General features: G+C 40.4%; 2 protein-coding genes across 2 annotated transcripts; both read right to left on the reverse strand.

Annotated features, from left to right (window-relative positions):
- Positions 1-11912: 11912 nt before the first annotated feature.
- On the reverse strand, positions 11913-36875 carry LOC149283268 (proton-coupled zinc antiporter SLC30A9, mitochondrial-like). The gene is made up of 18 exons (XM_089497811.1): positions 36776-36875; positions 33702-33863; positions 30313-30369; positions 30049-30148; positions 29606-29698; positions 28854-28936; positions 28455-28513; positions 27163-27230; positions 26306-26408; positions 25263-25318; positions 22959-23094; positions 22838-22877; positions 21598-21669; positions 20802-20909; positions 19007-19172; positions 18088-18217; positions 13807-13920; positions 11913-11957 (listed from the first exon to the last, which is right to left on the reverse strand). The coding sequence occupies exons 1-18, from the start codon at positions 36873-36875 to the stop codon at positions 11913-11915; spliced, it is 1692 nt and encodes a 563-aa protein (XP_089353937.1).
- A 16795-nt stretch (positions 36876-53670) lies between these two features.
- LOC149283269 (transmembrane protein 33-like) lies at positions 53671-58789 on the reverse strand. The gene is made up of 7 exons (XM_089497801.1): positions 58745-58789; positions 57996-58090; positions 57103-57290; positions 56523-56590; positions 54659-54792; positions 54343-54426; positions 53671-53797 (listed from the first exon to the last, which is right to left on the reverse strand). Exons 1-7 carry the CDS (start codon positions 58787-58789, stop codon positions 53671-53673), a joined length of 741 nt encoding a protein of 246 aa, XP_089353927.1.
- Between the last annotated feature and the right edge of the window lie 6897 nt (positions 58790-65686).

Below are 65686 nucleotides of genomic sequence, written 5' to 3' on the forward strand. Positions count from 1 at the left end.
GAATCTGGCACTGAGGCTGTTGATCTTATATTTTGGGTGGTATTAACCATAGTTTGCAGATAAGGTAAACCATTTCAACTCACCAGCTTCACTATGGATAAAGAATAGCCAAGTCGATGTCTGTCTAATGCTGGAAGAGTTCAGTAAGAGTTTCAGTAACATACTTGTAATGTGGTAACAATAGTGGCATGCATGCTGTCTCCTACAGGAGTTCTGCAATGGACAAGCATCCTTTCAATGATCCAGTGTGATGATTTCTTAAATATAATCTAAGTTGAATCATCATCATCAAGCTGAATCACTGAAAAGATGCTCGGCCATTGTAGGAGACAGCATGCATACCACTATTGTTACCACATTACAAGTATGTTACTGAAATCTAGATGTTGTGCTTCAGACACCATAAGAACGCAGTGGGGTGCAGTTCTTTAGAGTGAAGGTGGTGGACCCAACAGCTGCACTTCTGCTCGAATTCTAAACCCAGTTCTCTTTTTTTCCTCCTTGTCAACACACTTGTTCATTTTATTCCATTAAATAATTGGTTTATAACAGTTGAATACTCATGAGCATTTTGGTCCCTCAGCCACATCTGGTGTTAGGAACAGAAACTCGGTTAAAGTCAAAATACCGTTCACGGTGTTTGACAACCATTGGTTCCACTCCTAGAAAACATGTTAAAGGTCTTCCTAGTCGCCAAGTGTTCAGTAAATTGTACATAGTGTTAATTGTTCAAGGTAATCAAAGATAAAACTGTATCTCGTGCCCATGCTGTTGTTTTGTTTTGGTGATTGACTTTTGTTTTATGATTGCCTTTCATCACAAGATAATAGGCAAGTGCTCTGTTTGCGCCATCACGTTTGTGAGGCCCCGGTTTACATATATATTTTTTTAAATCGTCATTCGCATGAAAGGGAAATTGAGTTGTGATCTCATTGCCTCCTGTACAATGTGTAATATTGTTTGCCTGTCTCTTATGAATGTATTAAATAAGACAGCATAATGTGGCAGGGCCTCATTGCCATTCATATGATGAATACATTTAAGAATAATACACTGTATTCTTTCCATTAGTCTGTCTATGTATACGTGATCCATTAAAAGTTAATTATATGTAAAATGTCAGTATCATAATGTAACTGTTTCAATACGGTGGAAACCTAATTTTCTATCTTTATTACAACACAATATCTGTGAAGAAATTATATGATAGGTAAACTATGAGAAGCTGCAGACCTGCTATAATCCAGAAAGTTTGGAATCTTGGCTTCAGTTCTTATCCTGAATCAGAATAACGCAATCCGGAAATTACCTATTAGTGATGGACGCTCATTCTGTGATAGTTTAATCTGTGAGCAGAGATGTTAGGTGACTTTGGAATGGGGGGACTTATTGACATAAAGTAGGGTTCTACTGCTAGGAGGGTTGAGCTGGTTCTACACAATACATTGGTATGCATTTGGAGTGCCAAATTCCAGCTCCCTGATTTATGGAACCCCTGTGTTGGCCCTTCATAATACATAGTTACATTGATTGATACAAAATGTTTTATGCCAACCTAAACTCAGTTTTGTCAATAAAAACTCATGTGACGGTCCAGGTTTTGTCCTAATGATACCCCTCATAAATGGAAAGGGAATGTGACAAGAACAAACTGATCCGAGATCTTAAGTCACGATTATTAATGGGAATCACTAGTCAGAATCCACTTGGAGACCTTGAAACCATTCTTAGAAACATGTTTTCCATGCAACTAAAACTGCATATCTAGTTTAATATATCAACTTTTTCTGGTATTTAAAGATCTATTTAGGTGCGAACTATAACCGATTGTGCCATATTTAGCACTCGGCACAGGAATTGTTTTCCTAAATATGCAATATTCTGTTTTGTGTATATGATTCTCACCAGAACTGTAACTGGAACTCTTGGCACCTGGGGCAGGGTCAGAGGTTCTGCCAGGTGCTGACATCACATCAGCTTCTGGGAGTTGAAGGGGCCCAGGGGCATTGATATCTAGAAGCACCTAGGGCCTGGAAGCCATGTTATGAGGAATATGGCCGCTGTCCACCACTGCACCACTGTTTTTGCCGAGTGCACCACTGTTATCTTCCACTTTACCTATTTGAAGTACTTTATTATTTTTCAAATATTCCTCTAAACTAGCATTTCATATGCATTCATTACACGAGTCCACTATAATTACCTTTAATTTGAGTGGCAATAGTTCTATCATACAGAGAAAAAACACTGTTCCTTGTAAACTTGTGAAATGCTAATATTTCCAGGCAACCTTGTGGTTTATAATTAGATTTTTTTTGCCTTGCCTCAGCCATTAAAAGTTAGAATTGGTTGACTTCTAAACCATAGATTAACCTAAATTCACTGTGTCTGGCCTGTAAATACCCTAGAGCGGTCCTAAGCCAGTGAGAGGATTATTATACATTGTGTCTTTTGAGAAGCTAAATTTAAGCGTAGAAAGTCTCCTTCATGATGGGAGTTGTAGTCTGTAGCAGCCGAGGTCTATATTGTAACCTCCTAACAGTACTGTTTTCCTATGGGACAGTCCTGGTTTTCAGGAACAATCCCGTCCTTTCTTTCCCTCAGAATATTTTAGTTGTGACCGTATCAAGTGTTCTACAGAATACTTTGCAGCAGAAAATGTATTCATAAATTAAATTGTGTAAATAAAATACATAATTTTTCTTCTAAATGCCTTACATGGTTACCTAAAAAAGCTATTGATAGGTTACAAAGTCAAATAATTAGTGACTTTGTGAACACACCCCTCTTATGAAATGTTAAGAGGTTTGTATTTACATTTAAACATAAAACAATATAATACTCCATAGTTTTGTACCCGACACTCACACTAAAGAAGAATACATATTAAAACGCTCTAGGAATATTTTTCTAAGTATTCATCCAAAACAAAAATAAAATGAAAGCTCTTACCTCACTTAGATGCTGCAGTACTGCTGCTGCAGCAGCTTCCCTCTTCCTCCATGATGCCACGGTTCTTGCAACCGATTGGCTGCTTCAAGAAGTCAATTAGTTGCAGGCAAAGCTTGTACTGAAATCAACGACAGCACCACACATGCACACTGGGGTCTTAATAGAACCCTACATAGAGCATTCCCCAACCATGGAGATGGGTTCGACCAAACACATCTCAGGCACTGCATTTATCTGGGGGATGTGGGAAAAGGGACAAATTCATATGGGCGGAAAACCGCTGATTCAGCTATCATATGCATGGCTGGAGTGCCCCTTTTATTCTGTATGGATGAAAACCTTGAGAAATTCAGCTTTCAACCTTCTCAAACAGTTTTTGTTTTGCAAATGATACACCTGGGGTATGGTTTGCTAGTGCTCCATATAGCCATACAGAACTATTTTAATAACTCTTAATACAGCAGACTTGTTTTAGCCCCCCAGGGTGCTATACGCATTCAGACCTTGCCCTTTACCATGTTGGTCACCATGCCCGCTAAATGTTGTGCTTTCTGAGCACTTTTTAGAGGTCTGCCTTCTTTCCTGATGTGTGACTTGGGCCGCCTGTCCTTACCCGCACCATACAAAGTCCTCAAATTGAAATGTGTGTCATCAGATGTATATTTGTCTCTCTCTTCATTACATTGTGAAGTAGACCTAAATTCCAAAAATAGTTACTAGTAATTAAAAAGGTGAGTAGCCTGAAATAGTACAAGATGTTTCTGTGACAATATCCTAAGAAGCGTGAAGTTTTCTGTTTGTTAATTGCACATAAGGCATTTCAATGTTTTATCTATTTTTAAAGTAAATATTTTTAATTCTGAAATACTTGTCAGTGAAAACATTTCCAGGCGGTGTCTTCTGTTTAAGTTGAACTTTTGTGTTATCTTGTATATTTCCGCCTAATGCCATTTCTGCAATCACATGCAGAATAAAAGGCAAATTACATTGTCTGCATCATTTCACTTTTGTCATCTCTAAAATGGACTGGGAGTAGGATAGGAAATGCCACTATCCCACCAGGAGGAAGGGGAGAGTTCCCAGATATACAAGTGTGGAGGGGCGGGGGTATGGTGAAATGCACTTGTCTTGTTTCACATGTATTAACCACTATATCAACATTCAGTAATTTCCATGTAACCTTCTGGTATATTCTAGTTCACACGAGGTTATATCACAAAATGGCAGAGCTTCGATGACGTCCTCTCCCCGATTCTCCAGTAAAGGGAGAGGTTGTCACCACAAGCTCCAACATTTTGGCAGAAGTTTGTATTAGGTTATCGTAGTAGATAACTGGGAGAGCTACCCAGGACATCATCTCCCCGATGCCCTAATTGGGAAAGAGGAAGTCATCAGAGGTTCCACCATTTTGGCGGAAGTTCACACCAGGTTACCGTAGCACAAATGGTGGAGCTTCCAGAGATGGCCTGGCCCCAATTCTCCAATCAGGGGAGAGGACGTCACTGGGAGCAACGTCATTTTGGCGGAAGTTTTCCCCGGGAGGTTTTGTCTGCAGAGATGTGGATGAAGAAAAAGATAGAAAAGAGAGGAACAAGAAGAAGAATAAGCTGTGAGACACAGAAGCGAACGCTGTTGGCAGAGAAGGTAGGGAGGCATTCAGAGAGTGTGGGTGAAAGAGACCACAAACTTCACACAAAAATTTGTAGCCCTTTGCTTAGTTTTAGTCTGTTTAGTGGAGGGTCTGGCATCATTTTCAGAGATTCGTACGAATTCCATTAAGTTCCGAATGAAGAAGTCAACGGATGACAATACTACAGCCCAATTAACAAAAGGGTTATTGTTGTCCCTCCACCAAAACAATGTAATTATTGGATGATCATGGAAACAAGGTTTCGTTTACCTGAATGACAGCTCTTCCTAGGGACGGTAGAGACATTAGTATTCCTTTGCAAATGGAATTCAGGGCTGCTATTAAGTGTCACTATTGCACGAACATCAAAAAAAAGCCTGGCGGTTATAAATGGCATCACAGGTTAAAGATACCAACATTAAACATTCAACTTCTATCTTGTAATAACAAAGTTTCACAAATGTAGCATTTGTAAATTAATTTAAAGAAAAGGAAAGTGCTTGAGTATCAGTACAAAATCCTGGCATGCAAATAGGCTTTTCATCAAGCGTGTCTGTGCTCAATTCCAGTGTTTCCATGTGCCAAAGGATGGCCATCAAAAGAAGAAAAACTTGCTGGTTAGAACAAAACTGTAAACGTTCTTAGGGTTTGTTTTTTTTGTACATATGTGTAAAATGTAGGACTTGCCATAGAAATCAAGGGCAGTTGGTAGCAGTGCCGTGCTACTGAATGGTTGCTCCCAGTAAAGAAGATCTGTACAGATTTCATTGACACCAAGTAGATTTGGATCCTGGAAAAACATACAGTATATAGCAGAGGTACCTACTCTCTGATTTTAAAAGAATTGAAAGCAATTTATATGTACCGTCCTTATTTCTTCACCTAAGACGTTGTGGTTGTTGAAAAAATATAATATATTCCATCTGATGTTTATTCCTATCAGTGAAACATGCCATTTGTATCAATGGTCAGTGATGCAACACTAGTACAAAGTACTTTACATTCCATTTGTGCGTAATAGCAGAACCAGACCAGGTCAGCTGTATTGAGATCCAGTAAACCTGTTCTGTGGTCTAGGCAGAATTATTTCCAAGCCAATGTTAATAAATCCATATTAGAACTTAAGATGATTCAGTAAAGTTATCTCCCCAAGTGTCTTAGCAATTCTGAATACAAAGCAACTATCACTAACACTGTACTCTTATATATATGTTATAGTGTTGTATATGTTATGTGTTTCTAATAGCGTGCATCTACATGTTGTGAGACAGACATGCACAGAAAGGACACCATCAACAACCCTACATCGTAGCGACAGTAGCCAAAGGCACAACATTCTTCACTAGCACCTCATTCTTTGCACTCTCGTGTAGGGTATCCTTGTCTCCCTGCTATCTTGTCTGCCTTTAGACCTTGCTAATTTCACATAAAACATGGCTATTTGGCAATGTACCCTTTTGGTTACACAACGTTCCCTATGAGGATGATACAGAAATAACAGAAGGCAATGCAGCCAGAGATAAGAAACACATACATAACGACTACACTTGGCCATAGGTGGCCCAGAGAAAGGCACACACCTTTATAATTCTAGCAGCACTCTTAATACTTTAGTCACGTATATTAGTAATAGTTTTTTTCCCCCATTTCATAGTAGTGTTACAGCATGATACCCCACCCTGTGACAGTTTGGTGGTTGATATCTTAATTTACGAAAACTAAAGTCTTAGCCCTAAACATTCACACTTTCTTCTTTTTCTTGAGGTTTTGCGATTCTGCCTTTGTAGCAAGGATGTAATTGTTATCTAAGCTTCAGTTAAAATAAAGCTGCAATCCCAGCTGTTCTTGACACCGGATGATTTCAGCAGCAATGATAATCAATGACTTTTATTGCTCGGTACAAGTAAAATATTGGATCATTTCCTATCCTAGCCAATGAATCATTCAATCCAATAACTGCTCTACTGGGAACGCACCGGTCAGCCAAAAGGAGATTCAAGGTGATCAGCCGACAGTAGCATTTTCTAAGAGATGGATTTGGGCAATTTAACGACCGCTGTGCAGTGATAACACATTAATGGACATTATTATTGTGCCTCTCTAATGAACACATACCAGTGAAAATACAGCACTGTTATTTATTGTAACGTCTCCCTCCTTAACAGCCGTCATTAGCCCTTTCCTTATTCAGTGTGACACAGACAGAAGATTAAACCGCAAGCTGAACATTATGATATATTTACAGTATATAAAATTAGAGGAATGCAACAATTCATTTTTGTTATTGCTTTACCTTGTGTTCTCTGATGAAATTTAAAATATATATCCAAGACGTGTACGTTTTGAGCAGCGGAAAGACTTTCAATCAGCGACAAATTGACCAAGCGTACCAAGTGTGCGGCCAAGTCTGCTCATATAAATGTCTGCTATAAGGGAAGTATCAATAATATAGATGCACTTAAGGTGATAATTGGGCGGAATTTAAAAACGGTAGTAGTTATAACCAAAACATTTTAAATTGATTTGGTAAAGGGGTGATAATGATCAAAGGAACATATATGCTCAGAGGTGTTTCAGCTCAAGGGGACAAGCTAATCCAAAAGGTCCTAGTAATATAGAAGCACCCGACCTAGACATAAAAAAAAACTAAAAGATCCAGTAACTAAGCCCCTGTTGACATCTTGCTGACTATATACTCTTGCTTTGATACATAATACTGCACAGAACTGTGACGGAAGCCTTCTCTAAGGAGGGATTTTTATGAGCTCATGCTGGCCACAGGGAAAAGATGGTGATGCTCCAGGTCAGGCCTTAAAATCTAAAATGGTACTTAAAAAGTGTTAGAGAAAGGAGGGACAAACAAACCTTGCTCATGGTTTGAGTGTTCCAGACAGTATCAGCTGGACTTATGCATTCAGATGCATACAAATTACAAATGTAATAAATTTTGGTGAATTTGCTGATTCGTACAAAGCTTCTCTGCTGATCACTTCCGCATCATCTTCTATATTCGTCCACATCTCTGCGGACATAACCCTGTGGGAATTCTGTCAAAATGACAGAGCTTTCAGTGACGTCCTCTATCCCGATTGGAGGATCGGGGAGAGGATGCCACAAGCGCCGCCTTATTGCCCAGAGTTCAAGTAAGGGTAAAATAATGACACTTTTGGTGATGTCCTCTCCCACTATTGGAGGATCAGGGAAAGAACCGCCACCATATCACCCCACTTTCAAGTTAGGGCAAAACGACAGAACTAAACATATCTGTCTATAAAATCTGTTCATGAGACATAATGGATTGAACAAGATACATACTTAGAACTGGAGCATTTCTTTGTGGGTTGGAAAGGAGGACAAATAAAATGCACATGTTTTGGTATTTTCTAAATTACCGGGTATGTAAAGTACTTCAAATTAAGAATGTATGATATGTATGATACTTTTGCTTGAAGACAGAACAAATGTTTTATCCAGCAAATTCATTTCCATAATAAAGCGACAAAGCATTCTTCTACATTTCTTTGTCTTCATTAATAGCTTAATTGCTTCAGAAGCCTTAATCTGTCTGTACAAATCTGTGCACAGAATGGAGAAATGGTAAAAGTTATTCCCCCGAGTATTTATTTCTCTCTTTACTTGCTGTTTTCACAACACATATCTGAACAACTAACCTTGAAATAATGGAGCATTGTGTGCCAAGTTCATACTGCATGATTTCAAAATCATTTGTTCTTATTATGTAGCTATTACAGGGAGTAAAATCTGCAACTGATTTGTCAATTTTGCAACTAACAGAGATAAATGATTTATTTAACAAAAACAGAAGAAATTTAAAGATGTCTAAGTGTATATGCAGCGAAACATGAAGAATATTACTTTCTTTAGTAAAACAATGGAAGACACATTATTAACACTAATATAGGTGTTCATTCAAATACTGCGCAAAATGTATATAAGAAAGACAATCGTATTGTAGTTTACCAGTTTTCAAGGACAACCATGTCAAATGGTTTTGGATGAGTCCAAAATCTAGGATTGTTAGCTGTTATTGAGGACTAAGAAACACAAATTCTCCTCCCAAATGCTAAATTCATCTTTACTAGCCTTTCAACCAGATATCTAGTAAATAGGGGGAAAATGTGAAAACCAAATAGTTTAGAAAGGGATAAAACTCCTCAAAGTGAACTCCATGGTAATTGAGAAATATAGTGATATATATATATATATATATATATATATATATATGGTTTTCATTGGAGGGTAGTATCATTCTGAAATGTTTACAGAGCTCACTATTTTACACATTTAAATTTATACTAACAATGACCGTACATTGCCAAGATGATGTTTCCGATCAAATAAAACTCTGAATATGGTCCAGTCCACTGAAAGCCCATGCCTCTCATATGAAACTATTGATTATAATGACACTGGTTCAATGCGTTCTAAGTCGATTTAATCATGCAGCTTTGAATTCCAGAAAAGATCTATAGTTAACCGGTAGGTCACTGGTATTACGGTATTGACAACTACATTGGCTTATTATTTCCACAAAAGTCCACTTTAATCATATAAACAGCTTACACGTTTAAGGATATAAATAAAGTACTGTGTAGATGTTTTAGGCATTAAAAAAAAATGCTATAAAGTGAGAACGTGAGAATGCTTTCAACAATAGACATGTTAATGGTTAATGTTTATAATTTAACAAGGAGAAAAGTGAGTGAACAGAAGAAAAATCTAAATCAAATCAATATTTGGTGTGACCACCCTTTGCCTAAGAGCATTAATTCTTTAAGGTATATTTGCACAAAGGATTGTGTAGGCATTTAAGTTAGGTGTATGAATTAACAAATACACCTAACAGGTGCGAATGATCATCAATTTAATATGTAGGTCAAAACAAATCACTGAAACAGAAAAGGCTGTGGAGAAGGAATAAAACCGGGTGAGGGACAGTCAAACTCACTAACACGGGGAGGTAGCTGAAGACGAAGGTAGATGAAAGCCGTACAGCATGGCAAGACTGAGCACAGCAACAAGACACAAGGTATTTGTACTGCATCAGCAAGGTCTCTTCCAGGCAGAAATGTCAAGACAGATGGGGGTTTCCAGATGTTCTATACAAGCTCCTTTGAAGAAGCACAAACAAACGGGCAATGTTAAGGACTGGAGATGCAATGGTTGACCAAGGACAGTGCCGCAGATGAAACACACCTCATGTTTACTTCCCTTCACAATCTGAAGATGTCTGGTAGCGCCATCAGCTCACCATTGTCATCAAACAGTGGGGCCCTGATACACCCGTCTACTGTCCAGAGAAGTTGAGTCAAAATTTTCAATGTCTGTAGCAGAAGGTAGTTTGTTCGCCAAAGGGCAGGAGAGAGATTGGGTGATTGCAGGCAGTGTGAGGTTCCTTGCACGTTTGGGGCTGCATTTCTGCAAATAGAGTTGGGGATTTGGACAAATGCAATGGGTCTCTTTAATGCTGAAAAGAACAGGCATCTGATTGGCCCCAAATTTATTCTGCAGCATGACAACAACCCTAAACATACATATATAGTTAGTGTAACGTAGAACAAGGAGTCCTGGAAGTGACGGCATGGCCCCCACAGAGCCCTGATCTCAACATTATCGAGTCTGTCTGCGATAACACGAAGAAAGAAAAGCAACTGCGGCTGCCTAAATCCACAGAAGAACTGTGTTTGGTTCTCCATGATCTTTGGAAAACCTACCAACCTTACATAATTTTTTATTTTTTTTTAAACAAACCAAAACTGTAAGCAAGTATGCCTAGAAGAAATGGCGCTGTTTTGAAGGCAAAGAGTGGACACACCAAATATTGATTTGATTTATATTTTACACATTGCATTTTGTTAAATGGTAATAATAAACTATTAACGTGTCTTTCTGAAAGCATTTGTACTTTATAGCATTTTTTTCATACCTGCCTAAAACATTTGCACAGTACCGTATATATTTTTCCCAGGTCACACATAAGATGAAGGTTATACGCCATACATACACTTAAACTGTAGACAAATACAATTTCCAGAATTATAACACCCTTTTTGTACCACTAAAGTTATTTTTATACATGAAAAAAAGATGCAAAGCCATTGAACTGTTTCATAAGGGTAGTTTTACTTTCTATATACTTTTTACAAATACTCTGCACTGCCCATCCAGCAATAAATTATAAAATATAATTTCCCATCAGTAAAACTATAAACATGTAGAATATCTTACAGTTTGTTAAAACTGGCATAAATGCAGCTAAACCTAAAAGAGAATACAACGGCATTAATCAAAATGTATAAACGGACGCAAGCTTGCATGACATCAGTGCGGAAGTGTCAAGTCTTAACCCCAGGCTGGAGCATAATGTCATTTAAATCCATAAAGTTATGCTAGTCTGTTACATTAGCTAAACGACCATCCAACAAATTGCATGTTGGACAATCTTTAAATAACACCCAGTAATTTGAAGCATTGTCACTGGGTTTATCTTATAAGGAATGAACTCTAAATCATAGAGAAGAAAATGCAGATATTTACAAGATGTGATGGAGATAGTTACTGGGCACCAGAACGGGTCCATTTCTTCTCTGTTAGGGAAAAGATGGCCTGAGACTCAACATCTCACAGTATTCCACAGAACATCCCTCTTGTGGTTCTTTCTAAAATACTACAATAGAATTACAATAACTTGAATGGGATGTGATGCCCCTCATAAAGTCATATTGAAATGACATCGAGATCTCCCCTAAAATCAATGGGGACATGACAGATACTCAGTAAATAGTAAATCGGGTGAATATGCAAAATAAGGCTTCAATTTTTACAAAATTAAATGATATTTCTAACCGGTGGGTGCTTGTTCAAGAAATAGCATTTGATTTGCACATCATTGTGTCACCGAAATCCCAAAACTTGAAGAAAAAGAAAACGTGAGTAAAGGTCCTGGTAAACAGAGGAGTGAGATTGGCCATTATCACCATAGTTCTGGAAAAGACTATTAAACTAAAAAGAGGCCATGTTCTATATATGCAGATGAAATGAAATAAAATAGTTTACTTCAGCGTGTCAGTATTACAAATAAATTACAAGACGTATACCCCTCCGCATGAAAGTAAATGAGAATAATTGTACAACGCCTCCAAGATGCTCTTGTAAACATGACTGGTTACGCGAAGCCTTGGCACTGCTCAGCTATCTGTACTCATTTGCAATTTCGTCATGGAGCATGCACACTGGAAAACGAAATGAAGCTTCTACTGCCGTCTCTTTTCTCCTCTTACGGATTGTATGAATAGAAATTCTTCAGCTCCTACAAAATTTCCAAGTCAACATGCCGAACATCTGGATTCCGTTGCTGAAAGAAATATCAGTAATTAAAAATAACATAGAAACAGAATTGGACGGTATGTAAGAACCATTCAGTCCATCTAGTCTGCCCATTTATCATGATGTTGACTTAGACCTTATTCAGTCCTTTGTCTCGTCTTAGATTCAGGATAGCTTAATGCCACGTTTAAATTCCTTCATTGTATTTGCTTCTACCACTTGTGATGGGAGGCTGTCCCATTTCCTACTACCCTGTCTGTATAAATAAGCATAAGGGGCATATTTATCTCCCAATAATACACTGGGGGAAAAAAAACACTAGGAAAATTGACTTTTCAGTCCAGCTCATAAATGTACAGGGCTGCATGACTTATTGGAGATCATTTAGAAGGCACCTTAAAAGTAGGACTGGACTAAATTGTATGGACGTTACCCTAGTAAACAAAAAAGTATTGAATGTTTAAACTACTACAGCTTGTGCTTTTTTGTCCATCAGTTGTTTTGAACATATTTAGATCAGCTAGGATGATTTACTCTATTTCTTGTCCTTAAGTTCTCTCCCTTCTTCTCACCCACCTTACAAATGCTGTCTGAACCAATGGACAATGATCAGCAACTTAACAAAAGAGCAGATTGGGAGAAAGTAATGCAGATCCGAAGAAAAAGGTCAAGAGATCTTTTTGTTTATATATAAATATATAAGGAGATATGGAGATTATATATACACACATACATATATAACATGTATGTGTGTCAACTAGCCTCTACTAGTTAAAAGATTATATGTGAGTACCCGATAAAGAAAATTGTTAAAATGCATGTTTTATAAAGCAGTGAATTAGCAGTAATTCATCTTTAATACCCATTATGTCAGTGAGAATAACTGTCCCACTACACAGCAGGCAAGCAAATTCATTTTATAATATTGTTAAATTATTATGATAATCTGCTATATTTTAAACACTCAGATGACTACTTATTGATATAGAGAAATGTTGAACTATAATTTGTAAACAGTTATTCCCAATCATTGTGGAAGGGCTCTATTGCCATCACAGATTTCTGTGTAACCAGTTTCCTTTATAGCATTACTATTAGATTGCGCTTTTTTGTTAGCCTACAGGTGCAAGTTGTTTTTGCGATGTAATGCAGAAAGTTATCTGTACATTAAACCAACAAAACAACAGAAACAAGTTTCATGGGGTATGTGCTATTTCTTTTCTTCCAGGGATCGCTGAAGTAAATTGTCCGCTTCATTGCCAGCGTCTCTGCAATCTGAGTGGCGTTTCATTGAAAACGAACTCGCATAGAGACTGAATTGATGTCAGCCGGTCATGGTGTTTGCGTATGCGCGTTTCTGTTCCATACTCTCAGCGCTCTCTCCCTTTGTCGCTTGGTTTGATAAAGAAGCTATCTATGCCCTCTCAGAGCCATCAGCACAGAGGCTTGCTGAACAGGACAGATGGGTTTAGCCGGCTATCTTTCTATCTGGCTTATGGTCTTCTTCTTAAACAATCAGAAACCTGCTACGGCTAAGGCAATAGTAAAACGCCTGCAGATTTTCTAGCTATAGAAGCAGCGGTAATGTAAGGACAAATTGCAAAATACGTTCGGAAAGTAAAAATACAAAACCTAAGATAAGCAGTTGTGGAAACATTTCATTCTGCGGGAAACACATTGCAACGTTATTACTGGAAAGACCTCCACTGAAACCTTAAGCACTTTGCATGTATCAGTGATTCTTTATTATATATATATTATACATACATACATATATATTAGTGTAAAATGTAACATTTGAGTGCCCTTGCATTAATACGAGCATTCTACAGATAACATTCAGGATCTGTCTACTGTTCAAAGCTCTTACAACTCACCTTCAACTCCTTTTCTAGTCGATCCACTTCAGCGCCCAACGTATCAATGATATTTTCCCCGTGTTTAAGCATAAAAGATTCCAAATCTTCTGGCGTTTTGACTTGGCGAATCTCCTATTATTCAAAAGAAGGTATAAATGTTATATAAAACACAAACACATAACAACACTAACATTTAAAGGTATTGTAGAAGAAAATTAGTACCCAAAAGTTAGTATTTTCTCCTTAATTCCTTAACATCCTTTTGCACTCATCACGATTTCTTTCTATGCGGCAATCTTCCAGTTTTACTGTGATTGTGAGGCGGGTGGAGAGGCTAACGGTAAGAATTTTAAACACAGCTAAGAATGTCAAACCTATTGGATGAAAAGTGTCCAAAACCCTTGGATGTGAAGGGGTGACGATGGTTAAAATGAATAGGCAATGCATGGGGCGCATTACAGAGAACAGGAAAAGGACATTTCACAAACGGCAGTCACGGTTATCTACATAGTAGGAAAGATATCTGCATATCAGGCAGCTATAGCTCCTAAACGTTTACTGCAGCACCTTTATCTACCACTTCATATTAATCTCATTATTTAATACAATTCCTTTGGCCCGGAAATGTAAGATAGATGATCTTCTTATTGCGCGTTTCGAAATAAGTAACATTCAAAACCAAAAAATGAGTAAGGGTAATATAACATTTTAATGGTTTCTTACATAAAACTATGGATGTTAGACACTCCAAAGAGAAGACCAGAAACAGAATTAAACTGTCCCTAAAGGCATGGCGATGTTACATCAGTATTAGCAAAAGCTGGGCCGGTAACAAGAACTTGAGGTTCCACTACAGATGTATGTACCCGGGCCACCCCATCACCAGGTTCACCGAGACAACTCCTCTTTCCCAGTGCCCTTTTTCCTTATACCCCTTGAGTCCCTCTTAGTCCTCCCCAGTGTCCATACCCAGTCACTTCTTGCTCATCACTCACATGGACCAAAAAAAAAAAAAAGATCTCATTAGTACCAGATCATATCGTATAACCATGCTGTGGTCGTGCAAAAGGAAGGGTAAGCGCAAAAACGCAAGGGGAATATAAGACTATTACCATTAACACATAAAGACATCACTGACTGACCCAGTGACCATTCTGGTCATTATGTGCTATTCATTTCTATCCTGCTATCATTATTGTTAATACTGTGAAGTTTCCCTCTGGATTCCTTTAGCCCTGGGTAATGCTAAAAAATCTCCCTGCAATATGGGGACTCAACTTAGACATTAAATGCTCCTCTTGAAATTACGTCTGAAGGGCGGTGCAGGTTGAAACTTTTGGGCATTCTTCGAGAGCATTGCGTCTCCCTGGTTCTTTAGCTATTCTACCGCTGGTGAGTGCCAAACAATGCTGTGATATTCTTGTGAAATAAGTTTTACACAGGAGTGAAGCCAAGGATCTAGACAGTTGATGCCTAGACAACCCCAAGATTATACAATCCCCCCCTGGATGGTTTGATCTTCCATGATGGTTGCCCCATCATTTCATCCTGGCATCCATGTATAGGGTAGTCCATCTTGGAGATTTCTTTACACCACCTGTAACCTGAACCTACTTTTCCAGAAAGCAAGTAGAACCAATTCATTCCAACAAAAAAGAAAAGACTGCAGGCGCCTTGTGTAACAGTAACCGCAGGGACCGCATTATCAAGAGGTAGCCAGGTCTTCTAACTTACAACTTTCACTTTTTGTGTTAACTAACAGCAGGGCTTGTATGAATGATGATTCTGTAGATCCTACGGACATATGGGAGTATATATGAAACTGAAGATTTAATATTGTGTCCCATCGGCTCTGCAACTCAAAAATCATTGTTCCTTGAAATTATGCGCGTGTAACCAGCCATTCTGAAGATCCAAGTTCAAGGAGTATGAGCCAAAATTCTGATTCGAAACGTTGCATAAAAATCCACAACTCGGCCGGTTAGTCTGATGATAAACTGAGAGGTTGTCATCTTCTTGTAACAACAGATTTTAACCAAATATTAGATCTCATTTATTAGTGCCTTCAGCACTCCCGTCCATGGGATGACTGAAGTAGCAGTCTAACCAACTTTCTAGGAGTGCTGCATTAAACCTCGGGGACATTTCAGAAGATAAATGCTGGTGGATGAAAGGAAACCAGCATCATGAAACAATTGGCTCACTTTATGATATTTTACACAGCCACAATTTCTTCCAGGATCTAAAATCTATCAACATTGTCAGTAAAAGATGAGCTGCTGATTGCTGGGTCAATGAAGGAACAGAGGCCTGGACCCAAGGGGCTAAGAAGTAGATTAACAGCCTCCGCGTGCAAAAACAGTGAATGCAAAATGTATTTTACTACAACCTCCAGGCAGGGTATCTGAAGGGTCTGGAAAAGGGAGCAAAAAAAAAAAAAGTTTTTATAAATGTATAGGTTTAGTGCTTCCTGTCCTAACTTTATATGAGGGCCTATCTCATGTTTAAGCAGTGACTGTCTATGTGCTACTAACAACCTGATCCTCAAAGCATTCACCTCTTATTCACTATCATGCGCTTCATTATTTCAAAGAAATGGAATGATAAACACTGGGTGTTTTTTCATTGAAAAGGGACTTTGCAAGGGAGTTGAGACTCAATACACTTGTAGTTTCACAGCTGCAGATTTCAACTGCCTGCTGTCTCATTGTTATCGGCAAACCTCAGTCGGGGTGTCCTGCTGGACGGATTGAGTTGGTCCTTCACAAGGTATAGGTAATGTGAGGGATTACTTAAAAAAAAAAAAAAAAAAATATGTTCCTCGCGCATTTAGCATGCATTAAAAAGGAACACTGTTTAGATATAAAAACGTGATAAAGCTCAAGGCAACACAATGACTTTATTTATAATTTAAAGGACTTGGATGCATCTGGCACATAGTGTTTTACTATTCAACAGAGGGTTAATTCTGCTAAAGGAGGAACGGAGTTTTAATGTATACTTTTACAACCAGGATTGGGGGGGAAATTATCACGATTTTTAAATAAATGTTTTTTGTTTTTTTTTTCACCCATCCAGATAGGGCAAGAAAAAAGATAAAACACCCAGAACCTCCCCCTTTCCCACAGTAAATACAAAAAGCATTCAAGTGAGAAAAAATACATTTTATCAGGGAGGGGAAAAAGATTTGCTACCGGCTACCTTTGCAGCTATAAAAGCTTCCACCCTGGGAAGACTTTCTACAGGATTGTGAGCGTTTCTGTGGGAATTTGTGCCCTTTCATCCAGTAGAGCAGGTACTGATGTTGGACTTGGTGGCCTGGCTAGCGAGCTCTAGGGCTTGGTGCGAGCCAGTCCAGTTCTTGCACACAAACTCATTCAATCATGTCTTTGTCAAAGCAACCACTTCTTTCCCTAACCGGCCTGCAGGAGGGCCGGAACTTCTTGGTGCTTCCCAGCAAGAGTAGGAACCACTGAAACCGTCGATATATGGGGGGGGGGCACTCAAATAACTACCTATCTCCCCTCCTCACAAGAAAAGCCAGGATCTTTTCAGGGGACCAGGGTCCACAAGTCTGTGTCGTATCATATTTTGTATTAACATTTTTTTTTTTTAAATCACACTAGATCAAAAATCAAGAAGGTACACATGTGCAAAAAACAGTGTGATTATGGTAAACTATATAGAAAAGGTGCTCCACGAAGAAGCCCAGCCTTTAAGGCTTTTCTCCGTATGCAACGCACGCCTATCCTAAAAGGCTGGGGCTACTGAATACAAAAACAAACAAAAAAAAAAGATGCATGGAGGGGTCCGAAGTGCAAGACGTGATATGTGCAACAGAAAAGGTGCGCTGATCCCACACAAAACCAAAACTGCACAACACCAAAACCTCGACCAAGGTGTGGGGACATCTAGCAACCTCTGGGCTCCATGCTATCCCAGCCTTAAGACCAAGCGTTCCCTCTCTCACAGGTACTCACTTGATCTTAGCCAAAAGGTCGACTTTGTCCAACAACCATTATTTATACATGGTTTCATGACAGCTTAAATAGGGAAGGTCACAGAAAATATCTCGACTACCATGGTGCTCTACAGGCCTGCAAGTAAAGGAAGTTTAATGGGACAATATAAAAAAGCACCTACTTTTCTTCAGTGCTGCATTACTATGAAATACTGTATTTAATGCTTTTTCAGACGACCTCCCGTTGAAGTTACATAAGTCGGGGTTAACTGTTGCTTTAACCGAGCACTTAACACTTATAACAATAAAGTGGCTTCACCGTGCATTAAACAACTTACATTTAACACTTGGTCGATATCTTGCTTTTCCAAGTAGGATCGTGTCACAACCCGACCATCAAAATCAACTTCCGCCTTAAATCGAACCTTGCTCATGCCCATGTCAGTGGCTTTCACGTCATGAATTGCCCTGGGAAGAAAGCAGCATAACAACATCACTAGACCAGGATTCTTCCTGATAGGAATAAGAATGCTAGAGTTATTCCTGATATAAAAGTTCTTTGTGTGGACTTTTGTTTTAATGGTTTTACTTCATGAAGCATGTGGATTTAGAAAAGCCGGTACCGCCATTTTATGCCTAAAAGTATAAGTCATTAGAGGAGATTAAACGGCTATTAGTATACATTCACTGGCTTCGCTTGCTGAAAAATCGAAGCAATTACCACCATGTTGTTTATGGAATGTGCTGCTGAATAAATGGGAAACAAATTAATTTCAGCCACTGATGGCATACTTTATTTTTATGAGCAAATGAAAATAATTTAGTTTGAGGGGGAAAAAAATCATTCTGGAGAAGGGGAGCTAGCAACTGCAGCTGCATACTAATGTATTATAGAAAGGCTTCTCGTTACTGAGTGCAGGCTCTTGGGGCAAAGTGTAAAGCAAAAGAACCCCGGAGTGCAGCCGCAGCCAAAAAGCTCCTGGCCATACAGCTGTTTGTAAGCGCAAGAGAAAATATCTTAATATTTAAAGCCAAAGATTCATTTCATGTATTCGTTTGCCATAATTTGAGTTTGGATCTACTATTCAACAAAGGAGAATAATCTGTGTATAGAGCTGCATGGTGCTATTACAATTTTTGTCAAAATTATTTTAAGATCCTTTCAGTTCGTGTGAATGTGTTATTGCTTTCTGGCGAAGAGATAAAACAATCACGTCTGCACGATACGAGATGCCGGCTGTCTGTGGAAGCAGTTACCTTACAACAGGATCACTCTCCAGGAGCTCGGTGAGACGCTGCACTTGTTCAGGTCGTATGGATCGTCCTATAAGAGCTTCAGTGTTGGTGTAAATAAGGAAGGCAGAAACAGCTCCTAACAGGGTCCCCACACCCAACGATCCCAAACTGTCATAATAAGGGTTTCCTGGGGGGGGGGGGAAATAGCAAGGTTACACAACTTAGAATGGGAACTCAAAATAGGATGAGAAAAAGAATATGCTAAAATTGCAGCTACTTATAGAACAAGCACTACAGTCCCTACCATCCACCTTATGATGAATCATCCAAGCAGATAAATTAAGCTGTTAAAATGACCAATTTATAATGCATTAAGGTACAGGTTTACCGTACTCCTGTTTTTTCATCTAGTTCCTTATACTAACACTAACCCACTATTTACATTGAATGAGAAGGGTGCCATATATTTGATACAGCATGTCTCTCGTGCCCTCATATTTCATAAATAACCACTGTACAACATCAATAGCAATACAAGCATAATATACGAAGAGCAGCAAAGATCACACAAAGAAGCACTTTAGCCGTAGTAACATGTTAGATGCATATTAGAATCTGTTTTGCATGGACTGCAGTGCATTTTATTGCATGCAAATCTTGCACATGCTCAGTAGATCTTTCGTTCTAACTATCAGTATAATTTAAAGGTCTCATTCAAACTCCACTTGTCTCCTGTAATTCTACGGCTAACACGGTACCAACTCTCATCTTTTATAATTTAATGTAATAGGAGTAGTAAAAGCCCATCACATGTATGCTGAACACTCATGTTTGGCCAACAAATATCTGGTGGGCTGCAACTTCAGCGACTTCAATGATGCAGGCAGCAAAATGTAAAGCGGACTCAAACATGTATTAAAAAGTAAAACTACAGCTTGGGGGCTAGACTGCTCCTCCAAACGAAATGCCCAATATAATGTGCAAAGTTATGCAGTCAGAACAGGTCTGCTTATAAACAGATGAGAAGTATTCTCCAGCTCTGACAGGTGAAGTGCCATAAAGAACAACAGAAGAGGCTTGCCTGCAGTTTGGAGAATTAACAGATGCGCTTGCTAAGATTTATGGCCTGAACAGAGCATTAGGAGTCACAAAGTATCTGCACACAAACATAACTCACGTTGCCGTGTCTTGGGTGTCAGCTTAATGGTTTCCCAAGTATAATTGTAAATGCTGATAAACTTAGAAAAAGCTACATTGGTCACCCGGGGGATCAGAAGTCAGGAGACCCTCTGACCCCTTTTTACTGTTAGATTCTCATTATAGACAATGCAACTCTTACCCAAAAGCAGTTGGTATTTGTGAAAACAAAACATTGTTTTTTCAACATTTCTACTTAATTATGAGAAAATTATTATGCAGAATATGCGTTCTATACAACTGTTAAATGCCTAAAATCATTATAAATTATTTCATACAAAAATATTCCCCATTACTAAGTAACAGAAAACCAACAATTTCAGAAGTACTGATAAAATTATTTTAAAAATGAAAAGGATGCTGCTTAACACTTGCAACCCACATAATTATGGAACAAATGTGATAATATGTGATGTCATATTTTCATTAAACTACTGGCAGACGCAAAATATTTTGCCGAAATATGCATCCAGCTAATAACAACGCATCGCACTTTGAGCTAATTCACAAATAAACATTAATTAGTTGATGGAGTATCTATAAGAGGAGAAAAGGTTCTGCTTGCTCAGATGGAATCGACAGCATAAACCAGCCCATCTGACAAAGTATCTGTAATTACCTGTAAGCGAGGTCAGTCCCATACAAGACGCAGCCATGATCACTCCCAAAACTGCTGCAGCATCCTCCATCAAGACAACATTGGTACTGGGGTCACGAGACTGGATCACTATCGCATAATAAATAGGAACATACACAATCATTATCACGAGGGGCATAAACACTGACAAAACAATTAACATCATTAATATTTAAGAGAATTGAAGAATAAAGTCCCAGATGTGTAAGCATGGAAAGTCTGTGTAGTAAATGGTTATATTCTTTAGGGCAGTAGGTACAGCACCTTAAATCTTCCTCAGTCAGGACTAAAAGTGAAATAAATCCAACGTTAGCTGTTCTAATAAGAGTGATGAGATGATCTGATGGTCCGTCTCATCCCCAAATTTACATTTTTATTTGAATGCATTTTGCAGTCCAGTATTAGCCAGTTGTAAGCGTGCTAGCAATATCGGTGCTCAGACAGCATACATTCATACACCTGGCTGGTTGCTACTCAGAATGAGAGATGTATTGTGTACGTGCAAGAAGCATATTGTGATATTCTCCACGCTTTCAGTAGAGACAGCTGGGAGAGAAGCGATGAAAGACTGAAGAACTCCAATACTATAGAACGTCTGCGCCAATCTAATGAAGTAAAATGGACGGAAACGTGTAAATGTTAATTACGGCTAATTTACAGCTTTTACCTGTAAAACAGATGTATGTCTACATATTGACCTAATTAAAACGTAAAACTGTGTGCAATACCTGGGCATCCACTAAAAATGATTCGGGTAAATCTGGTATAGCTGACATACCATATTGATAAAATGACAATCCCTTCGTCCTCGCACTCCTTCGAATTTCATTGATAGCCACAAGAAGGGTAGCTGGAATAAACAGGAAAACATCAAACACATAGATTAGAACTACTGGTGTGTAAACAGCTGCATAAAAAAAAGAGCCCAGCATTATTTTGATTTGATTTTCACTTAAAATATACAAGACTGGACATATTGCAGATTTTGAAAGCCCAATTACATGCACACACACAAAATAAAATCACAGTTACATGAACTTCCATAGAAATATAGCACTATGATAAACACAGAAAGTTCTTAGGTGGTGCTGGATTAGTTCAGTTGTCTAATCAGTGTTGAATGTTCCATGTCCCATATCTGGCGGAGCTGTCTATCTCTTGCCATTGTGAAACAAGGCATTTGTTTTGCTTTTAAGATATTTCTTAAATAAATTAGGCCTTCACCAAAACTGATGAATATTATAAGTTAAGGGGCCCCCCGCTTTTGCCTGGTAAAAGTAGCGATTGCAAGAAAATGGAGACAGACTGTTCCACCTACAAAGATGGAAGTGTTGGTGACACTCAAACATATTCATGGAGAAACTGACCTTCTCTATAAACCATACAATGGTTCAATTTGATAAAGCATTGTATCGTTGGCATCAGGCTCGGGAGGAGAGTATTATCGAAAGACAATGCGTCTCCACACGTCAATGTTACCCGTTTCTTTTATTTACATGGGTGAGAGGATCTGGCCTGGGCTGCTGCCTTGGGACCCACGCAGTCTACTAATAGATTAACTTGTACTAAAATCAAACTTAATTTATCACTTGGAAACACTGTTTGTTTTTATATGATTGAAATAGTGTGCATTGATTACATTGTGTATATTATACTGTACAAGATAATATATAACTTACAATGTATGTCACAAGAGGTTACTGGAATACATACTATGGATGTTAACTCAGTGATGTGGCAAGATTTTTGCACAGAATATTCTTTATCAATTAGTCCAAAAAATACTCAATAAAATACACGTTAAAAAAAAATATGATAAACGGTCTGCATCAGATAATGTGGTGGGTACTTTGGGCCCTCAAAATTTAACAATTCAAGTATATTGCTATTGAAAACACACAAGATGTAAATAATCCAACATTGTGAACAATTCAATCATTTTTGTCATTCATACGGGGAAAAAAAAAAAGCAAAATAAAATCTGGTGGTAGCCTCACATGAATATAGATATGTCTTACCTCCTTCAGAAACCAGGGATCCTGCTAAAATACAATACGCCTGCAACACATAGAGAAGATGTCAATGTTTGTGCCACACAGAAGTACTGAACGGTTCAATACAAACGGAAGACTAACCTACCCAAAGCAGAGACTCGATCGGCTGCGGATGAAGCAATCCTATGATTCCATGATACCAAGACAGTCCAGCACCCATCATAAATATGCCAACACCACTGATCAAGGAGGCAATGTAACGCATGTTTGTAAATCCATACCTATGTAACCAGAGAAAAATAACGTCCATTAGGTGGGGAGGGTTATAACGTCACAGAGAAGCCCCTTTCCCTGTCCCGGGAGACTACGAGGACTTCAGCACTGTCTGGTCAAACTTGTTAGAAACATGTTATCATGCGCTATATAGCATGGAGTTACAGTCAAAATATACCCGTATATCAGAAGCTATAACCACCAATACATACATTATATACATATATACACACACACACATTTCACTTTGTAGAGCAGCAAATATTCTAGATGCAAAGTGGTGGCTAGCGTCTGCCGGTCAGCCATACCGATAAAGATCTTTTGTGGTAGCATTAGGTACGCTTCAACCCCGGCAGGATTAGCCCAATCAAAATGAAAAATAAGTATTCCAGAGATTCCCTCTTCTATTACTCCGTGACAAATAATCTCCCCATCTCCAGTCCATTTTAAACATTTCTGCCAGAATCATTTTCTTATACCCTGGCACTTTTTCTGCAGGGTATGGTATATTAATGGCATAGTGGGACAGCAGATAAAGAATACAAACACACCATCTGTCCTCCTAATAGCAACAATCTGCATTCTAAAGAGTACCCATCTTCGAGATCTCCGCGTGACCCTCGCTTAAAAACTACAATCCTCAAGCTGTCTTATTTCTCATTCTCCCTCAACCTCCCAATAGATTGTAAAGCTTCAGTACCAGTATGTCTTCGTGTGCTATTACTACTGTCACATTGGACATTGTCCGTCATAATGTTGTAGTAGCGCTACAGTATCTGCTGGGGCTCTATAAACAAATATATAAACATACAGCCACAATTAGGGCAGTGATTCGATTTCCAAGTGCCTTTATTTTCCAAATATTGGAAAATATCAGTTGCTAACATGGTGGCCGATTAGTTATTTCCCATGTAATCTGTCATATACCTATAGCACAACGTAATCGGGTGGAAAAACTACAAAAATGGTAGTAGGTCATTTTACAGAGAATTATTAGTTCACATACTGTTCAAAATAAAAAAGGAGGGAGGGATTTCATTCTGTTTTTTATTATTTTACTAATTCCTCATCTGCATGGCCTATTTAGATCTAATCTTATTACTTTAATGTTATGCGCCACAGCTGCTGATAAAATTGATTTAATCCCATTTCTTAATGCATTCAGATGTTTAATGAACAGGGTAGTATTTAAATATCCTCTGAATAGCGTTCCGAATTTCATTCCTGTAGTCTTTATGTGCAATTTCAGATATGTTTTGATACTGGAAATATATTTCAATTTGCATTATCGGTCGGCATTTAAAAGTCCAAAGCCGGTAATTATCATCAGGAAAAGGCCAATTTCATTATATGCATATAGATTATTTCTGCAATTGGGTCTACCGTGGAAAACCTAACAAGGGCCTGCAAAAAAAACCAAAACCCTATTGTAAGTAGTTTTCAGCCCAGCACGAATCCACAAGGAAGGATAAGATGATTGCAGAGATGTATCCGAGGCCCAGGAGTTTGCAGGAACGTTTAAGTTCCCTGATGTGAGACAGGAAGCCCGGCTTGGACTCGGCCCCTTCTAATGCATATCAGGAAGCTTCTGTGATATTCAACTTCGCCAGAGATACCAATTAACTGCTTTGTTCACTTAAAATAAGAACACAACTTTGTGACTCTAAAGAGATAATATATTTATACATACATGGGATCTTCCCGGCTCAGGCTACCAGAAGCACTTCTTGCTGGAAGGAGTGAGTTATCAAGCGGCGAGGCTAGCCATGTATAAGGGACGGGGCTAGCCATATATAAGGGACGGGGCTAGCCATATATAAGGGACGGGGCTAGCCATATATAAGGGACGGGGCTAGCCCCGGATTGTGTTAGTCTGTATAGAGATGGAAGGGGAATAGGCCGGGGAGATTAAATGTCATCCCCGCGACCTGGAGTTCAGATTAAATATTCCAATTTAACAGCCTCTCATCACCAAACACTGTCGCTACATGAACACATTTATACTCATGCGGAATTAAAATAAACATGGCACAAGGTTATTTAAAAACCACTTCCCTTTTTATCTTCATTTTAAAGGAAAAATATATATCTGAAGTTCACTAATTTGCCATTAACTTTTTTTTTTTTCTTTCTGACAGCAAAAGGCAAATTAAATCTTATGAAAAGAAAGTCTTACGGATGGCCAGGGTCTGGGGTCCTCGCAGATTGGGATATCCCCAAAGCCAGTAATGCCTGAAATTAATAAATACATTTCAGTAAATCAAATAAAATAAACAGTCTGCTTTTATACACAAACACCCCCAAATCAGAATACAACAGTATACCTCGTACACAGGTAAGGTTTACCTTCAGCTCACTCTTTCCAAATAGTTATTTCAACCATGCAAAAGACCCTAGCTCCACAAAAAATGGGTAATGCTCCACAAACAATGGGCATAATAGTTCAATTGAAAGCTGCCCCTTGCGATTGTGTCCCAATACGTTGGTTCTGCTGTGCAGAGGAGAAATGACCCATATTTTACACCAGGACTTCCCTTTATGGGGGAGATCAGTTGCTCCCAAGTGGGGACTTCCTACAACACAAGTTATTGAGTTTATTTATTTATTTATTTCAACAAAGCTTGTTTCAAGTAGTGAATATCTCATCGATGGCTTGACCGGAAGAGCGGCAGCCGAGGGTCTGGACACTATCACTCCTGGTTCGAGAATATAGAATTTTGGTGCACATCTAGATAGGAAGAAAAATATACTTTGCATATATTTTCTCTTCAGACTATACGTGAATTAAGAGACACAAAAAAAACATAAAACGACAAAGAAACATGTACAGTATATATCAGAGACTCAATGGATATGAACAAACAGCCAAAATATTTCACCATCACTCCTGGTGTCCAACCATTTCATGTGTGTTCATATTCCTTTTTTGTATAGTTATATCCATTGCTGGATCCCAAGTATGTCTGTCTCACACCTAAATTCTACCCACATTTGTGATCCCACGATCTGAGCGATAGTAATAAAGATTCCTGTGTGCATTTTTGACCAAAGCGACTGGCAACATGCGAGTTAATGTGTCACAGAACTTGCTTCACTGCGGACCAGGCTGGCGGGATGTATTCAGACTGACCTTTCAAGTATAATCAATATGCTTTACAGACGTCAAGAAGCACATAATGAATAGATTTGTAATAATTTGTTTGAGTCGCATTTTCTTACCTGGTTGCACGTATCTGCTAAGGAATGGATAGCTTCTGAAAACATGCTAGCAGAACCCGTGTAGACCCAAGCTAGGAGCTTAAAGAAGAAATTTAGCCCATTTCTGCATTAAAAGAAACATATATGTGAACATGAACCAGGTTCTGTGACAAGACATTTTTATAACCTTTCTTATTTACATTTGTACATTGAGACCGCTAGATGTATTTTCACCATGGCTTGGCAAAATACAGAATACAAAAGCTGTATTTAATCATTATCTGTTGGCCACCAATTATACATGCTTTTAACAGACCTGTACCTTTTGGGCTTTTTAAAAAGTTTGGCATAATTTTTTCTCTAAATTATTTTTGAGACTTCAAAAAATATACATCTTTGAGGCTGGTAGAGCTCATTATATACCCAGATTATAATCAGGAGAGAGGAATTCTGCTGGACAACTATGGAAAAGTTTCCTCCTAACCAGAAATATGTTTCTTTAAACGGAGGAAAAACGTTTAACGAAAAGCAGTGTTTGAAAGCAGTTCTTTCAGAGTTCAGCAGCCCATAGACTGATATTCACCCTCACTGCGCGGCTCGCTTACAAAGATTTCCACTATAACTTGCAACGGCTTTTAGACCGAGTTTGTACTGAACAATTTAGACACCAGCAGGGTGCATTAACATAGCCAATTTCCAGCGATATATTGCTCGACTCCAAATATCAAAAGAATGGTGGCTTTATTGAATGTATTAGAATTTATCTAAAACGCGTTCAGTTTGCATGCTAGGTAAGCCAACTGGCTGGTTACATGCCATCAAAATATTTACTTATTATCCATCGCAAAATGAGAACATTATTTTCTGCAGACACTTACATGCATATGGCAACCATCACAACTTTCCCAGGTCCGCTCATAAACATACTGGCTGTACTCAGACGGGGCTGTGTATAAAAAAGGGATTAAATCAGTCAATCATTACTCAGTTCCCAATCTATACAGGCAAGGACTAACATTAAAGAGCGGACGGAGAGAAGATAATACAAAATATCAAATACACCAAGGGATTAAATAAAGCTCAAGGTACATTGTAATAAGAGGAGCACCAGAGTCCTTGATTTAAGTGGTAATATAAGAAAGTTCTACTTTACAGAAAGGGTAGTAGATATCAAGCAAACAAATTTGCAGGATGAAAATTGTGAGCGAAGACTAAGGGATCTCAATTTGAGGAACAATGTGATTTAAACATTATTTTCAAAGAAAGGGGGTCGTAGTCTAAAATTAGAAAGTGGTTTAGATGTAATGTACCCCTGTTTTATAGGGTGGTAGATACATGGAACAGCCTCCCATAAGTGGTAGAGGTTAATACTGTGAAGGAACGTAAACATGCATGGAACAGGCATAAAGCTATCATGATTCTAAGACAAGACCAAGGACTAATTACGGTCCAAGTCTTTACATCAGGAAAAACAAGCAGACAAGATGGGCCTAATTAGCAGTCCAATTCTGCTGCTAATTATTTAGGACAGCTCTATGCACATCCACTTTTTCACCAAGTGATTTAAAAGGAAGACTAGATGGGTCCATAGGTACACTATGTATGTATTTTGTATTAACCTACACTGCTTTTACTGCGTAGTTTGCCCCGCTCATTGAAATGCACTGAAGTGTACACCACAAGCAAAGCAAATGATTACTTAATTTGATACATAAGAGTCACAATACCTGATTCAGGGGGAAAGACAACAGTACTGGAGATAGATTGTATACATTAATCAAATGTAAGCCTGGGTGGCTAAAATAGATAGGTCTTTTAACCACCAAGTTCTACATACAAAGCTTGCAGAGCTGGGTCTAGACGTTGTGTTCACCCGAACTGGACTATGATGAGGATGACGCTGCATCCGGCATGGATCAAATTACTTATTACTAAGCTCGGCTGAACTTGGACTACAAACCAATCGCAGAATTTTCCAGCTGTTCACATAAGGTTATAAAGTATTTTTATAGTCCACAGCTGGAGTGCTTTCATTTATGTAATAAATTTGTTAAGTGGTCTTTTTAATTTTATACTTAAATCATTAAAATAGCCAAACTCCACTGATGCTTGTTACACCGATCCATTTTTACAATCAACGCCATAACACGCCAAACTCCCATACTCATACCTTGGTGTTTCCTAAAAATTCTTTGTATTCCTTCAACAGCTTTTGATTTTTAAATAAATCTAGAAGAAAACATTGGATGTATCGGTTAGCGCAGAACAGTTGAGTTAAGCAAGATTCTGCTGTCATGTTTTAACAGGGCTGGAGACGGGCAGGTAGCTTAAACGGTTCATTTAACTGCCAATAGGAGGAGTATTACTGCATATAACTAGAAAAACTAGTTAATAACATAAGTTTTTTATTCACTTTTACTTTTGTACGGTAATCTTACTAAATGTAAAGCATTGCACTACTGTTTGCTTAGTTTAGTTTTTACCTTAAAAATGTATCATGCTATCTTCATCGGACAAAAACCATCAAAGCCTTTATCCTAGTAGTGAAACCTCAGTACTGTAAACTCACTTTCTTTGTATGCAATCTCCTCTTCTTTCCTTAATTTCTGCTCTCTGTAAATAGCTTCAGGACTCCCCCATACATCTAGGGCTCTGCACGAAGAAACATGTATGTGATGTTACCAGTGATTCATAACGGCTCGCTACTTATACATTTACTATTTACTTATCTGTATTAGGACACATGTAATCGATCTGCCTATTCTCATAGTACTGCAGCACATGGTCACCTGTATTTAGTTTTCTTCACAAATGCAGTAAATCAATCAGAATTCCCGGGAAGATATAGATGGGACAAACGTTAACATTAGTAAAGAAATAGTTTGGGCAGTATTTAGTAAAAATATATAGCATAGGACTGAAAATACAGATTTAACACAATAATGGAACACAATCTTTAAGATCAGTAATAATTCTGAATACGAGGAACACTTCAGCCCTAGTTTGATGTAAAATGCATATTTCATCCCGTTTTGCATGGACTCCAATCCATCTTAGTACATGGAAACTAGTGCATGCATTACTAAGGTTATAGCTGGAACTAACAGTGTTGACTTCAGGACATGTGTATGAAGCGTACCAAAGTGTGATTTCTGCTCCAGTAGAAGCAGCCAGGAGGAGGACAAAAATAAGTCATAGACTACCTCTATTTCTTAAGAACGCCAGCGGTAATATGAATCGAAGCTCTTGCAAAACAGACTAATATATACATTAACATCATTCCATTTTGGGAAACAGACTGTCCCATTAAGGGTATCTTACTTTGATTCCACATCGGATCTTAGATAAACAGTAAACGCTTCGGTGTCATCATGGGGACTTCTCCTCCTTATCTTTCTTAACGGCTCTAAATCACTGAAAGAGGAAAAACAAAAGTGAGATACATAGCCTAGAAAAAATCCTTCTTTGCTGAAAACCATTTCGGCTCATTACTGAAATAATTGGAAAATGACTCAATCCATAATACTTTATCTTAACCATGATAAAAAATACAAATATTTGAACTGTCCAAAGATCCATGAACCTGATAACATACAAGATCGTACAGTATAAACCAAGCAACGTTGTGTGGTTATTTATGTGATATTTAAAGAATATGATGCAAAACAATCCATCTAATCCACCTTATAAAAAAAATATTTAGTGTTGACAAAATTCAGGTAAACATGCATGGGGAACATCTGCTATATCATGAAGTGGGATACCTCGGTCTAAGACAGAATTCGTTCATTGCTCGCACTCCCGTGATGAAATTATTCTTCATATACTTGGCGCCGTAGTCACGCTTTTTTAGGACAGCTTTCACTGTGGTCAAAACACAAAAACAAGACTATTAAAAAAAGACTCTGTGAAATACTTTTATCAGGACGCATCCTAAATGTATCCTGATAAATGAGTTTCACATCTTTACATTGGCATCGGTTACTCAAACATTTTATTTCAGTAATCAGGGGCGGGAATGGCCATACCTTTCACTTGGATAGCGTCTTTTGGGATTTTTTGTTCCACTTTCAACGGATCAGGTCCTGTGGGGCGAAAAAAATGTAACAGTGACAGATTTTGAATAATATGATTCCACCAACACAGAAGGAACAACTTTGTGAAGTATTTAAATGTGTATTCTTTATCCAGTTGTCGCAAGTAAAGCTCTCCCATTAAAATCTGCAAGGAGGACCACATGAAAATTTAAAGGGGGACACTCAGCTATCCCATGCATTAAGGTGCATATAATGGCCGGAGTATCCAATTAAAATATTGTAAATTTATAAATATGCAAAACTCTGCATTCCTATAGAACATGTGTGTGTCATAGCAGACATCTTACCCCAAATGGTCAAAAGATATGCTAAAAAGAAAACATTGCGAAACTAATCCACTGGGGATCCAGCAGTATTCAGAGGCAAATCACAGGTGATCAAAAACTGAGCGTTCCCTTGTTTTTTTCCAATTAACAAACCTCAGATCACATAGTGTGTAATAGACTTCACAACACCAAATACACACATCCATACGCTCGATGAATCCTGTGTTTTAAGGTTCTGAGAGATACCCAAAATCAGCAACTTAAATATAGTGGGAAAGAGAAAAGAAACACCTTAGTATTTTGGAGCACCGTGGAAGATTCCAAGGCTTCTTGTGCAATAGATATTTCAAAACTCAAGTACTAAACCTTCACTCGATAGAACAAAAGCTTGATGGAACAAAAGATAAAAACAAAATAATAGCAGTAGTCCTAAAGCACTCGAGAGTCTGAAAGGTGCTCAATACATACAGGGTAAGGGAGAAAGAAGCATGGCTAGGGTTCGGAGGGTTGGGTAAAGTTCCTAAGTGCGTTTATTTTTATTCTTGACAACTGAATGCTGGTGCCTCTTCTCCAACACACCTCAAGCTTTTAGTCATTGAGGTCAGCATGCAGCATCACTGGGCACTATGCTTGGAACCGTGATAATAGGGCTGGCATTGAATGAATGAATGAATGAATGAATGAATATTTGTACAATGCACAGAATATGCCTGAAGTCTGTTTAAACAAGGAGAATGGTGGTGTGTGCACAAGCCCGTCCACATATACAACCGATGCTTACAAATAAAAGCCGACACAAAATGTTTTCACAGTTCTAGCCACAGTGCTTTAAATTCTAGAAACAAAGCTAAGCACGCTCGTACTATTCCACAGATGAATGATCCAGTACGGGATTCACCCTAGTATCTGGGGTTTTTTTTACATTTGTTACATTTTAAAGTACCGAGCAACAAAACATGGCTAGAAAAATAGTGAAAGAGAAGAGATGGGAAGGCAAGATACCCGGGTCAAAACATAAATCAGCCAAATCATTTCCAATCTGTCCCAAGCCATTCCAGTATGTAATTTTAATCAGACTATTTTGACCAATTATTAATACTTAGCGTATGGATGCTTAAAAGACGCTTGTAACCTGTGCAAGAAAAGCAGTTTTATAGGACTGTATTACACATGTTCTGTCCCGTTTACTCGTTCTTCAGCTCTGCAGAGTACGGCGCAGCTGAATAAATTAATAATATTAATAAAGCGACAACCTGGCATGTGCGGCCCTGGAATTCCTGGGCTTTGAGCGGCATTTCATTTGCAGGTTATTGTGGAGTGAACCACCCAGAGCCGGCTCCTACATGGAGGGGGGTGAGGAGGGTCATGTTATATCACATGACATGTATGGGTGTGCGTCTGTCTGGTTGGGTGTGTGGAGAGGGGGTGAACATGTTGGTGTCTGTCTGGGATTGTTAGCATGTGTGTATGCTTAAGTACGTGGGGGGTACATGTGTTTTGCACATTATATATAAATATATAGATATGTATTTATTTCTGCCTGGGTTTGTGTCTGTCTGGGTTTCGGTGTGGTTTTTGTACATTTCATCCCACAATGTCTTGGGCCAGCCCTGGAATCACCAGCAAAATAAATCATGGTAGACAGTTGCAGAATGTCTTAAAATATGCAACCAACGCTTCTGTAAGCAAAAAATGGTTTGTTTTTAAAACATTTGAGACACATTTGGATGCTGAATAATCCCACGCACAAACCCATTAGGCAACGCAAAGGAAAAGAAAATATCTCCTTAGCAATAAATAGCGCAGCGGCAAGTGAAGGATTTCAGGAGAATTATCACGCGTTTGTTCTGCTAATGACAGCAGATGCCTTTGTGGAAATAAATCTGATGTTGGGGAGATGAAGCTTGAAGTAATGCAATTTAGACAGTTAGCGACTAGCAAGTTTCTTTAAACTACTTTTTAGTGTGTTGAATTGCATTAACTATTTAGTAGCCGTCGGGGTGATCGTCTGCTGTGAAGTCCGCAGATGAAAGGGACACCTCTCCCCAGGCCACCGTACTTAGTAGAAGATGTAGCATCATAAGCTTTCATTCCTTAGATGTGATGGCCAGGAAACATGCGCATCATTCTTTATTAACCGCATCTTAGAGAAACATCGTTTCTACATTAGGGATCAGCGAAGAAATCTCTACAGCTCGGTGCGATTTGCGCTGCAAGTTAAAGCTTGGTCCAAAGATGGACCATATATACGGACATGTAGAGCCGCTGGACACGGTAGGTATATTGAGGGCTAGCATTTGTGCAGAATGTTTCACACAGAAACACTCTGCACATCACATGAGTTTTTATAGAAATTTAAGGGGTTTTTTTTGTTTTTTTTTAAATGATGGGTATTTTTCAGAGAATTTGCTCTGAAAAAACCCTATTCTTATAATCAATAAAATTGATTCAACCAATCAATAATGAAATGTGTTAGCAACAATTTCCATTGTCAATTATTATCGATTTTATCGATTAGTTGTTGCAGCCCTAATATACATACACACACACACACATGTACAATACCGCGCACTGCTAATGATTAACAGATTTTTGTGTATGCTGTTTTCTCTAAGCCGTGCCCGTCCTTTGCCTCTCCCTCTCCCGATCTAGCAGTACTGGCAGAGGTCAGTTTACACCAGTACTAAGTACATTTTTACAGCTCAGGGTGGTTTCATTACAGGGAAAATAAAAATTTTCATATTCATTATGTGGGTTGTAGAGATGAGAGAGATGAGGAGAGAGAATCTTAGAGAGGCTAATTGCATTTGTTTGAGGTCGAAATTCAGGTGATGTAAAGCAACCCACTGAAAAGGCTTATCAGAGAAATATCCTCGATGTTGCCATCACTGGAGAAAGGTCTGCAAAGTTCCCTTCTAGACAGGATACCAAAGGCCCATAAGCAGTAAGCCAACAATTAAAACAGTAATAACCGTGATATCTTTATGTTTAGGGGAAAAAAAAGTAAAATGACAAATATATACAGTTATGTAAGATTAGGATTAGAATTATTACCTGTTGAGGTTCTGTCTGGTGATCCTGAAGAACTTGGCTCGTTCGGACCGGAGCCTTCCTTGGGGTCTCCTGTAGAATACAATCTGAGGTGGGCATGAACCAGCATGCGGCTAGATGGCAGCAAACACAGGAATCCTCGACTTTTCACAGCAGCCGTCCAACCTGAAAAACATCCGAAAAATTTTTTCTTTAATATTAATTAACAGGAGGTTAGGCTTTAAGAATTAAACTATTTTCCAACTAAATTAAGCATTAGAAACACCATCTCTAGTGCTGATGAATGTCAAACCCTTCCCAAAAATAATTATTCATGTAAAATGACGCTTTATTCTTCATTATGAAGGGAATGCTTAATTGTCATGTGACAACAGCTACCGCTGCTAATTTGTACCCGTAGAAAACTGAAAAAGATAATAAAATGCTAGATTTCTATGGTTTTCATGCTTAATATGCTAGAGTGCAATGGATGTTTTGGTTGAGTGAAAAAGAACCTTTAACATCCTCATTTTAATAATGTCTTATAAAAGATCACACCACAAATCAGTGCAAAAAAAAATAATAAAGATCATTAAAAGCTAAATAATTATAAAATGTTCAGTTAGTCCACAAAACAGCCAAAAAAAAAAAGAAGAGGATTATAGGATGTGGAGGAAACCGACCAATTACAGCTAATTTGGTTGATAATTTAATCTTTATGAATGAACAGTACTGTGTATTGCGCATTATGCCAATCATATGACTAAACTCAAATGACTTTAGTTAAAAACTCAAAAGATTGAAAAAAAATCTAAAACATAATTTTACTAAAACCTATTTTCTAGTTTTCAAGATGATCAACCACCAGGAGCGAGCGGATAACAACGCAATCTGCATGAACTCATAATCCCTCGTCATAAGAGAATCACGGCAACGTGATACACACATTATATATATATATATACACACACACAGCAATATATTTATTTTATTTTATCAAAACAAGTTTAACAACATGTTACCGACTTCCTTCCTTCCTGGCCGGAAGCATAATGAAGATTTTGAATCTTTCTATTGTATTTGATGCACAGAAGTGCCCTGAAACAAAGTGATTTTCACAAGTATATAGGTGGAAGTCTCTTGTTACTAATATGGCCCAAACTACCAAACAAACACACGCAGCCTTTCTCACTCTGACAATTATTATTGGTTTAATTAAGCCAAACAATACACAAGATGGCAAGAACTGCACACCAAAACATTTATAAACGCAAGATGCCAGGGGTCCTGAACCTAAAAGCTGGTGCAGTCATACGGAAGAACCGACGTGACAGATCGGACACAAATCAGTACAAGGAGAGAGGTCTTGCATGACTGCTCATGAATGAAAACTATGAAGTGTAGCGCATGCATTAAGATTCATCTGATGCATCTGAATGAATACTATGCAGCAGCTACAAAAATCTGAGACTGCAACTTTAACAAGGGAAGAAATACTTCCATAGAACGTTCTGTATGCGGAGTCTGCCTATTCTGCAGACGTTGTACCCCAATGAGAATAACGTTACTTTAGAACAAAAGGAGGCTTTGCAGACAAGTCCACCATACAGTAAGCAGGCGATCTCTCACCACAGTACACGTATGATAAAGTGTGCTAGCCGGTGATCTGAGATCCTATACTCAGTAAATTAAATAGACTTCATTGTATTCATCTCTGGAAAACAATGTCCTGTAATTAGAGATATGCAATATGATGCAATGCATTCGCCTTCTAGCCTTAGGACAGCCATGCAATATTTATATATGTTATTCTGTATAAGGATCAAAGCAACCTGCGATATAACGCTTTATAACCTTTGCAAGGATCTGTATCTGAGAAGCTATTCGCCTCTTAAGCAGAACAATTTTACAAAACAGATTCCAAAAGAGAGTAAACAGCCTCAAAATGTGAATTCAGTTTGAATGTCTACAAAAAGCTTTAGCATCAGACCCAGATTTGTGCCCTAATGACACGTGGATTGCTGAGGCTGGTGATATCTACAATACGATAGAGTTATACAGAACGTATACATATAGAAACATAGAATCCAACGCTAGATCAGACCCATTCGCCCATCATCCTGATGTAAAGACTCAGACTTTAATCGGTCCCGGATGTCTTGGATTCCGGATAGCTTTCTGCCTATTCCGCGTATGTTTAAATTCCTTGACCGTATTATCCGCTATCATGTAAAGCTATGTAAATGCAACAACCACAAAAAGTAAGAGATAAAGAAAAATATTAAACGCACTTCATACAGATCAGCAAGCGCCGTAAAAACTCTTTTCAGGCCAATTGAGTGAAATCGATGGGAAGAGGGATGCATAAGGTTAGAACTTTGGACCCAGTCCAACAAGATTAGGACCCAGAGAAGGGTGGGAAAAATGAACCAATATCCAAACACTCTATAAAGCGTACTTTTCAGGTTATACGGATACTTCGTCTTGGTAAATTATAGCAATTCCCTGGCTTATCCCGCAAATATTAATTTAAAAGATCAAGGGGGGGGGGCTGTGCTTCATGATGATGTCAGCGATGCGTTTACATTGCTTTATGTTTGGTCTCAAAATGGTTTACTATTCCTCATCTTAAATCCATCGCCGTGAGCTGATTTTTCTGAAGCCTTATTAACCCTAACCTGCCCCAACTGCTAATGAAAAGGGTTTGTTTTTTTACGACTTTCTTAGTAAAAGGATTGGTGTCCAACAAACAGTCATCTGTAGAAACAGAACAGGGAGGACACCAAAGCCTGGGTACCAGAAGCACCTACTGCGTTAGAATCTTCATCAGTCACCCCGATAGTCTTTTCCTTTTCATCATTGGGTGGCGGTGGGGTCTCTGGCAGATCTGTTGGATTTCATAGATCTGGAAACTACACCAGCCAAACGGTGTGGCGCCAAAAATACAGCCCTGCATGCGATACATTGTAATTCATGTCAACAAGCAAACAGAGAACAAGATCCTGTTCTCCACCAGATGGAACCGGGTGTCACAGCAGCTAGTAAACCCCGGGAGGCCTTCGCGCGCACCCTACGACAGGCCTCACCGTCACTCTCACCATGACAGGCGACTCCGCCGCTCGGACTGAGGGAACTGCAACGCAGGTAAAGCCGGCACAGCGAGGACCAGCCCCGGCTTCGGGAAGACACCCCGGCCATACTGCAACCTTCTCCCTCCCGGCGGCCGCCAATGGTTACACAGCTGTCTGTAGAACTGTCTCAGCGCGTCACAACAAGGCGACGGGCTGAATCATAGAGATCTAAGCAAAAGAGACACAAATATTCCTGGCATCCTGTCTCCTTCACAGGAAGCCATCACAGTGAAACTGGTTGGTTGGTTTGTTTGTTTGTTTGTGGGGGGTATTATAATATTTTCATATATATATAATATTACACCTCGTACCCTGTACCAAAACGAGGAGCTTGTTTGGGAATCACCCTCCCATTTTTTATCACTAGCATCAGATAAAAGTACTGTACTGTTTTCTTTTTTCTTTAATAGTTCTAGTGTTTGTTTAATATCATATTTTCAAACAGTTGCATATTACTGGTCACTCCTGTAGTTCTGTTTTCTTAGACCCAACCTACCAAACACCTTGACTGCTTATCGTGCTACCTTGTGTTAAACAACAGAACGGCTTGGTCTCAAACACCCAGCCAGACTCTCTGTGTACGGAAAGCATTAGGAGGAACTGACTTCATCAGCATTGCCATAAAGAACCAGCTCAGTGTGGTGTTTGTGGTCAGTCTGTATTTAAAGTATGATTATAGGATAGGGTGACCACATTTCTTAACTGCCGTTACTTTGACGGGTGCATTTGATCAAAGTTAAGCTTGGGGCCGATGAAAACGTATTTGCCAGCATCTTTTCAGTATTTACTTCTATAAATATTAGGCATCTCTTTTTTATTGCTTCCTCAATGAGCAGTACATTAAAAATAAAACTTGCATAAATGACTAACCATATATAATAAACTGCAAAAAAAATGTATGCATTTAAACATTTCTTAATGAATAAATAAAAGATATATTGGTGTAAATATATTATTGAAAATAAAATACTAACAATACAGTAAATTATAAATATAATCTATATTCCCATTGCCAACCTTATTTCAAAAACCAGCATCCCATTGCCAACCCTTTACGTTTTTCATGGCACCTGCTTCACCTCGCCCCCAGAAAAAAAAGCATTGGGTCCCCATATTCACAACAGTAGCCCTGGAAGTTTTTACCCCCTTGTCCCGTTAAACCGTGAGCGCCAAGATGTGGTTTCTAGTCGCCATGGCAACCCAGCACCTAGAGTTTGTCGAGCCTAGGTTTAGGGTCCCCAGGGGAGATCCATTGACAAAGTAACAAAGTCTGCATAGTTGTAGCATATATGATCTTTTATTCTTACAAATAAATCATATAATAAATGGGGAGCAAATAAATGGAAACAACGCTTACACGTTTCAAGCCCAACAGTACATACCGGTAATCATAGGCATGATTTATAATTTATTTGTTAGAATAAAAGATTTTATCTGCTTCAGCTATCCAGACATCGTTACTTTGTTAATGGATCTCCCCCAACAACGCTCAAACCTTCTCACAAGCATTCAGATTATGATTACTATTACATCTGCATAATTTCTAATTATTAGATGGCACAGTTGCCGGGATGGCGGATTATAAATAAGAAACCAACTGCCCTGTAAATATTAAATATAATAAAAGCCATATTATCAAATAAACTTTCAATTCATGCAGGTTTTTGTCAGATGTATTATTTTATTAGTCCACTAGAGGGCAGTGGAACAGAAACCAGAAGTAAATCCACAACAGTTTAATTGTACTGTGTATAAAATCATCAAACTTCTTTACATCGTCATGGGCGTAGGAACCCCTAAAAATCTGGGGTGACAGCATTTTCCCCCATCAGATCCCCACTTTATCCCCATCTCTCACACTAGGAGTCACACTCCTATCATACCCAGGCAGCCAGTACATGCTGGTGGAGGGTGGCTGTAAGTGATGTGCAGACCCCATATTGATGGCAGCATCAATACACAAGGGGGGCAGCTAGCTAGGTTTCAGCATGTACTGGATGACTTGGCATGATAGGAGTGTGATTGCTAACAGCAATCATAGTCCCATCATGCCTAGTGTCACAGTCCCGGGTCCCGGCAGGCACCGCAAGAGTTTGCCTGTACACTGCAAACTCCGGGATCCCGGGCTGCACCCTCAGGTCCCGGCAGACACAGGCAAGTATGCCTGTGAACGCCGGGCTCCGGGATCGCGTGTCACTGACTCAGATCCCGGCAGACACAGGCAGGCTGATGCCTGTGATCCACCGAGCTCCGGGGCATATAGGTCGTCCTCCGGGGATCATCCTACCACACTGCAGCAGCCCGCCTGCAGCAGGGGAGACCCCCGGAGTCAGAGACTTACCCGTACTCGGTCCCTTCCTCGCGGTAGGAGCATTTTGTTGCCACGCAACTGGAGGCGTGGTTTGGATGGCCGACTGGAGCTTCTGAGGTGACGTCATCTTGGGGCGGGGTTAGGTTCTGGCGCCAGATTTAAAAGTCAGGAAGTGTTCTAGCCAGTTACCCTGTTGTGGTCTTTATGCTAGGTTGTGTTTTGAGTTACTTCCAGTTATTTTGACCCTTTGCTTGCTTGACCTCTCTTTGCCTGCCGATTTTGTACTGTGCTTTGCTGATCTTATTGCTGAACCACGGATTGGCTGACTACCCTCTCTGGATCTCGACCACGGCTTACCTGACTACCCTCTCTGGATCTCGACCACGGCTTACCTGACTACCCTCTCTGGATCTCGACCACGGCTTGTGGTGTTCCTGTGTCCGTATCCTGGCTCGGCTTTCCAGTCTCTGCGAAGCCTGTCACCTTGTACCGCCAACTCCGTATCTTCTACCTATACCTACCTTATCTGGCCTCCTTGCTGTTGGGATCGTCTAAATCCTAGGGTGCTGCTGCCAGGGGCTCCTCCTTAGGTCGTAGTGTTCCAGGTGGAATAACTTCCGCGGTGAGTGCCAGTGTAAGGGAGGTCGTGACAGTACAACAGGGTCATGGATCCATCGGAGTTGCACAAGGTTCTGTCCTCTCATGATCAGCGATTGGAATCTCATGAATCCAGATTTAAATCTATGCAAGACACCCTGGAGCAGATGGCGCATGCTGTTCAAGTTTTGGTATCCCGTTCTGACGCCGGTTCAGCGGGTACATCTTCGGGGGCCGCTTCATCATCTACACCGGCTTCTGTGCCTCCAGATGCTGTTCCCATGTCGTCTCTTGTGAAGTTACCGGCTCCTAACAGATACAGTGGTGATCCTGAATCCTGTCGTTGCTTCTTAAATCAATGCTCCATCCAGTTCGAAATCTCTCCGCATATGTTCACTTCGGAAAAAGCCAAAGTAGGATATTTGATTTCTTTACTCACCGGCAAAGCCCTGGCCTGGGCTTCTCCATTATGGGAAAGGGACTCCCCCATGATTTATAACTGAAGTTCGTTTATATCAGCCTTCCGTAAAACTTTCGATGTCCCTGGCAAGGCCGCTACAGCTTCCTTATCTCTGCTACATTCCGTTCAGGGGGCTCGTTCTGTGGCTGAATTTGCCATTGAATTCAAGACTATTGCAGCAGAGGTTAATTGGTCTAATGAAGCTCTGATTGCTGCTTTTTATGATGGACTTTCGGAGAGGTTAAAGGATGAGTTGTCCACTAGAGACCATCCTGATGTATTGGAAGATTTTGTTTCCTTGGCTCTCAAGCTAGACAACCGGATGAGAGAAAGACAAACGCAAAGAACCAGAAGATGGGAGATGAATCCCTATCGGTTGCCTCAAGTTGTTCCCACCTCTGATCCTTCTACCCCAGTTTCCTCTCCAGAGGAACCTATGCAATTAGGGGCTACAAAGTTAAACCCTGTTGAAAGGAATCGTCGCAGAATGGAGGGACTTTGTTTCTACTGTGGGGGCAAGGGTCACTTTGTCCGATCCTGTCCTATTCGGCCGGAAAACTATCGCACCCAGTTCAAGTGAAGGAGCCTTGGCTGGGTGAAATTTCTCGTGCTCCTGATTTCAAGAATAAAGACTGTGTTCTCCTCCCTATTGCTTTAGAATGGAACAAGGTTAAGATTTATACCGAGGCTATGCTGGATTCGGGAGCTGCTGGGTCATTTATTGATCTTTCCTTCGCTCACACTCACCAGATTCCGTTGTGTAAGATTTTTCCGCCTATTGCTATCACGGCCATTGATGGCCAACCTCTCCATCCGTCTTTCATCACCCAACAAACTTCTCCGTTGTTACTTTCGGTGGGATTACTGCATCAAGAAACCTTGAACTTTCATGTCATCTCGTCTCCTCGATGTCCGGTCATTCTGGGTCTTCCGTGGTTAAGGTCTCATAACCCCTCCATTAATTGGCAGACTGGTGTAAAAGATTCTAACACATTTAACATCTATTTTAACCCTAGTAATATGAAATGGACCATATATAATTATTGGTATAGGCAATAGTCAAAGATATGTAATCATTGTTCATAAATAAATGATTATTAAGATATATTAATATGTTTCAATGATAGGCTTCAAGGTTTCCTTGACCTTAAATGTAGAATGAAGGATTTGCTGAACAGGCGTTCTATAGATAGGATAGAAGCTTGCTAATGCATGGTATAGTTGTAACTCTAAAAGGGCATTACAGTATACGTAGAGTGACCACCTAAAATAGGGTTTCGACGTGTAAAGATCTTAGTGAGCATGTTTACCCAATTAGGTGAAGACCAATAGACTGACATCACTATCCAAGGCACATATAAGCTAGGCTTTTGTAAGACATGGAGAGGCATGGGAAGAGAGGTCGAGAGAAGATGTACTTGCCATCCACGGACTCTTCACGTCCCAACACTCCCTCCCTCCCTCCATCCTCAGGAATGCATAGGACAGATGTCATGAACTAAATTCCTCTCCAAGGTTTTGTAAGACTTGTTTCGTATTTTTGTTACCTACTTTTTATATTCGTCTATTTTTGTTCGTATTAAATGTTTCACCTTTGTTTGCATCTAAGTGACTCTGCCTATTTTTGACGCACATACATTTATATGTGTTCCAATTATTTGAAGTTTGTATTTGGCCCTATATACATTTTATTACAACTGGGGACATTATTGCTTGGGGCTCGTCATGCTCTAGTTACTGCCTCGCCTCGGTGATATCTCATAACAACTCCATCTCTGCAATTTCCACGTCTGCCATACCCTGTGCTTATCAAGCATTTAAAGATGTTTTTGACAAGAGACAAGCGGAGGTTCTCCCTCCTCACCGCCAGTACGACTGTCCTATAGACATTCTTCCAGGTACCATACCTCCTATAGGACGCACTTATCCTCTATCACTACCAGAATCTAAAGCATTGGAAGAATATATTAAAGATAATCTTAAGAGGGGGTTCATTAGGAAATCAAACTCACCAGCGGGAGCAGGATTCTTCTTTATTGCAAAGAAAGATGGAGGTCTGAGACCCTGCATTGATTATAGGGGTCTTAACCGTATTACCATTAAGAATAAATATCCGTTGCCGCTCATTCCCGAATTATTCGATCGTCTCCAGGGGTCTACGGTGTTCACCAAATTGGACCTCAGGGGGGCCTATAACTTGATCCGTATTCGTGAGGGGCATGAGTGGAAGACTGCATTCAATACACGTATGGGGCATTAGGAATACACTGTTATGCCTTTTGGATTATGCAATGCCCCAGCAGTGTTTCAAGAATTTATTAATGACATTTTTCGGGATATCACGTTACAATTTGTCATCGTATATTTAGATGACATCCTGATCCACTCCTCGGATTTACAATCTCACAAAAAACATGTCCGTATTGTGTTACAGCGGTTACGTCAGAATCTACTTTATGCTAAGCTCGAGAAATGTGTTTTTGAAGTTCCCAAAGTCTCCTTTTTAGGATTCATAATTTCAGCCTCAGGCTTCGAGATGGATCCCAAGAAACTTTCGGCCATCTCGGATTGGCCTCGACCCCAGGCTTTAAAACCCCTTCAAAGATTTCTCGGGTTTGCCAATTATTACAGAAAATTCATTCGAGACTTCTCCAAGATTGTGGCTCCACTCACTAGCCTGACTAAGAAGGGGGCGGACTGTAAACTTTGGTCGGAAGAAGCGGTTCAAGCTTTTGATAAATTGAAACATGCCTTCGCCACAGCTCCGGTCTTAAGACACCCTGATGTATCTAAACCATTCATTGTTGAAGTTGATGCTTCTGAGATTGGGGTAGGTGCTGTGCTTTCCCAAAGAAGGGAGTTTAACGACAAGCTTCATCCCTGTGCATATTTTAAAAAAAAATTCTCTCCTGTGGAAATCAATTATGATGTGGGTAATCGGGAACTGCTGGGTATAATTATGGCCTTACAAGAGTGGAGGCATTTATTAGAGGGTACCAGGAACCCCATCACTATTTTGACCGACCATAAAAATTTAGAATATCTCAGCACAGCTAAAAGACTGAACCCTCGGCAAGCTAGATGGTCGTTATTTCTCTCTAGATTCCAGTTCATAATATCCTACCGGCCGGGTTCCAAGAATATTAAAGCGGATGCTCTTTCGCGTCAGTTTCTTAATGACTCTAATAGTAAGCCTTCTCTGGAACCTATGATTGCGCCCTCTCAAATTGTGGCATCAGTTACCACGCAGCTGTCCTCGCCTATGGTTTCTCGAATTCTCAAAGCCCAAAGGAGAATCTCTGTTCACAGTAAATGGCCTATGGACATGTTGTTTGTTCCCGTGTCTGAAAGGGATAATGTGTTAACCTGGGCGCATGCCTCTAAATCCTCGGGACATCCTTGCGCTCGTCGTACTCAGGAAGTTATAAGACAACGTTTTTGGTGGCTTACTTTGGTGGAGGATTGTAAAGATTTTGTTGCTGCGTGTGTTCCCTGTGCCACTGCTAAGAGTCTTCATTCTAAACCTGCAGGTTTGCTTCAGCCTCTGCCAATCCCTTCTCGCCCTTGGTCTAATCTGGCTATGGATTTTATTGTAGAACTCCCCGTGTCTGAAGGGAATACAGTAATTCTAGTTATTACCGATCGTTTCTCGAAGATGGCCCATTTCGTTCCCCTTCCCAAGTTGCCCTCGGCTCCCGAACTAGTTCCCATTTTTGTTAAAGAGATAATTCGGCTTCATGGTCTTCCGCAACAAATTGTTTCCGATAGGGGAGTTCAATTCACGGCTTTGTTTTGGAAATCTTTCTGTAAGTCCCTGAATATCTCCTTAGCTTTCTCCTCAGCATACCACCCACAATCTAATGGGATTTCGGAAAGAACCAATCAATCCCTTGAACAATTCCTCCGGGTGTTTATTAATGATCATCAAGATAACTGGACACAACTTTTGCCTTGGGCGGAATTCGCTAGAAATAATTCTTGTCACGAGGCCTCTAAATTTTCCCCATCCTTTTGTAATTATGGATTTCATCCCACTATGTTGCCGCACCCCTTTACACCCACTCTAGTACCAGCAGTGGATCATTACATATCTCAATTACCTGCTCTTTGGGACTCTGTCCAACTATCCTTATCCAAAGCGGCTGATATGTATAGGTGTCAAGCTAATCGACGTCGCAGGTTAGGTCCCTCTTACTTAATAGGAGATAGGGTGTGGTTGTCAACCAGAAATTTTAAACTCAAACTCCCTTCGATGAAACTGGCTCCTCGATATATCGGTCCTTTCCGTATTTCTCGTAAGATTAACCCGGTCACATATGAATTACTCCTCCCTTCTTCTCTGAAAATGCCTCGGACCTTTCACGTCTCCTTGCTTAAACCGCTTGTGTGTAATAAATTTACCAAATATACTCCACGTCCCAAATCCGTTTTTATTGATTCCCAAGAGGAATATGAAATCCAGTCCGTCCTAGATTCCAAGAAACTATGTAATTCCGTTCTTTATCTCGTTCATTGGAAGGGATATGGTCCTGAGGAACGATCTTGGATCCATTCTAGAGACCTTCATGCTCCCGCGTTGCTTAGGAAATTCCATAAGAAATTTCCCCATAAACCTGGGTTTTTTCGGCCTATGGCCGGCCCTCGAGCAGGGGGTACTGTCACAGTCCCGGGTCCCGGCAGGCACCGCAAGAGTTTGCCTGTACAAGGCAAACTCCGGGATCCCGGGCTGCACCCTCAGGTCCCGGCAGACACAGGCAAGTATGCCTGTGAACGCCGGGCTCCGGGATCGCGTGTCACTGACTCAGATCCCGGCAGACACAGGCAGGCTGATGCCTGTGATCCACCGAGCTCCGGGGCATATAGGTCGTCCTCCGGGGATCATCCTACCACACTGCAGCAGCCCGCCTGCAGCAGGGGAGACCCCCGGAGTCAGAGACTTACCCGTACTCGGTCCCTTCCTCGCGGTAGGAGCATTTCGTTGCCACGCAACTGGAGGCGTGGTTTGGATGGCCGACTGGAGCTTCTGAGGTGACGTCATCTTGGGGCGGGGTTAGGTTCTGGCGCCAGATTTAAAAGTCAGGAAGTGTTCTAGCCAGTTACCCTGTTGTGGTCTTTATGCTAGGTTGTGTTTTGAGTTACTTCCAGTTATTTTGACCCTTTGCTTGCTTGACCTCTCTTTGCCTGCCGATTTTGTACTGTGCCTTGCTGATCTTATTGCTGAACCACGGATTGGCTGACTACCCTCTCTGGATCTCGACCACGGCTTACCTGACTACCCTCTCTGGATCTCGACCACGGCTTACCTGACTACCCTCTCTGGATCTCGACCACGGCTTGTGGTGTTCCTGTGTCCGTATCCTGGCTCGGCTTTCCAGTCTCTGCGAAGCCTGTCACCTTGTACCGCCAACTCCGTATCTTCTACCTATACCTACCTTATCTGGCCTCCTTGCTGTTGGGATCGTCTAAATCCTGGGGTGCTGCTGCCAGGGGCTCCTCCTTAGGTCGTAGTGTTCCAGGTGGAATAACTTCCGCGGTGAGTGCCAGTGTAAGGGAGGTCGTGACACCTAGGTTCCACCACTTACACATCCATGCTATCACACACACACACACACACACACTCATTCATTCATATACTCATTCATTCACAAATTCATTCCCTCAATCACACATACTCATTCAAACACCCTCCCCACCCCCTTACCTGCACTGCAGCTCCTCGATGCCGCTCACAGACTTCAGCAGGGGGCGCGGAAGGAAGCAGGATGTGATGGGATGTCACGTGAATTCTGCTGGGTTCCGCTTCCTCTGTGCAGTACAGAAGACCCTCCCACAGGTAAGCATCAGGGCTCGAGGTGCGGACCGCGTAAGATCGGTTGCCCTGGCTGCCGATCTTACGCGGGCCGCACCTCGAGGTCTCGCAGGCCGCATTTGCGGCGTTTCTATTGAGGGGGGGTTCCTACGGCCCTGGGGGGATTTCTTCATTATCGGTCCCCCCCGCATGATTTACTGGGGGGGATCTGTCCCCCCCGGTTCCTACGCCCATGTCTGTCATTGTTCTCAAATGCAGTATTACCCAGTTCAGTACACTAAATACACATGTGTAAACAACATGGGGATATCACGAGATCAGTTAACTTGCTCTTGTCATGATTTGGATAATTATTTTTGCCCCGTCTAAGGTGATAACCATCATTTTTTATGTATGTGGTATAGTGGTATTGTTCATGGTGTTCCCTTAGTCCCTGCTTTTCTCAACAGTAAGTTCAATGCTCGCTAAAGTTGTGTCTTCATTCCTAGACAGACTTCTGACACTAAGAGTACTAGCCTGAGCTGGCACCAGAAGCGCAGTGAATGAATGCAGAGAATGAAGGCAGAGAATTGTCACAAATAAGGCCATTTTTTTTATTTCTGTAACAAGATGTGGCTTGTGTAAGGATGTTTGATGCTTGTGGTATATATATTATGTTTATGTTGCATGCTTCATCATGTGCAATGCCAATAGGTGCAGCTTTTTTTTCTTTTGTAACTTTTTTATTGAGGCAAAGTTGTACACAATCACCATAGTGCATAGTTCAAGATAAATATGCCAAATATAATACAAAACTATGATATCTGGTATTACAGCTAAATAACCGAACTCCATTGAGAAACACATCACAAATTATGATAGTTCACTAACAGGATAAGGTGTAAAGCCTCATTTCCCCCCTTAAATTCCCCGTTATTATAGAGGTCCATGGAATCCAAAGAACTCCGAGTACAGTCCAGATCCCTAGGTTGTCTTCAAATGGACCGTCCAGCATCCAGTATGTATCTACATATAGTCCCTACAGGGTAATTCTACCAAATGTTACAATGCGATCTAAATCTGACACAACATATAACGTTACATAGGAACAACAATGTGTCAACCCAAAGTTTCTCGCCCATTGTGTACTAAAGCGTTCACAACCTCTAAAATGTTGTCGTCCCCGATGTGTTCCTTCCCCTACGTTACATTACATGGAAAGGCTTCAGGATCACGAGAACATACTTTTAGAAACAGCAAAGAAAATAAATGACTTCAGTTACTATGGTCCGACATATACAAGTATGTGAGGCGTTCTCCATTAAGCTATCCCTTTACTATTTTTATGTAGGTACTTGGGAACTTCCCAGGGCAGGCTACCAGAGCTTTCCCCGCTCTGAGGGAGTGACTTTGTTATGGGGCAGGGTTAGCTGCGTGTGGGGGTGGAGTTAGGTCACAGAGTGACTTTTGTGGCCAAAATGTGGGTGGGGAGTAGGAAGACTGTGGGCAGGGAGAGGGTGTGGCCACACATCACGTCCACACTGAGAGAGAAGAAACTGACCCAGACACCCCAGATCAAACCTAGACAGTTCCCAAGTATGCTTATGTAGCTGAGTGCTGTTGATAATCTTTATAAGAAGAGGTGAAGAGAAAGGAGAGAGCCTTAGGACAGATAACTCAAGTGTTTTAGATCCCATAACTAGACGTATGTAATCAGGCTCTCATTCATAGCGTTTGTCAAAGACATGATGTTTTCTTTTCTAAGCTGGAGTTTATATATTTCATTTTATTAACTTTAAACCTGAGACTCAACCCAATGCTTACAGCATAATCTAGTACAGGTAATGAAACCCTTTCTTTTTTAAGGGTAATAAACATACCTGGGAACTAGCCGAGTTTTGCCCGGAGACTCCAGGTGTAGCGTCACTTCTCCGGGTCTCCAAGTCACTACTGAGAAACTCAGAGTCAAGGGACCGGCGTTGTGGCACCCCCCACTCCCCTCCAACAACACCGCATGTCCTACGATGTCTGGGGGACCCTTCGCAACAGTAGCAGGACCGCTTGTTGGTGTCAGTAGGACCTCCTACTCGCATCCCACAAGGGGGGCTCCAGGGTAGCCAGAGCCAGAAAATTGACCAGGCATGGTAATAAATTGATGATAAACTGACATGTTTACTGAATAAGGATGTTTTTCAGATGTCATATACAAGGAATATTATGCATTAATTGCATAATATTGCATTTTATATTTTGCATTGACAGATGTGATTAGATCTTAACAATTAAAAACATAAAGTGGGGAGGTACGATATGTGGAGCCATATAAGTACAGTATTGTAACAAACATTATGAATGGGGTTTAGCAGGTATTAATACATTAGGAAAGGTGGTCCTGTCTTAAAGAGCTTACAGTCTAAGTTATATTTTTGTATATATATATATATATATATATATATAAAAGTACAAATACATGTTTGGGATATTGTATATGTCAAATGGTTAAACTGTCTGCAGTTTTGACCAATTTGAAAGCAAGGTTATATTACTGTTAATCCAATATGTGTTTATAAACCAATTTGAAAGAGTGACCCTTTTATTCATTACCTTCATAGGCAATTATTAAATTGAGTTCTCCAGGAAAGTTAACATTTAAATTAAAATACACAGTATTAAATTATACGATCATACCACATAAAGACTGGAAATTGTGAGTATTAGTTTTCTGTAACAAAAAAAACCCCTCCTCAACCTGATTTTTTAAAACTTGCGCAACATGCAGACCCAAACTGCATTAGGTCGGTTCATTTTCACGGCGTCAATACAGTTTGCCCGTGAAAACCACAGCAATTTAATTTCTGTTGAAATATTATTTACCATAAAAAGCTATGCAGTGAAAAAAAAAAGCTAATACAGAATTACAAGAAAAGCTGTTGTTTTGTTCGGCATCACAAAAGGCCCTTGATATTTCCAATTTTACACCATCTAATGTATCATTTTTGCTGATTTAAGCACAGTGCTGAACAGATATGGATCCTGGTTTCACTTTCCCTGGTAGTGGTATGGATAATTTACTGCGCTGATCAAATTTAAGAATCAGTGGGGACCGCTATATCGCTGCATAAAAGAAAACGCCAATGAGGCCCTCTTTCTTGTGTGTCAGCATGCTGCGATTATTGTCTTGATTGGATTTCGGTGAATGGGCTTCACATTTTTCTCAAATATGCAGGAGAGTTGTATTTCCCTACAGAGAACTGTATTAGCATTTCAGATCCAGAGTCCTTCAACAGAGAACTACTGTAAATGCTTTCAATTTATTATAAAATTCTAAAGTGTGGATATCATTGTATTGGAAGCCGAAACGTCAGAACGGCTTTCATTTTCCTAATAGAAATGTTTTACATTAACACCCAGTAAATAGGCTGGAATGCGCTCATGAATAATAAGGTCGATTTAAAATGAAGTCAATCTGGCCACGTCTGTCAAGCCTCCGTGATCTATATTCAATAACTTGTATTGTATTTCAAATAAATTCCCATCGTATCAGCCAGCTCTATAGCTTCTGAATGAGCAGAGGTTAAACTTCAGCATTTAAATGATCATTTAATCTACAGAATGTAAAGAGTTAAGTAATTGCTCCCCTAAAGCTAATAGCTGGGTGTGACGCCCTTGGAGGCAACAACTGCAATAAAACCTTTGTGATAACTGAACGGTTTTGGAGCATGATCTGTCTTTTTTAAGTCATGCCAACATCATCTCAATCGGTTTCAAGTCAGGACTTTGACTAGGCCGCTTCAGAATCTTTTTTTGTTTCTTTATAGCCATTCGGAGGTGGACTGGCTTGTGTGCTTCCTATCATTGTCCTGCTGTATAACCCAAGTACGCAGGAGCTTTTGGTCACAAACTGATGGCCGGACATTCTCCTTCGGGATTTTCTGGTAGGGAGCAGAATTAGTGGTTCCATCAATTGCAAGCAGCCCAGGTCCTAAAGCAGCCCCAGACCATCACACTATTACCACTGTGTTTGACTGTTAGTATGATGTTAGTATGATGTTCTCTTTGTGGAACGCTTTGTAAGCTTTACGCCAGATGTATCCATGTCTTCCAAAAAGTTCCACAGAATATTATTCCAAAAGTCTTGGGGTCTTTAAGATGATTTTTTGGCGAATGTGAAAAAAGCCTTTACGTTCCATTTTTGCACAATAGAATGAATCGGGAAAGGGCAAATAATTTTCACAGTACTGTATGGCTACCATAAGCAACCAAAGTAAACAAGACAAAAAAAACATACTTACCTCAGTGTTTGCAGGGCCTGGAGGACACCTTTGTACTTAGGAAGGGGCAAATGGGGCTCCCACACTTCCTTACACATGTGGCCCCTGTAGATCCAAGAAGCAGAGTGCTGCTATATGACATAATATCTCAGAGGTTGGTTTCATTCGGACCTGAAAACCCCATGAGCTTTGGGAGAATGGTAAGTAGTGGGACTGTGGGGCCTTCTCACTGTGGGTCCCAAGGTGCGAATCTGCTTGGCCTTGTCTAAGGGCGGCCCTGTTGTTCCATCAATAATAGCATGATAGCCGAGTATGGTCTAAATTTAGTGTAACTGAAAGAGCCCTCCCTAAAATGTGAATAAAAACATAATAAAATGCTTATTACTTACCATAAGAGCATAAAGATAATACAATATAAACATGAACCACATTAGAACAGAAAGTAAACCTGAGAAAAAATAGTATGAAAATAAACAGCATTGCCCTCCACTAATATCGTCACCCTTGAGGTGGGATGTGGCTGGGGTGCCCAGTCCCTCTGCATTAATGAAGGCCTTTGCGAGCGGTATGCACGTTGTGTGGGCCGCGCAAAGTAATCGAGGCCGGGGATTCAGCCTATCGCGCAACCGCGACGTTCCAGGATGCCTGCGATATAGTCTGCCCTAGGGTCCTGCAGGTAAGGGACGTCCCCATCAGGTAGACGTGCGGGTCTGGGCCCGACACAGACAAACTTGATGTTTAGAACAGGGCTCTGTGGGGAGCCATACCAACCCTTCCAGGAGTCCTTGTTCTTCTTTACGTTATCTTTACGATAGTTCATAATGACTTTGGCTGTATGTTTGTCATGCCGTGCTGCAGAATAAATTTGAGACCAATCAAATGCCTCCCTGAAGGTATTGCATGTTACTGAAGCATCTGCCTGTTCTTCTAATTATTGAGGAGAGCATTAATTCCTACCAGATTCTTAACTCCATTTGCAGAAATGCAGTGCGTAAACCGGCAAGAAACCGCCACCATGCTTCACCATTGCCTGCAAACATTCATTCGTGTACTGCTCCAGCCCTTCGGTCAACACATTGTCTTCTGCTACAGCCAAATATTTCAAATTGTTACTCATCAGTCCAGAGCACCTGCCGCCATTTTTCTGCACCCCAGTTCCTATGTTTTTGTGAAAAGTTGAGCTACTTGGCCATGTTTGCACATTGAAAGAATTGGGCGACCACTGTGTCTATGGTCCTCCACATTGCACATTTGTGTTTTTTCAAAACCCCAATATGCCCTGAAATGTCTGCCCGGGAGAGCCCTTGCTGTTCCAGTATAACTACATTGTGTCTTGTTCCTGTGCTCAGTCTCGGCACGGTGTATGACTTTTGACATTAAACTGTCTTCTGCAACCTTACTTTGTAAATGAGTTTGGCTGTTCCGTTTTATTTCTCCTACACAGCTGTTACAGTTCCACTTATTGATCATGTTTCAACTTGATGATTATTAGCACCTGTTTGGTATAATTGCTTAATCACACACCTAATTATATGCCTACAAAATCCCTGACTTTGTGCAAATGTACATAGAAGGATTGATGCTGTTTTGATTACCACAATGATTTTAGATTTTTCTTCTGTTCACTTACTTTGTATTTTATTAAAATGATAAACTATTAACATGTCTATTTTAGAAGCATTCTTACTTACAGTATTTTACAGGTACGTGGTAGTATGGTTTGGGGGGGGTGAATGTACCTTTCAGGGATATCATTGATTGCATTGCAACGATCCCCCACCCCATCTTTACAAACCTGCAAATGATGCAATGGGGGAAAAGTTTCATGATTTCAAAGGCAAGCAGCAGGACAATCCGTGGGTCAACCACATTTAAACTCTGTCAAATGAACACTTCCTATAAGAGATTCAATTATCTGCAGTTCTTACTTCCATAGGCACCATATGTACAACTATGAAAAATTGGCTTCTTGTCATCTACTTTGTACAGTACAAAATTCCACTGTGAAGGCCTTCCATATATTAGTATACAATCGTGAGGCCACCATTTTTTGGCCTACCTTTTATGATTTCTATAATCGTAATAACCTTCTAAAGACCCCTGTGGTGCCCCACTTTCTACTGAAATGACAACTTTTTGCTTCTTCTTTTAACCACTTTCAACCCATGACATATTATTCCCCTAGACTTAGTCCATCCCTGTTTCTCTTAGAACATAGAATTTGACTGCAGATAAGAATCATTCAGCCCATCTAGTCTAGCCATGTTTCTGATGTGAACACTCAGAACTCTTTGGTCTTGTCTTATATTTTGAGGTTGGCTTAATGTCTATCCCATGCATGTTTAAATTTGCTTGCTGTTCTAGCCTCTACCGCTTCTGATAGAAGGCTGCTCCATTTATCCAACACTGTCTCTGTAAAGTACAAAACCATGCCAATACCAATAATTGTTTGCTACAGCACAGTTGAGTATAGTATCCAAAATGATTTGCCATTTACCCATAATTAGATGAGGCTTGAGGGTCAGTCAGATACTTTCCTGTGACTCGGATTAGGAAATAAAAAGTAATTTAGAAACATATGCACATTAACATTATTAAACAACCCCAACTCTAAAAAGAGCAGTAAGGACATTTACACATTTGTATGTTTATTGTGTTTCATGGAATTTTGAAAAAGGAAAAAAAAAAGGACTTTTTTTTTTTTTTAACCAAAGTAGCAACTTTTCAAAGCAAATTGCTTAAAAAATGCTCTATGATTACCATGTAAATTTGTTTATCTTATGTACATCTTGAAAGCAGCGGTTCAGTAGAAAGACAATAAACCCCTTTGTATTTTAAATACAAATACAACAGAAAATTGTGGCAGTTTTCCTAAGCAAGTATTTTACCTAAACAGCTCCTGCAATAAAATATGAAAGTGAAATATTCTTAACATGTTTACTTGGTGGTTTCCAACATAACCAATACCTAAACAGTGTGTACTCGATAGGCAATGTTCGCAGTCCAGCTGTTAATCACCATAATGGTCTGCCTGCCAACGGGATGAAGAACCAACGACAAAATATCTAGGCATTATTTTAGCCATAGTAGACAGAATTATTTTCCACCATATGACGACCTTGTCTAAATGCTTCTTTTTTTCTAGCTTTGCTTTAACAGGCAACAAAATAGGTCTCCTAGCTTTCAGTTTTTCAGAATAAATATCATTTGATCCACTTTGACATTTAAAAGAATAATTCACAGAAATTATTCTACCAAATTGATAAGAATAGGCTTATAAAAGGCATACAGTTTTCAGCCTCATTCACATGGAATCGGTTTGATGTCACCTGCATGATGAGGTCATAAAAACACCAGAATATCATACAGCGTGCAGAAATACCAGCTGCTAATGCTCATTTACATACATACATACTGTTTCATTAAATTAATAAATTAGGATGTTGGTGCCAGTCTGCTAACAAACGCAATGCTGTTAAGACACAATCTTCTCACAAATGCTGGACATGTAGGTTTCATGACAAGGTGCTCGAGAATAATCCTCAGTTCTGTGAACAGTGTCCTGTAACAAGAAGAATATCCATCAAAATGCTGCTCTTGTCCGGTGGACATCTTACTTTCTTTCTTTCAAAAAAGGCCTTTTTTTTTTTTTGCTTTGACATAATATATTGCCATTTGATAATCCCTAGAACCTTTCCATTTATCCACTCCTATAGCTTCCCAAATTTAATGGCGACACTTAACCCTTTTGTGCTGGCTACTAAATTCTACTAAAGGTTGTCCAGCCTGACCTACACCTACACATCTAATAAAACAACCACTATGTTCATTGTATTGTGACTGCAAACCGTCCTTATAGTAGCAGCTATAATACAAAAGCAACAAGATGTCATCCGGAATTAGCCTCTTGATGGGAGGTACACAAAAACATGCTGGCAATTGCCTTATATACCACTAATTGCCTTGTAACCCACAATTGTTCACCTGCTACACCTAGTGTTTGAATAGCTTCCAATAATGTAATCTATCCAATGCCCATGCTTAATACATACATTGGACCCAGAAGAAACATCTAAAGCGCTTTTACTATGCACAACAGTTACTCACCTGCAGTATGGGTTCCTTCTGGAAGTATATCGGAGCGTTAGAAATCTGTAGTAGATGAAGGGCTGTAATAAACTCCCTTGGCCGCTAAAACAAGACAGATTTGGATTAATACGAACACCCCATCCATCATGTCTCAAAATTAAAATCACTTTTCCAGTGAAATTGGGGAATACTTATATACATCCAGTTCCGGCTGACTGGAGTAAGAGCAGTAGTGTCGGTCAGATGAACAGTAACGGCACTGCAGTTTTTTTAATGCATGGAGTATGCAGAAATAAGACAGTCATTACATTACAATCATTATTAAATGCCTCACCTGAGTAGCATGAAAACAGTGGCTGGCATTAAAAATATTTCATTACATGCTATGAACTTGAGTACATTTTGCTGGTTTGCATTCAGTTTCTCCAGAAGAGACCTGAGAAACGGCACGCTGTTGGTCCCTCTAGCCTGAAAAAGCAGGACATATGACAGTGATGAGTATCATGGGAGTTACAGTTTGCAATAACTGCCCCCCCCCCTGCTTATTTATTCAAGGATCAGAATCAGTAATCTGGTAAATTAGGTGAAAGCCCTGATATATAACCACTTGTGACTAAGTCTGGGTACAAGTCCACACCCTGTAATAAGCCAGGGCTTGACAAATTTGTTGTGAATCTCGGCGCCAGCTAAAAAAGTTAGGAGCCAGGATTTTTTTTAAACTAACAGTTGGTCAGGAGTGATCGGATCATTATCAGCCCACTTACTAAACTCACAGCGTTTGACCTGGAAGCACCCTGGACTTTCAGGTCAGTGCTGGTTTTTGTTTATTTTTTTTTATTTTTTTTAACGCTTTCAATGCTGATGTTCCATTGGAGCACAGCATTGACTGATATTAAGTCCCCACAAGCTTGTGGGGACAAATGTTAACCCCTGCAATGCAACGAATGAGTCACACAATTGTGGCATTGAAGGGGTTAACGCTGCACTGTCTCTCTCATGGAGCGATCAGGCAGCAGGGGGGTGTTGGGACTGCTCTACACTCCTGTGGAGACCGAAGAACCCTTTCCCCCCTGTCCCTGAAGCTGCCTCTGGCAGCTGGGATGCAATTGCTGGTCTATAGACCTGCCATTGCAGGGGGAGTCTCTGATGACTGCTGTAGGCTTCCATCCCTACAGGAGTCATCACAGGGCTTGTTGGGGCTCGTTTTTGCTGTTGCTGGCCTGCCTGGGCTTCCAGGCAGACCACCAGCAGCAGAGCCCCGTACAAAATGGGAATTAACCCCTAAAATGGCATTGAAGGGGTTAACACTGCCCTGTCGCTCTCCTGGAGCGATCAGGCAGCAGGGGGATGTTGTGTGGGGACCCAATCAACACTCAACGCCCTTTCCTGAAGCTGCCTGTGGCAGCTGAAAATGCGATTGCTGGTTTTCCCAGCAACCACGTTTTCAGCCTACAGAATCACTCTGTGGGAGTGATCTCAGGCTCGGGCTCGAAGTGGCTGTGCTGTCTGCCCAGACTCCTGGGCAGACAGCAGCAGCAGTGCCCCCCGCGATCACAGGCCGACAAACACCTAGGCGCCATGGCGACCTGGGATTTGTCGAGCCCTGTAATAAGCATATGCTAATCTATCCGCCTCTGGTCCTCATAGTTATTTATGTATTTAATGAACTACATTTGCAAAAGAAATGCAATAACCTGGCCAATAAAACGAGTTACAAATTCAAATAACCATAAAGTGCAGCCATAACAAAATGTTTAAGTGAAATAAATGTTTGGAGAAAATTATATATTGTATTACGGCTAATATAAAATACATATATGCTGACATCCTTTCATGGTGCATGAATAAAATGTTATATCTATCTTTGGATCAGACTTTTTTATTCCATTTTACACACTCAGGTTCGCAAGACATACAACGATCCTGAGCAAATGATCTAATTGTGTAGTAATAACATCTTTCGTCTTAGTCTTACCCAACACATTTACACAAACCGATCAAGCCATTAACAATAAGATCAGTTCAAATTTTAAGGGGGGCTTTGTTGTGATATTTAGCTCAACACAAGAGGGATGAAGAATCTGATTTTTCCCTCTACCTTTATATTAAAAAACAAGGTAAAAGGGTTCATTATATTCACATTTGCTCGATTTCATATTAGTTCACTGGCTTTAACTACTTATAATATATACACTTACATCTAAGATCTTCTTTGTGTATGTTGATGCATGGAGCAAAGAAAAGAGCAAGACCGGAAAAATGCTCACTGTGGCAAAGGATTAAGGAAAACATACAAATTCACAAAACTGAGATTACATACTTTCCTTTGCGGGGTCGAAGATTTTTGCTTTGTATATATTTAAATGTGACTAAAGTAAGGATTTTGTACTTTTATCTGCAGTTTTGTAATTTACGTCTCTGTCCTTTACCTCCAAACAATTTAAAGGTATTATGGGAACAGAGGTCATCACAGTATACTCTTAGTAAAAGTATATAATAAAGGCCCCATATTATATATTAAATATAATACATGCGGGCTCCAGCACAAGTGGAGCAAGAGACTTCAGGGCCATGTTACCTTTATGGAGGTGCAGAGTGGCCATCAGCCATATAAGAGTTTAGTAGAAGAAGATATACATTGCGTTTTTTCTTCTTCTAAAACTCTGCAAACTTTCCTTTTAATAAATAAACTTTGGTTAATTATTTTCTTAAGAGTTAACAAAATCTCCTCTGTTGGGGAGAGATGAAGCTTCTTTCAGACACTGTTATAAAGGATACTTGTAACAGGATAGGAGTTGACAAAGATGAGTGAATACAACAGGTAATGGCAGCTGTCTTCTAGCAGAGCCTCGGTCAGAAACGCCCGGCTCAGCTGGAAATGCGGTAACCTCTGATGGAGTCGAAGTGCACTGGTCAGAGCGTTTGCCAACAAGGCACGTTGATAGAAGCTGGCGGCTTCGTGTAATCTGTAAATGAACAAAGAAAGCATTGGCACCCTAAGGGAAAACGAGATCACTTCCTTTCGATGAGATTGCATCATCATTGCACAACCCAAGCCTCTCGATGCAAGAATTATCCAAGGAGAAATGCAATAGGAGTGGCTAATAAAAGGCTTTTACAGGCAAAAATAAAACTGGGGGAAAAGCTGTAAAAACAAAAAGAAAAAACATAGCAAGGGATGACTTCTAAACAGACTTGGTGGCAGAAACTATTCAGCCCATATAAGACTACATATTTTCCCTCTTCTGTAAAACCTTAAACGTTACTTGCTCCTTAGCTGTGTTCGGATAGCTACCTCTTCCTTGCATGCTTAATCAACCTCCTGTAATACCGTTTACCACTTCCGCTGGAAGGCTGATGCTCTTATTTACCATCCTCTAAGAAATTGTTTGATTACTTTATGTCTAGTGCACTAGCCATCTAATATTAAAAAGACAACTTGAAGCAACTTCCTCTTTCTTTAAGATATACTTCCCCTTGCACTTTAACCCCTTAATGTATTTAATTCTTGTCTTTGACATCTTTGATGTGCACATTCTGTAGCCTGGTTGAAAGGTATCTCTCAAAATGAAGATATCTGGTAAAAAGTAATTTTTCTAGTAGGAAAATACCATTACTATAGGGTGAAATGTCACTAAACAATTAAATTAAACAGAAATCAAGTGACTTACCCTAAAATAGGAAGAATAAATAGGGCTGAACAATATACAGTGAACCACCTTGAAAGCCACATTGCAGTGTCCAGTTTATTAGCCAGCATGAATTGCTAAAATGAAGAAGCCAAAAAAAAAAGTTTATTCCAGTTCAAATGTAAAAATACACAAACACTACAAACACCACACCGGTGTCAAGAAATCAAATATGTGCGCCCCCTGCTGGGAGGGGGGCATTGACTGCATTGTCAATGGTATTTATAACAAGAAAACCACTGAATTTAAATTCACAGTGGAATAGTATCTATTTTTATTAAATTACATACCTATGGATTGTGTTATATCAATATAACCTAATTCTTTTTGGACGCTTATTTCTTTAGACAGGTTTTTGCTTGGGTCCCATTAGTTGTTTTAATTTTGATATATATTTACATTACACATACAGTACATACACAGTAGCCATTATCAGGGTATCCCTTTTTTATCTGCCCCGTCTGAAGCCAGCAAGGCAAAAACCTATGGAACAGGCTAGGCCAGCACCAGCAATGGATGATGAATGCATTTTTTCTGTAGGAAAACATCCAAGAAATCTGTGTGCTCCGCCACTCTATATCATATCACTATTTAGTTTACAGACGCTCTATTCCCAGCCCTGATAACAATGCAGAAGACAGCAAGGTTAAATGTCAGCGGTTAGAGTATTTCCTTATTTAAAAGCTATCAAAATAAAAAGTGTACGATGTACATTGCAGGTGGAAACTTACCACGGCTCCTCCCTGGGGAGGACTGTTTGGAGCAGAGTCTGCCATGGCTGCAAAAATCTGGAGAATAAAGAATGAAAGAATTAGACAGGTTGGCTGTGAATGGCACTCAGCGTCAATCCATCCTACCCATCAGTTCTATTCTCCCTTAACGTGCTTTTATTTGTTTTGACACTTGTTCCTGTTCGTGTTCCTTATGGCTTAAACTCAACTCTCTCTCCACCTAATTTATCGGTTTGTCTTAGTCTGTCAATTCTAGTCTTATCATACCCCTTGAAGTATTATAAGAAGCGCTGTGTAAATTGTTGGCGCTATATAAATAAAAGATAATAAATAATAATGTTGGTGTGCACTGATAAAACATAACTATAATATATTAACTAATAAAATCTATACGCGCTGTCTTGAATAATAGATTATATCGAATTACAATAACTGAACGTCTATGAATACGCAGCTCTTTGTGAACTGCTAGCTGCACATCACAGAACTTGTAGATCACCATGTGTCTGGCAAACAATGTGTTAACTACCCCTGACCCAAGATATACAAGATCACTGAACTACTGTAGCGTTTTGCTTTTCTGATCAGTGTACCGTAACTCATAAAGACTAACTATAAATCTATATAGTCCACTGTGTGCTACTTACGGCATGGAACTATCCTGAACCTAAGGCAAGACCAAGGACCGATCAGGAATAACGGGCCGACCGGTTCTTATCTACCGTCACATTCTATGTTTCTAAGTAGACCAACTGTCTCAAGGGTCAAGAAGACCCCAAACATTCTTTTAGACATTAGCGGCCCGGACAGAATAATCCGGCACTAAACGGATACCAACCGGGTCACAGCAAATGTAACCCCGGAGACAGCGGAACAAGCATTAGTGTAAAAGCTGCACCAAAACAAGTTTGGGCATTAACTCAAAATCAGCAGTGATGTTTTTAAATCACTTTATTGGACAACAACCCGCAACCACCTTGTTAATTGTAACGCATGATGATATCCGTTACACGTCATTTAATTTCATCGTTATTCATTCCATATTATCACAGAGGCTACAAGAAAGGAGTGGAAAGCAGCCTGTATTGTTAATCATTTAGATACATAGCGTGTAATTTAACAGAGGGGAAATGTTATCCCTGATCACTAAATGGAAGGCTGTACCCGTCTCGTCAGATCACCAATAGCTAACCTCATTGAAAAATACCCTGTGGGAGCGGAAGCCAGGGATCAATCCAGGCCTCCCGAGCCCATTCATCCACGGAAGGGAAACCAATAGAGCTATCACGGCTCTTTTTCCACCTCAACCTCGTGACCCCATTTATAAGAGTCGTCCGCAGAGGGGGAAGCAGCTTGTGGCTCCCCCGATACCACGAGCACCCCTTCCTCACCTCACACAGATCCCGGCACCGGGCTGTCACTTCTTCCGGCGATGGCTACTACGGCGACCAACTGCAATGACGTCCCCGGCCGGTCAGCCAATGGCTGCGCAGTGAGAAGGCGAGGGGGCTGTACCGAAAGAGAGACCGAGGCTGGGCGATGAGGCATCGTGATTGATAGTTCGAGTATCCAATAATGAACGAGATGAGGGCTTCAATTCTGGAATCTTCTACTCGCTGGCGTAGTATGGCTTGTTTTGCTATGTGTGAGGCGGTGTGGCTAATGCGCTCTTACGGTATTGTCACTTACGCAAAAAGGGTACGTTTGGGTTACAAATGTTATAAAATAGGTTAAAAATGTAACTGTCCTACATGAGTTTCTATTAAAGCGCAAAATAAAGGTATGCCGTCTGCAGAGCCGTAACTCGGGATCTTGGTACTCATTTGCCTCCTCTTGAGAGAAGTGTGCCCGTTAGGTTGCAGTGTCTGAGGGAGCAGGGTATGTTAACAGGAATGACAGGATGGAATGCCCATAGATAATTATGATTAAGAAAAATAAATAGCTAGCGATTTGTAGATAAATCAATACATTCTATCACGTGATTCTTCGGCGCATGCTGTAGGTTGTTAATCTGATTAATGGTATCGTAGCCTTATTGTAGGAAATGCAAAGGTATATGGTGTTTGGCCATTAAAACACATTGGAAAAGGGGAAAAAGGTAACGTCCAGATGTTCTAGATGTATCTCGTAGATCTTTGGCGCAGGTACTACTCAAATATATTTTAAGTTTCTAAAACAATATGACTGGGGAAATATACGGGTGAACGCCCATGGATCGTAATGGAAGGGTACAGAAAGGTGATTTGTAAATAAAATTCTGATATATCACGTAAATATTTAGTGTAGGTATCCCCCAGGTACGATTGCCGATTAAAATGTCTGAGATAAACAAGAAATAGATTTTTTTCAATGAATTTTGAATGTTTTATTCACATTCATTTTGCCTTTTTGCCGGGAGGCGAACCAAGATCAGGGCAGGCGGCAATGGTGCAACAACGGGTAACGAGCTGGGTCAGGATAGGAGAGAAACACAGTCCAGTAAATAATGCCAAAGTCGGTTGCCGGGAGGACTATCAAGTAGCATAGCTTGAACACAGGAGGGTCTGAGCAGAGCTAACAAGACGGCTCAATGACTAAGCACTGACTGAAGGGTGTGCAGGGTTTTTATACTGGTCCACTGGCTCCCGACTACTCCCGCCCTCACCTGTAGTGCTATGCAATTCCCCTAAGGCAGTGATGGCGAACGTTTTTGGGCCTGAGTGCCCATTTTTGTGCATCAAAACAAGTTGCAGACCTCAAAGTGCCAACACTGCATATTAAACATGGAGAGGACGTTTTTTCGGTACAAAATGACTATACACAACAGTATGCATCAATATAACATATTAATAGAAAGAGATTATTTTAGGAAAGGCAGTGGGACCCAGGGACATTTCAGAGGACTGTGGGAAACAAGAGATGCAAACTATTGAGCTTAAATAATAACAGAGAATTAAGTATTAGCTCTTTCCAATATCTGCTGTGGGAGCGGGAGGCGTCCGTCTTCCCGTGGTGCGCGCTTCACAGCTGAGCGCCGGAACAGCAATCACATTCCTATCATGCCCAGGCATATCCAGATTCCAGGATGTACTCGCAGACTTGGCATGATAGGAGTATGATTGCCCTATCTACCCCTTCTCACTCCCTCCTGCCCTATCTACCCCTTCTCCCTCCCTTCTCCCCTAGCTACCCCTTCTCACTCCCTTCTCCCTATCTACCCCCTTTCCCCTGTCTCACTCCCTTCTCCCTATCTACCCCCTCCTAACTATCTACCCTCTCCCTCTTTGAAGTTCACTTACCTTTCAGGAGTCCTGCGGTGGGGGTGCAAGGCCTCTGCCTCCCAGATCTGCCACTGTATGGAACAGTATAGAGTGATGGGAGTTATGATGTACTTTTAGAGCATAATTAGATCATGAAAAAGACATTGGAAATGGTACAGCATAACACCCATCACTCTCACACACTTACCAATCCACACATATACCAATCCACACACATACTCATTCACACATATACACCAATCCACACATATATACTAATCCACACATATACACCAAACCACACATATATACCAATCCACACATATATACTAATCCACACATATACACCAATCCACACGCATACCAATCCACACATAAATACTAATCCACACATATACACCAATCCACACATATACACCAATCCACACATATACACCAAACCACACATATATACTAATCCACACATATACCAATCCATGCATATATACTAATCCACGCATATATACTAATCCACACACATACCAATCCACTCTCACTTAATGCTTTCCTACCTTTCCTTTCTTCTTTCAGCTTCTTTTCCTCCTCTTCGCTCCTCTTCTTCAGTTCTTCTGTCTTCTCTGTCTTCTTCCGGGTCAGAGGGCACGGACAGCGGTGGGCGCAGCTTCAGTGCTGTGCGCCGGGATCTGACAACAAACCCCGGCGGCACAGCAGCTGTTGCCGCGCGGATCACAAGGGAGCGGTATCGGAGGTCTTTAACAGACCTCCGGCTCCCTTGAGTGATTTTAAGACGGGTTCAACCCAGTTTAAAATCACTCAAGGGAGCCGGAGATCTGTTAAAGACCTTCGATACCGCTCCCTTGCGAGCCTGCTCCTCCAGCGGCGGACATAACTGGAGGGGTGCCGGGTGCCGCAAGTTGGCACCCCCCTGATGAGCGGCGTCGCGTCGGACCCCGTGGCGGCGCCCCCTGCAGTGTGGCGCCCTGTGCGGTCGCACAAGTCGCACACCCCAAAGGCCGGCCCTGCGCGGGAGCCGACGCCGTGACTACAGTGTATGACTGTGCATACCCACGGCGTGCCCACAGAGACGGCTCGGCGTGCCACACGTTCGCCATCACTGCCCTAAGGGATTGGCAGCCTCTCTCTCTCCACCAATGAGATAGGGTCCATGGATGCCGGGACACCCCCCCCTGTCATCCCCCGCATGGAGGTGCTCGTGGGTCGCGGCACGCCTGTACTTCATTGGTTGATGGCAGACGAGCCCCCTGCTGGAGACCAATAGAGTCGCTCGTACAGACTTTTAAAATAATGGTACCGCAACTTGGCCGGCAGAGACCACTGGTCTCCCTGCTCCAACAGTTAAAGTTCCCTACAATCGACTTTATTGGTCGTTCGTACAGACTTGTAACTGTTTGGAGCAGGGAGACCAGTGGTCTCTGCCAGGCCAGTTGCGGCGTCAGGAGTTAAAGGGCCCTGCAGGCGACCAATAGAATCGTTCGCACGGCCCTTTAACCCCTGACTGCGAACCTACAGATTTCCGCTCCCGTTAACCCCTGTGATGCTGCGTAGATAAGGTAGGCTATATGGGGACGGGACCAGTGAGATTAAAAGACGAACACGAAGATTCTACGTTTTGCTACCACCATGTTCGTATGTTCAGTATTCGGGCTGAACAACGAAAACGCACCCTTCGTGTTTGTTGTCATTTTCGCCCGAATACTAATCCACAAGTCTAGTGACTAACATTGTTGACTATTACATTACAGATTGGCTGGATCCCCTTCTGTCGGCAGACGTCAGCATCGCAGTGTAACAGTACTTGTGCCCTAAGATCTTTTAACGTGACTAGGCCCCTTGCTCTTCCTGCTTCTTTCCCCACAACAAGGATTGCTTCCACTAATCATACTTTTCCCTGATCTCTGTGTGATCAGGAAAAAGAATGAAATCAACAAAGATTATGATATTAACAATGATACAGGTAAGCATTTACGACATAAAAATAATGTACAGGTATTAAAAATTACAGAATTTTACAAAAAATCACTAACATGATTGAGGTTATGGTTGACAGGTATTCTTAATAAAAAAACTGATTATTTGTATTAATTTGATTAATTAAAAGACCACATTTAAAGTTTTATAGCATCTGTTACAGTAAGATATTGCTGTTTCAGTTTGCCTTTCCCGTTATTCTTAGCCTTGTGATACCTGGTAGATAACCTGTTGAACAGCTGCATTGAGATCACATTTCACAATATTGTATGATTTTTCATTATTCAGTTATCTTCCTGCATCTAGCAGAAAAACACTTCCTCGCCTGCAGTGCGATGGAAGTACCACAGTAATTTATAATGTCCGCTTAATGAATATAGCAGTAGTCAGGGGAGGAATATGTTGCTATTTTCCACACTGTGGTCGGATATAGAAAAAAAGCCCATCCATTTTTTATGATTTTCATTGCTATTTTTGATTGGGCTACTATCTAACCAAATCTAACACTGGTTAATGTGTGAGAGTTGTAAAAGAAATTGTGCATAATGTTTTTGGAGGCAGTTTATATACATAGAAACATAGTTTGGTGGCCTTTCTAGTCTGCCCATTTTTCCTGATGTAAGACTCTTACCTTGGTACTTGGTCTTGTCTTAGATTCAGCATAGCTACTGTATTATATTATACCACTTCCAATGGGAGACTGTTCCCAGGGCCGGCCCAAGACATAATGCCGCCTGGGGCGAAGTTTAAAATACCGCCCCCCCGCCGACCTTCTCATTATCTACCCTCCCTATTATCTACCCTATCCCCCCCTTTGTACTTCACTTACCTTTCAGCAGTCTTGCGGCGAGTCTCCCTGCTCTGCCGCGGTGCGCACTGCTGAGCGCCGCAAATTATGTCATATTCCGGCGCTCAACATTACAAGCCGGCACCGAGACCGAGCTAGAGGGCTCACAGAGGAGAAAGAGGGGCGCCTCTCTGTGATCCGCTTAAAAAAAAAAAAAAGTTGCTTGGGGAAATTGCCCCACTCTGCTCCATGGTAGGCCCTGGCTGTTCCATTTATCCACCACCCTCTCAGTAAAGTAAAACTTCCTTAGATTTAATCTAATTTTGTTAAACCCCTTTAAGTACTTAAATGTTTCTATCACATCTCCGTTTCCTCTTCTTTTCTCCAAACTATACATTTTGAGCTCATTTAGTCTTTCCTGATTATTTTACTACCGCAGACCATTAACCATTTCGGAATCCCTCCTCTGAGCTCTCTCAAAAATGTCAATATCCTTCTGGAGATGGTTTGATTTGTTTAGGAGATTGGAGTAGATACGTCCATAGAGTACAATGTGAAAAAGCACAGGACTGCTCTACAAGAAACATCTCAGGTGTGATGGCACAAACCTAATAGCAATACTGTCAATATGAGCGTTCTGCAGGATAAAATAAAATCATCAAAATTAGTTTTGTGGATGTGGCCATATTTTTGTAGCAGACTACAGCTGACATATATTAAGCCAATGTATGTTTGTGGCTACTGAGCAAACATCACTCACAGTGATAATTTTATGGCTTCCCAGAACGCCTCAATAAATTTTTCAGGTCAGTTTCCTTTCTAGGAAATCTGTCATACAGAATCACTTATTTCGGAATGCACATAAATCGGAGACAATAGTAGAGTATGTGGAACACAGCGTTAAATACAATGTATATATTGTGTACT

Source organism: Sceloporus occidentalis, unplaced genomic scaffold (assembly GCF_023333645.1).
Source record: "Sceloporus occidentalis isolate IW3139 unplaced genomic scaffold, rSceOcc1.0.p SCAF_107, whole genome shotgun sequence".
Classification (NCBI taxonomy): Eukaryota; Metazoa; Chordata; class Lepidosauria; order Squamata; family Phrynosomatidae; genus Sceloporus; species Sceloporus occidentalis.

What these genes read in the sequence shown, in the direction of transcription:
- LOC149283268 (XM_089497811.1), bottom strand. Translation starts at nt 36,875, where the DNA reads ATGGCCGGGGTGTCTTCCCGAAGCCGGGGCTGGTCCTCGCTGTGCCGG. An exon ending in AATTTTTAGGAAACACCAAG is followed by an intron (nt 27,231 to 28,454) that starts GTATGAGTATGG and finishes TTTTATACACAG; the next exon opens with CCCCGTCTGAGTACAGCCAG. An exon ending in GAGAGTGATCCTGTTGTAAG is followed by an intron (nt 18,218 to 19,006) that starts GTAACTGCTTCC and finishes CTTTCTTCCCAG; the next exon opens with GGCAATTCATGACGTGAAAG.
- LOC149283269 (XM_089497801.1), bottom strand. Translation starts at nt 58,789, where the DNA reads ATGGCAGACTCTGCTCCAAACAGTCCTCCCCAGGGAGGAGCCGTG. An exon ending in CAACTCCTATCCTGTTACAA is followed by an intron (nt 56,591 to 57,102) that starts GTATCCTTTATA and finishes CCTTTGCCACAG; the next exon opens with TGAGCATTTTTCCGGTCTTG. An exon ending in ACACAAAGAAGATCTTAGAT is followed by an intron (nt 54,793 to 56,522) that starts GTAAGTGTATAT and finishes CTGCTTTTTCAG; the next exon opens with GCTAGAGGGACCAACAGCGT.